This window comes from Sceloporus occidentalis, unplaced genomic scaffold (assembly GCF_023333645.1).
Source record: "Sceloporus occidentalis isolate IW3139 unplaced genomic scaffold, rSceOcc1.0.p SCAF_11, whole genome shotgun sequence".
NCBI lineage: Eukaryota > Metazoa > Chordata > Lepidosauria > Squamata > Phrynosomatidae > Sceloporus > Sceloporus occidentalis.
Window position 1 is genome coordinate 7697557 of NW_028316991.1, and position 72089 is coordinate 7769645.

Here is a 72089-nt window from a genome sequence, read left to right on the forward strand (position 1 = left end):
GTATATTCAATACCTACACACCAGTGTTCAGGGCCGGACAGGAGGCGCTGGCACCTTATGCCAATGGCTGACCGCTGTATACGACAGGCCGCACATTACCTTTTTCTGCCCACGGCCATATCTAGCCAGCGACCGCACGCTGCAGCCCCTGATCCGCTGCTGGAGCGATGTCGGGCCCACTTGCCCGCTGTTTTAGCTGGAGCTGCCAGGGTCCATGACTAGGCTTGTGAAAGTGATTGTTGCTGAATAATGCTACCTCTCATAAATAACATATCTGATTCTACATAAATCAGTAATTTTATTAAATGCGATGTAACATCGAGATCCATGCCCTGCCGGTCCATCCTCTAATGGGGAGTCCATGGTCTTACCTTCCAACATTTGACAAAGGCCAAAGAAGCACCCATGTTCTACAGGCTGTGGATTGGGCAGGAAATGACTTCATAATACATGCTGGATTTTATTTTTATTTATTCATAATCCGTAAAAACATTTCTTATTTTTATATATTATTATATATTATATTTATTACCGGTATATTACATGATTGTGACTTTCAGAGCCATAGAACACGAACAGGATAGATTCCCACAGATGCTGTGCTGCTAAAGACCTAACAACTTGACATGGGCTCTAAGATGCTTTATCTAGTTACATGATATATCATACCATATATCTATAAATCTGTATATCTATATATATATATATATATATATATATATATATATATATATATATATATATATATATATATATAAGTACATACTGGGTGTAGAATCCTCAGCCTGATATCCATACAATTCCACCCCGCCGACACCCTGCCCCAGCACAGATTTGCCTCTATTCTGTGTACTACTATTTAATGGTCTGAATGTCTGTTGTGTGACTATCAAGGTGTCACTATAGACACTGCCTTCACCGCCCTCACACCCTTCACTGCCTCCACTGCCCTTCACTGCCCTTAAGCCCTCACAGCCCTTCACTACCCTCACAGCCCCCACTGCCATCACACCCTTCACTGCCCTCATTGCCATCACACCCTTCACTGCTCAGGGTCCCCGTCACTGCACTAACCCTAAGTGTTTGCATAGACCGCCCTGTATTCCCAGGCCATGGCTGCCTCACTCACCAGACATGCCGGCCTAGGCTCTCTGCACCGGGTTACAAGAACACAAACGAAACCCTATAAACCTCAGCCATCGCCATGGAAACGGTACACAGCACTATAGCCATCTTACACTAGTGTGTGGGCAGGGCTATGAGCCATAGCAGCCATTTTAGAAGTGGGCGGAAGACGCCATTGATTGCTGCCATTGGCTCACCGTGCTTCCCGCAGTGTAATGCGACACAAGAGATTGTTACCTTTAGAACCTTACAGCGCTGAAGAGCTCGCGAAGGGTTGGCGATGGGAGGTGTTTGGGCGCCTCCAGCTTCCGATACTCTAGTATTTGGGTGCAGACAATATCCGGGGTTGTCTGAAAACCCTTATCATTGATGTCGAGTCTTTTCATCAAATCCATCTGACAATCCTACCTGCTTCTATTAACCGGTGTTTAAGGTTGATACGTGTTTTTGTTGCGATAAACAGTCGTTAATGTTATTAAAATGCCTGGCATTACACTGAAGAGAAATATGATGTCATATAGTAATGTCCTGGCCGTTAACATACCCCCAAATCCCGTTGGCCCTTTTTCCTCCCCTAATGTTTCTCTGTTGTAGAGCTCAGACTGCTCCATCTTTGTTGTAATACAACTACAGTCCACAAGGGGGCATTACAGTTTTGTAGTTTCCATGTTCCAGTATTCACATATCTTCAAGAAAATATTCCAGCTATAAAGGGGTTAAACAATAAGAAATGTTGTGATAAGGGTACGTAGTCTAAAATGGAAGGTCACATTCTTAAAGGTAACATTTAAAGGTATTGGTTCACTGAAGGAGTGGTAGGTAAGGGGAACAGTCATGGTCTTGATTCAATGATTTGTATTGTATGCAGTCATCAGGTAAACCTGATTTCCTCCACAGAAGCTCATCGTTGGGTGGAAGGTATGAGGGATGGCAAGAATGATATTGTGATGATAGAATAAGGTTTCTGTTTGGCTGCATGGATGGTTGGTTATGGTTGGTGAACCAAAAACGCCATGGTGCTGCCAATCTATAGAAGGGTGTAAATATCAATTTAGTTAGCAGATTGCGATGAAATGCCGTCCTTTATTTTATGTTTTATTTGTATTTTTATCATAAATCACCTTGCCAAGAGCGTTCTGATAAAACTGGAATAGGGCCAATTCGACACCCGAGGAGCATTTTTTATTTTCTATGTTGATGTAACAGATGGCAGGGTCCAGCATGGCAAAGCTCTTTAATGATATCATTGATATATAAACACATCGACCCCCACAGGCGGATTTGGTTCAAATCACAAAGGGACATCAGTAGATCTGCTACATGCATTTCTTCCTATTAAAAAAGTGCTACGGTACTGTCAGTACCATGGTCGTGATTCAGTGACATGTCTGAAATCCAGCCTTAATTGAAAATGAACATGGCTTGCTAAAATAATAGAAATAGTTCTACTTGCAGGGCACAAATCCCCCAAAACATGTTAACTTTTCAGATGTATGTGCACGTTTATGGAGAATATCTCATAATCACAGCATATGGTGCTCTAATTTCACATCTAAACCAATTTGATTATTTTTGCAGGTTGTTGCTACAGGAGAAGCTCATTAGAGTCAACATGGTACAACCATTAGTGTAATGATGTGGGATGAAGTGACCACATTCACATTTTTCCATTTCATATGTGGACCAGTATGATGTATAATGCCCCATTCCTAATTTGTACTTCACCACTGCACTTGGGTACACTGGCTACCTTTTTCTTGTAAGGCAACATTTGTACAATAATAATAAGATAATAAAAATAATAAGAGAATAAAAAGTACAGTAATGGCTCAAATGCATAGATTTTTATGTTATGGGAACCAAAACGCTCCGTTACGTACCCGTACCACACTAGATTTTATTATTTGTTAAACTTTTGGGGTTGGTAACAGTGAAGTTGTTACCGTATTTGCTCGATTATAAGACGACCCTGATTATAAGACGACCCCCCAAAATCTGAATATTAACTTAGGAAAAAAGAAAAAGCCTGAATATAAGACGACCCTAAAGGAAAAAAGTTTTACCAGTAAATGTTAATTCATGTAAACTATTTTTTTTAATAAAAGCTATGATTGAGAAAAATATTTTTTTTGTTTTTATTTCTTGTATTTTCCAGCCTGTCCCCCAGTTACGCACATCTGCCCCCAGGCTTGCCACACCAATATGGCACTGTGGCCCATGATATGCCTTTTAACCCTCTATATGCCACTGTGCCCCATGGTATGCCTTTTGACCCCCTATATGCCACTCTGCCTCCAGAAATGCCTTATACCCCTATATCCCATTCTGGCATTTAGGGGGTTAAAATGCATATTATGGGGCAGAGTGGCATATAGGGAGGTATAAGGCATTTCAGGAGGCAGAGTGGCATTAAGGGAGTTAAAAGGCATTGTATAGAGCACTCTGCCTCCAGAAATGCCTTATACCCCTATATGCCACTCTGGCATTTAGGGGGTTAAAAGGCATATTATGGGGCAGAGTGGCATATAGGGAGGTATAAGGCATTTCAGGAGGCAGAGTGCTCTATTAAATGCCCCCTTAACGCCACTCCAGAAATGCCCTATGCCCCCATTTAACTAACACACACACACACACTCTCTCCCCCCCCTCCCCTCCCCTCTCCTCTCCCCTCTCTCCCCTCTCAGCCCTCTCTTACCGGTGCTTCCAGCCGGGGCAGCGGGTTGACGTCGCCTTCTGCTGCAGCCGGAAGGAGGTGGAGTTGGCAGCGGGGGTTTGTATGCGTCCGTCGCGTATACTTTCCCCGGCTGTCAGAGATCAGAGATCTCTGACAGTCGGGGAAGGTCTACGCGACGGACGCAGACAACCCCCGCTGTTAGCCACACCTCCTTCCGGCTGCAGCGGACGTTGTCTACGCGGATCGCGTAGACGTCAACCCGCTGCCCCGGCAATACAGCAGGAAGCACCGGTAAGTGTGTATGATGGGGGGGGGGGGGGGGGTGAGACAGGAGGATCCAGGTCCCCTGCAGCGGTGCGGGGGATCTGGATCTTAGTCTCCTAATCAGACTCTATTTGAGGTCTGATTAGAAGACGACCCCGATTAGAAGACGAGGGGTATTTTTCAGAGCATTTGCTCTGAAAAAAACCTCGTCTTATAATCGAGCAAATACGGTATTTTTTATATTTTAGTGGGAAGGTACAAGACATTGGTGCAGAGTGGGGTTTAAAAAAACCCCTCTTTTTTATTATTTCCTTTTTTTGACAGATCAGTTTGGAGTCTTTATAGATCTCGGCAGACGGCAGCTCTTACAATGTCATGGAGGCAACCCTGTGCTTCCTATATTTATTGTAATCTTATCATTTTATTTACATGTTTCTTATATAGCGATACCGGCTCCTACCGATGAGAAAGACTCCAGGCTGATATAAGACGGCTTGATCTCCCGTGTACAAAATGGTCGAACTGGCAAATTCCACAGCACAAAACACAATGCAATGAAAACTATTACACACGCATACAGGTTTATTACAACAAAATGTAGAAAAAACATTTCAAAAAGTATACTTCTAAGTAACATCTATTAGAGTGTAATAATAACTTTATAGAATGATTATATTTCTGGAGCGTTTCAGAGAGAATCTATGGATATACTGTACTTTGGCAAACACATACAGTACATATACTATGTTCTAAACGGATATGGGGGGCTGGCGCACAGATATGTACAATTTGATGTTTATGTGTTCTACCATGCATTGCAGCACTTTTATGTCTAATAATACCTATTGGCTGTATTTTCTATAATAACGAGGCAGTCTATAATATATCTGATATCAGTTATATCGCAGGTGTGATACCGTGCCTCTGTCTCTACAGATTAATGTATTAGGTACCAAAGGGTGCTCAGACCTGTAATACTCGGCTTCCGGGCCATTTCCGCGAAACTTTCTGGTTTTTAACTTGATGTCTTCAGTTTCCTGACAAAGCCCCAACTTTTTATGAACCTGGGTGGTAGTAACTCTCCACTCCTTAATCCTTCTTGCCTTCTTATTCATTTGCATCTAACGTCCCAAAATCCCTTACCTCATTTCTCAGCACAAGAATTTTTTTTTTTATCATATTTTTTTTATTTTTTTACAAAAATTTGTAAAATGTTTAAGAAGAGTAAATTCCATGCAATGCTATGATATTTGTTGCCACTTTGAAGGGAATAGGATTGATAAAATGCATTATAAATACACAATATATTTACGTAAAAACAATAAATACAATATCCTAGCCGATATCAGTAAGTGCAGACCTATTAACTTCCCCAAAAACCCGTATAATACATATATATACCATTATAGCATGGTAACACCCTTTGTCCTCTTATTCCATCATGTACTATTTGCAGGTTACAGTGAAAACTTTCCTGTAAAAAGAACAGATTTGGCCCTGTATAATGCATAAATAAATCATCGATTCCTACATTATACATTTGGGAAGCGTAACTAAGCCCTTACTACAGGAGGTCACTAGGTTTCCCCCTTCGTAAATCACAGTGAAGTTTTGAATGATCGAATAGATAACCGATTTCAAATGTTTCCATGTTATTAGCGCATAATGATGAGGTCTCATTGCTTTAGTGAATGGTTGCTTGCAATTGTTTTGTGATCTGACTCTCCAAAAACTTACGAGCTATGGATATTACTTCCTACCAAACACCGTGCCCATAGTTATCTAGTGTACGTTGGGATCTATCTACGAGTGTTATACGCATGCTGATCAAGTTATCACGCAAGCTGAATTCTCAGTATAAAACGCAGACTTGTGGAAGCGCAGAAAAAGTCCATATTCCAGAAGAAGTTACTGTACACAAAAAATATTTACAAGAAGAAACCTTTGTCCAGCTCTTCCGCTTGCCTTGGTACTGAAAACATATCGTCTTTACCCTCGTTCTCTTACAAGCTTCATAAGACAGTGTTTATCTGTCAGTGTTTAGTGACATTGAAAATTGTCCAACACCTCTAGGAAGAAGTAATTTCAGGTTAATAACTCAGGCCTCTGCAATGTCTTCTTGAAGCACAAGCAGGAAGCTAGCGACTTCTCCAATCGCTTATAATCAGGCAGACCAAAGGTGGTTGTCATCACAATGCTGCCCGCGTGTTTATCCTTTCCATGATATAATCCCACATGTGAGATTTAGATCCCAAACAGAATATATACATGCAGAGGGTCCCAGTACTTTGTGTTACGTTCACCACAACAGCTGATTTGTTTCCTGGAAAACGCACATTTTAGTTCATTTGCTTTATCTTTTCCATGTGTCGTAGATTGGAACAAAATATGGATCTCCCTCACTGGCCGTGAACATCACCGCTAGAACTGTCTACACTCAGTCGAGAAACCTTTGGCAGGCTTTCTTCCAGCGGCATGCCGTACACCACTTATCCCGGTTTTCCATTCCATACACTTTTCGACACTTTTTATGTTCCCCGCGAGGCTTTCTGCTGGCAAAGGGTGATAATATTAATTTTCCGCAATACCTCAAGATATTAGCATTAATGAACTAAACCGTATATATGAATAAAACCTCATTTTGTGTACATAAAGAGGGTGGAAAGTCATAATAAATATAATAAAAAATTAATACCGATTTATCTCCATGTGGCTAAATGGTCCCATACATTAGTTTCTAATAGCTACCATATATAAATTACTTTTAGTGGACATAAGACACATAGGGGCAAAAGTCAGGTTGATTTCCGCATGTCGATGCACAGAACTCCTAATGCGTATTATTAAATGTGTAATACATCCAATTACCCGCACATACCTTATTCCCATTCCTGCTCTTGTAGGGGATAAGATCCCTGTCTGTCCAATTTGTCTATGCTCCTCATAGCTAGTGGAGATGTTTCTTGAAACCTGAAAGAACGTACACATTTTTCTATCAGAAAAGGAGACATCGAAGAGGATTATTTTATTAAGTAAGAATTTTTTTTTCCATTACAAGCATTCCATGATATTCCGGTATATACCAAGGCAGCAGTGGCGTCGCTACAGGGGGGCAAGGGGGGCCCCCCCTAGGTTATTCCTTGCCCCCCCTAGGTTATTCCTTGCCCCCCCTGTTGCCCCCCCGCCGAATTTGTAACCACCCAGGACAGTCCCAGTCAGTTGCTAACGACGGCACCATGCCGTCACTAGCACTACCTTACCTTGATGGAGGTCTGTGGACCTCCATCACCACCTACCCCGGCGATCTGCCCCTCAAACTGAAGGGCATCACCGGGGCCACCCGATCCGCCCGGTGCCGTCTTGCGCAATGACTTTATTAACAACTGACAATTGTCAGTTAAAGAGGTATGGGGGCATGCTGCTTAGATGAAAGAATAACAAATATTAAGTTAAAAAAATAAAAATGTAAAAAAAATGGATTTGGGGGTCTCTAAAGGCAGATAAAAAAAGATCAAAATTGCCTAGAGATCCCCAAATTAAATTATTTAAACATTAAGTAGTTTAACTTTAAAAAAAAAAGAAAAGTTTAAGTATTCTAGCTAAATGATCACTGTGGTAGCCAATGTTACCACAGCGATCATATAGCTATAAAAAGTCACATTCCCTTTTTAAAAATGGCCGATACTAATTTTAAATCCTATTATGCCTTTGATCATGGGGTTAAATTTAGCCAACGGTAGAGGGAGGCAATTTTTGAAATCCTGATGAACTGCAAATATTATTAAAATCAGCCATTTAGCCCGTGCGGTACGTGAATAACCATCTCATCCCTGGAGCGCCTTGCATTTTTACTGCAAAACTTATTTTTGCTGTAAAAGTGATTTTTTTTTTTCTCCCTTTACCATCATTTCTTTGGGATTGTAACGGGAAAGAATGGTGTGTGCTTCTGCGAGTGAATGGAGATATGAAAGGCGTGTGAATGATCAGTAATTAGGGTTGAAGCCTTGACGTGGCATTACTGCTCACGTAGGAAGTTAAATTATGGCACAAAAAGTAGACATTTGCAAAAACGACATCCCTTGGTGCATCAAATGAGGGGCTGTATGTGTTTCTAGTACAAACCTGGAGTGCGCAAGACAAAAATGAATATGTCGCTATGGTTAGAAAAAACATATTTTCTAGCCAAAGCGTCATATTCCATCATTATTTGTGCACTCAACTTTTGTCCTAGAAATACATGTAGCCCCTCATTTGAAGCTCCAAGGGGTGTAGTTTCTTAAAATGGATGAATTGCCTGAATGAGGGAGAACATTAGTTAATATGTGGATGAATTGTCTGAATGAGGGAGAGCATGAGTTAATATGTGGATGAGTTGTCTGAATGAGGGAGAGCATGAGTTAATATGTGGATGAATTGTCTGAATGAGGGAGAGCATGAGTTAATATGTGGATGAATTGTCTGAATGAGGGAGAGCATGAGTTAATGTGTTTGTGTGTATCATAGATGTATAATTGTGGAAGGGCAAAGATGGCACTAGCAGGATGTTTGAGCCTTGGGGACCAAGATGGCACAGGCAGGGTGTATATGGGACAAAGATGGCAAATCTTATGTGTGTTATCTGGGTGCTGGCCAGGTTCTATGTGGGCAGCGTGGTTGGGGTGTGCAACCTGTGATCTATCCTTGTAATTTAAGGGTTTTAAATATACCTTTAATGTCGTGTTTTTATGTGAATTCCAATTGATTTGTACCTGCAAAGCTGGGTTTGTGTGTTCTTCTGTAGATCCATATCTTCTATGCTATGTTTCTATACATTATTTATGTATACCTGCAAATACAGGGTTTGTATGTCTTGTTCAGTTGATTAATACCTGCAATGCTGTTTCCATGTATTTATTTGATCTATACCTGCAATGCTACATTTCATATATTATTATTGTATACCTGCAAATACAGGATTTGTATGTCTGATTCTGTTTATTTGATATATACCTTCAGTGCTGAGATCACAAGTGAATTTCAATTGATCTATACATGCAAAACTGGGTTTGTGTGTTAATGTGTTGATCTATACCTGCTATCGGCAGCAGGGTCTAATATTTATATATATATTTATATATATAATCGGCAGCAGGGACTAATATTAATATATATATCGGCAACTGGGGCTAATATTAATATATATGGGCAGCAGGGGCTAATATATATATATATATCAGCAGCAGGATCTAATATTTATATATATCAGCAGCAGGATCTAATATTTATATATATATCGGCAGCAGGGGCTAATATATATATATCAGCAGCAGGATCTAATATTAGGCCCTGAAATCATTTAGTGCAAAAGTTAAGGTATTGTGTTATTTAAAGGATTTCAAGGATTAGTCGTACTAAATTGTGGCTTCAGGCTTCCCATGTTAAATGTACAAGTATTGTATTGTCCAATAACAAAAGTATCATTCCATAGCACATTACTTTTGGCAATATATATATATATATATATATATATATATATATATATATATATGTGTGTGTTTTTTCAGTGGTATGATTTAATGGTGGAAATTATTAATGCCCCCCCAGTTTGACTGTGGTATCTTGTGTGCCCCCCCTATATATTGTTTCTAGAGTCGCCACTGCAAGGCAGACCTGTAGCGTGAAGAAACCACTAATGGACCTGTAAATTCAGTAAATTAAATATACATTCCCAAAACCATTCTTTTGCTGTTTTCCAGAGGATTAGTACAGATCCTTCGTATGTGAGACACACATATGATAAGCTCTAAATGAACACCAAATATAATGGATATAACATAGATTAAAGTCCGTTATTACTGCAGGAGTAAGTTTGGGTTGGTTGCTTGTGTCGCAGGTTATTGGCATCACAGATGTTCGAACTGAATAACAATGATAAGGTTTAGCAATTGTCTCTGGTCAGTGGCCACAAAACATTGCCTTATATGAGTTTGGTTGTTTTACAAACCGCCAATAACCATACTTTACAGTAAAATTAATATTCCATGGCAAAGGGAAGAAATACCTGATTTTACTTATCAGTCTCTTAATATATAAATATATATATATATATATATATATATATATATATATATATATATATATATATATGGGTCATATAATCCCTTTCTTTTACCAACATCTTCCCACTTTCTACAGCTGCCGATAGATAAAGACGCACTTTTGGCACCCTAGTGTACGAGGTGTGCTCTAGCGAACAGGTCGGTCACAGATTTAGGTAGCACTGCATGTTTATCATTCACGCTTTTATGATAAGAATACGACTTTACTCAATGCTCTAATAAAGAACTTGAAGTCGCGTCTTTAAGTTTGTTCCAGTTACTGCCATTTTAATACACAAAGCCTCTGCAGCTGCAATATAAATCGGGAATCTCATACAACATCAAAATATTGTAAAACTATTGTCTCGTCTACGTTCATCAATTACATTCGAGAGTCCTCAAATAATTACTAATTCAGAGAGGATAGTTCATTATTACCATACAGCAGATGTGCTTTTCATCCAGTGCATGTGTTTGGATTCTGGATCTTGTAAACTGCCCTAAATCCGCCCAGCAGTATTCCCCTTGTATTTATCATTTCCTGCACACTATTGATAGTTCAAAGTGACATTTGCTTTGATCAGTACTGAAATGATCTATCACATGTCTTTAGACATCTGTAAATAGCTGTGCTACAGAAATATCAGTGGCAGCTGCAAAACGAACCCAAATATACATTACAAACATATACAAATGATATTTTCTGCTTTTTTACTTACTGGGTTGCCAGCGAACGAAGTGACATTATTGACATTGATATGGAGCTTTTTTGAGCCTGGAATATTTACCGGGGGAGAAGCCTGAAAAATCAAAATATTACTTAGCTAAGGATTTTGAAAGAAAAAATAAAACAAGAAGGCTGCAGCCTGGAGGTCAACGAGCCTGGTTCATATAAAAGACACAAAAACTGAAAATGTTCAAAGTTATTCCCAAGTTACTTAATTGAACTACAGCTAGCAAAGTGTTTTTTGCCCTTGGGCTTGAAATGATACATGTTTATGTTTCTCATTCTTAAGGACTTTTCTGTATTTTATTGGCTTTATTTTTAGGTAGGTTCCCCACACAGACGGTAAGCTCTATAGGTCTGATACAAATCCATGCTCACACACACACACAGCTACACATCCATGCTGACATACATAAATACAAACACATATACATCCCACCTCCTGCCCGCCCCCGCTTACCTCTCACCGCTCCAGCAGCTTTCTCTCTGGCTAATCGCTACACTGTGCGGGCAACCTCGGTTTCACCACAGGGTCACGTGATGTGACGTGACCCCGACACGCTCCTGTCTCCCCGTGCTGGTTCAAAATAGTTTAGAAAGGGCCCTTGTACCCTGAAAATATCTGTATGACTACTGTAAGGTGCTAAGTGCTTCTGTTGGGGCTTAATAAATAAAAATATAAATACACACGTCAATGTCTTACTTTGATACATGAAGAAATCATAACAGCAAATGAATGGAGGCCCTTTTTGTAGGCGTCATATTTGTATAGTGAGTAGGGAAAGTGAAGCACAAGAGTGGGGAACATATATTAGCCTATATAACATATGCATTGGTGTTCCTCAGTTCCTGCTTTCCCAGCCGGACTCTGTACACTAAGGGCCGTATTGGTCCAAGCTGGCATCACACACGGTACATAAAGCTAGAGTATTGTCGCAAATAATAGATGCATTTTGATACTTTCTCACCGATACGTGACTTATGACATAATCACAGTGCCCGATCTCCAAGAGGATACCAGTTTGTGAGAACTAGCTTCTCAAATAGTTATGATCATGGGAAGGTAAGCATATATTACTTATTGTATGACTGAGCCAGAGAGGGAGAGAGGTGAAATCCAAAAGAGATCTCCAGCAACAATAAGAGCTGCACCTATTGTATCTGAAATAGTTTTCAAAAAAATTAAATAAAGCAGAACAGGCAATGACTAGAATGAATGAAAGGGAGTTTTTTGGGTTGTAAAAAAAAATCCACCACAAACGTATTAGTTCTCAACTGGTGTAACCAAAGCAAAGGAAAAGAACACAGGCAATCGCTAACACGCTTAAAACTCATACATTTGTAGCAAACAGTTCAACTGAATTCCTTTGAAATATTTTAACTTAGTTGAGAAATGATACTTTTTCTGGCACAAAGCCCAGCAATGATTCTGTTCTATATTAGTAAAGCATTTCCAAGGGGAGCTATTGAAAGATGCAGACACTTAAATATGTTGCACAATTTAACCCTTTGCATTACTTATACATCAACTATCAGCATAACTCTGCTTTAATTACATTTTTTTGCATATTTAATATTTAGAAAAAGTACTCCAATTTCAGGACCACACTTAAAATGTAATCACTGTATATAAGCACACAGATTAGGCATACAATGACCTCTACATATTTGTTATGGCTTATTTTTACCTTTATTTAACTTAATATCTCATTGAAAATCCCTTCCCTTATGACGGGTTATTGTGTATGGCACACAAACCAAGGCTAATGTTTACCAAATTTTCTTAAGACATTAGTTTAACTAATTTTTACAAGTAACGAATCCATCCATCCATCGGTTACCTGATATGCATGGTCTGAAGTTAGAAGTAAAAATGTGCCAGGAGCTGAACTACTAAGAGGTGTGATCAGCGGACTCTCTTTTTTGGCTGGATTGTCCAAGCTTCCGGCGTCTGGGAAAAATGATGTTGAGGGAGGTGATGGTGAAGAGGGTGATACAGGTGGGAGGCTACTGAGACCTTCAAAAGAGTCCTTGTTCAGCCTGACCTCCGTATAATAAAAGTCTTCTTCCCCCTCATTATCATCTGATTCTCCGGTACTTCTGAAGTGAAAAGAAACAACATTTCAGCCCTGCAGCACAAAACCAAATGTAACGGAGTGAAACACCCTTTTAATATGACTTTGCCAGTTTTCTTTTTTTCAATATTATGTCCCATTTCTTAAACTTTTTTGTCCTATTCATGCTTCTTCTATGTAATACTTTCCAAAAAAGAAAAGTAGCTCCATTGTAATGCAACACACACAAAAACACAAATATATCACACACACAACATTCTTATCTCACACCCCCAGACCACCACAAGCTTTAGTGTTAACATGAATTACCCCAGATGAATAGTTCTGATGTGTTTCTTTATTCCAGCTGCTGTGCTCAAAGTCTTCCCACATCTCTTCCAGAGACATTTAAACATCACTTTCATGGAGTTCTATGCATACAAAATATGGAAATAGATAGAGGACAAAGAGATAATCACAAAGTCCACCTCTAGAGGTACAACAGCTGATTTCACTTTGTGTAGAATAAGTAGTTTGTGCCCCACGCCATGGCAGAGATATGGACTTCCATGGGACAGGGGCTCGAATCATTGCTCTATAATAGACAACAGTTTCATGACAATAATGCACGTAGGTTCTTTGCAGTAATTAGCTGGGACAGAGCATTTTGGCAAAATATATATCCAACTTAAATGTTTGAATGCTTGAAACCGGGGCAGGTATACACTGTACATGACAAAACGTGTACATATTTACCCCCCCACAGACATACTAAATACATGCGGCCACGATTTGCCTTTCCCTTTGGATAAAAGAGGTGGGTTAATACAGGGATATCCCGGGTTAGGTCTGTTTGTTTATTTTAAACTATGAGTCCTAAAACTTACATGCAGCAAACCGCCCTTAACACGAGTCAAATTAATTTATTTTATTCTTATTTCACAAATGAATCATATTAGGGTCTTTATATGTGTCACATATACATTAGAACCTATGTGCTGGTGCGCGCTTAGAACATCCATAGTTGTATAAGTCCATCTAACACATTAAAAGGTGTTCATCCTTTTAATAATAACAGCAGAGGGGTGAGGAAAACACATTGCAGCATCAATTTATTCAGATGAATTGTCATAATAATAGAATATGTGAATAAAAAAGCAAACGCACCTTCCTTTTTCTTGGAATAGTCTCCTCAAAAAGTACATTGCCAGTTTCTGTTTCCTCAACGGTTTCTTCTTGGTGAAAAGGTGATCGGAAGTGTTTGAAGCTGTCTGCAGAGAGTGGTGGCGATGGTGTGGAAGGATTCGAGTAGTCACTTGGTGTTCCCCAACTCCAATAGTCACTACTACTGGAAGTAAAGAACCCTAACTCCTTCCAGGAACCATTCATATCTGCAAGCAAGACAAGAGGAGAAGTTAATGCACTGCCTTGGTATAACATCAATAAATTGGACTAACTTTATCTGGTCTAAAGTTTAAGGATTTAAGGTAAGTCATATGGAAAAAACATGTATATCCCCTTAACGACAATTGCCGGTCCTGGCACGACACGGAAAAGCATGTGCTTTACGACAATTGACGTGCCAGGACCGGCACGTCTTTAAACGGGTGCAGAAAGCGATCTGTTTTCGCTTTCTGCACCCAAAAAACGTTGCTGAATGCCTCGACCTCGAGGCATTCAGCAACGCCGCGATCGGAACAAAGGGGCCATCTCTGGCCCCTCCACGGGGCGTCAACATCCGCCATACTTTGTATGGCGGCGGACGCCCGTTTTAAAAGCGTTTAGGAGGCGATCGACGATCGCCTCCTAAACTTAAATGGTGTCGCTGGAATGCCTCGATCAGGAGGCATCCAGCGACACCAAACACTTACCTTTCGATGGGCTGTGACCGCTCCGGAGAGCGGTCACAGCCGCAGCTGCCGATGATCTTCGCCATCAAGCAAGATGGCCGCTGCCCTATAACAGGAACCAACAAATTTTAAAAGTTCGCTAGATGGTCCAGACCATCTAGAGAACTTTGGCTCCACTTGCAGGTTGAATACAGGTACTGCATTCACCATGCAAGTCAATGGAACCCAGCTTTCTAATCACAGTGTGATTAGTAAAAATAAATTAAAAAATAAAATAAAATTAATAATAATTAGAAAAAAAATAGTAAAAAACTAGTAAAATGTAAAAATCATTTCCCACTGATGTCACTATCAGGGGAACCTCCAAGTTGAAAAAAAATGTTAAAATTTTTTTTTTAAAAAGACAAAAAAATATATATATATATATATAAAAAATATATTTTTGTGAGCAAGTCCTAAAATTAGCATATTAGCTTAAAACAATTCTCGCATGGAAAGAGTTAAAATACTGGCATATTAAATGCCCGTGGGGTGTCTACTTTTAAAAAAGGTATGATTTGATGGGGTAAATTGAATTGGCCAGGTTCAACAACGTCCCAATTAATACCGGGGGAAGGATGGCCACACACCTAATTTCCAATTAGAAAAATGCACACGTACCAAATGTGGCCTTTTAGTTCCCACAAAAATGACACACCCATGCATGTGGGATATCACTGCACTCAGGAGATGTTGCTGAACACATTATGGGGTGTCGTGTGACAGCGGCATATACCAGGAGCTGTAAATTCATACATAAAGTAGGTGTGTGTGGAAAAAATACACACACAAAAATACTACTGCAAACTTTGAAAACATGCTGGTGGTAAAATGTGTGCATGCAAAGAGTTAAAATACCAGCATTTAAAATACCCTGTGGTGTCTAGTTTTCAAAAATATATGGTTTTGTTGGGCACACTGAAATGGCCCGGCTCAAAGATGTACCAAATAGGGCACGGGCAGTGGATCCCCAAATGCCAAAGTTCAACATTGAAAAATGCGCATGCCCCAAATGTGGCCCTTTTGCCCCCAAACGGCCAGGCAAAATCATTCATGTGAGGTATCGCTGTACTCAGGAGATGTTGCTGAACACATATTGGGGTGTTTTGTGATAGTGACATATACGAGACCTTTTTTATTCATACCTGAAGTAAAATGTGTGTGGAAAACCAAATGCAAAAAAATGACTACCACAAAGTTTGACAAAGACTGGTGGTAGATATGGTGCATGGAAAGAGTTAAAATACTAGCATTTGAAATACCCTGGGGTGTCTAGTTTTCAAAAATATATGGGTTTATTGGGCACACTGAAATGGCCCGACTCAAAGATGTACCAAATAGGGCATAGGCAGTGGATCCCCAAATGCCAAAGTTCAACATTGAAAAATGCGCATGCCCCAAATGTGGCCCTTTTGCCCCCAAACAGCCAGGCAAAATCATTCATGTGAGGTATCGCTGTACTCAGGAGATGTTGCTGAACACATATTGGGGTGTTTTGTGATAGTGACATAAACGAGAACCTTTTAATTCATACCTGAAGTAAAATGTGTGTGACAAAACAAATGCAAAAAAATGACTACCACAAAGTTTGACAAAAGCTGGTGGTAGATATGGTGCATGGAAATAGTTAAAATACTAGCATTTGGAATACCCTGGGCTGTCTAGTTTTCAAAAATATATGATTTGATGGGGTAAATTGCATTGGCCGGGTTCAAAGATACCCGAAATGGCACATGGGGGGAAGAATTACCAGATTTGGAAAAAATGGCTTTGAAATAGCAAAACGCTACCTGTACTTATTGCCCCATAATGGGTAGAAAAAAGCAAAAAAACATAAAAACATTGGGTATTTCTAAACTCAGGACAAATAGTAGAATCCATTTAGCAGGTTTTTTCATTACCTTTTATAGATGAGTAAAAGATTTTTCAACTAAAAGTTAGAAACAGTCATTTTTTTCTAAATTTTTCACCATATTTTATACTTTTTTTAGTAGTAAATAATATGATACAATCAAAACAATGTCATCTAAAGAAAGCCCTTCTTGTCCTGAAAAAAACAATATCTAATGTGTGTGGGTTCAGTAAACGGGAAAGAAGAAAATTACAGCTAAACACAAGCAGCGCAGAAATGTTAAAACAGCCATTGTCACGAAGGGTACAAAAAGTAAAATCAGCCTGTCACGAAGGGGATATTATTATTGTTTAGCATTAAATAAAACATGATTTTATATCATTTTGGAGCAGGAAGGATCCCTTCATTTGCAGGCTAGACCAATACAGATGACCCGTTACTCAATTTCATTGAGCTCCACTTGAACCTAGGCCCAGAAACCAAAAAACATCAAATGAATCCTGTGAGAATATGAAGTCTGTTAGATATACATATTCCGGTGTTATCTTTATTTATCTTTTTGCAAGTGAGTTTCTCAGCCCCTTGGAGTTCTGGGACACACGGGGGGTAAAGCGTCTTAGCCTGTATGTAAACAGTTGGTGCCTTTACCAGTAAGTCGAGCAGGAGGGCTGCGAACCACGGGGCTTGTAGAAAGACTGGTCAGCACCATGGCAGCTGTCACTTTATCCATATCCACCTCATCTGCACATTTCCTAGAATATGATGAAAGACAACGCTATTTTTAATGTACACGACAGATATGCACATACTCTATTTTAAATAATTAGTATAGAACGAAGGCCAGACTGCATATAATAGATACTAATAAAGAACACACCTCCAGTGCTTTCTTGCTTGCTGGAGACATACTCAGAAAATGAACAATGTATTACGTATATATAAAATATACAATGAATTCTCATGTAATAGCTGGTACAAATAATACATTGTTAGCACATACGTAGTGAGTAACATACTGTGAGTAACAATATATTTGGTGAATTTACATTTTGACCACTAGAGGGTAGGGGAACATGACAATACTGCGGCCCATGGGTTGCTAAAAGTTGATGAATTTATAATCGTTTTAGGCATTCAGTGAGATTTGCAATAGAATAGATGGGACGGATGCGCCATTTGATGCAGAGATCTCTCCATCTACATATCTCTATATAACACGATGTGTAATATGTACCATAACTCATTGCCCACATTGTGCAGTCTATGTGGTAAATGTTTATGGCTCATTGGCTTAAGGTAAGCTGGATTCAGATCTTGGCGTCATATGGTTTGATAATATATGTTTTTATAATTTTACATTGTCCACAGATCCATTCTTGTGCTCAATGGCCATGCTGGTAAATTGTTAGTTCTGATACACTGGCTCAATAACTTTCATTTAAAATATAGTTATATGAGATTGCTAGATTTCTGGTCCTACATCCCAGGTATCCCCCTGCTGTGACAAATTAAAACATCGTAATAATCACTGCAGCAGTTGATAGACTATTATAATAGCCCGCAAATAATCATATGTACAGTACAAGCTGTACAAAGGGAGACAGCAAATCCTTAAGCTATAATAACAGCAGCCAGCTCTTGGTAAATGTTATGGCCATTAGAAATAGCCTTGTACCTTCTGACACTGTGGCACAAAAGTCATAATACGCACACCCACGTAGGAAACATTAAGGTGTTAAAGCTAGAATATAATCAAATATGTTTCTTGTCATTGATTGGCTGTTTCAAGCAGCCAGTAGGTAGTACTGTTGCCCTTGAAACCAATGGAATCACTTTCTGTGAATGCGAATGGGGGGTCTCATTGGACCAGCCCGGTATATCAGGGCTCAGGAAATCTCCTATACGGCAAATAGCTGGGAGTGGGAAAACAGGCAAATGCATATGGAGGATTCAGCACCCTAGTTCCCCTATTTGCAAGAGGAATACCATGAAACTTTAAAAGGTCCTCTCCACTATCGTATGGATTAATGTGCATATGATGGCTGGGGTGTCCATTTAAGGGAGTCAAACCAAAAACAAGACTGTGGGTCTGTCAACAGTGCCTTATACAACAATGCATCATCTCCCATAGATGTATTTGCTTCTCCTCAATCTTTTACCAAACTCCCATAGATAATCAAGAAGATCCAGGAAAGCCCAACATTATGGCTTTTGTTGAATAGTCACAAAGCACAAGCCCCAATGCCAACAAGCCACATGGAGGCCACTAGGAACTCGAGGAAACTGAAGGTGACTACAAAGCACTACAAAACTGTCAAGACAAAACTAGGCACGTTGACTCATTTTATCTCACCAACAGCCATTACCTCAAAAAAAGTAAATAAAATATGTATTATTTTTATTTGGACTGTCCCTGTAGACATGTAGTTCACGAAAAAAAGATGGTATGTACTTTGCTTTCAATTACCTCATACTGCAGGCTGCTTCACACATCCATAAGGGGTGGCCTTAATTTTAGGGTGACCCTATGTGTCATATGGAGCAGTAAAGTCTAAAAATGCATTTTAAGCCACTAACTGTACATACAAAAAAAATAAGCCCAATACACGTCTGTAAGGAAGATGCATGAGTAATACGAATCTTTAAGCATTTGACCTAATATTGAAAACTGTATATTTCATTCATATTCTATGCATGTTATGTTGCTTTTTGAAATTCATCTATAATAGAAATGTAAGAAAGCCTGAAAGGTTTGGTAATCTTCTCCAGCTGATATTTTATTCTTGAGGTACTTCATGTATATCATAATTCTTATCTTGATTTCCTTTCCAGGAACTTCAGTATAAGAAAATAGAATCAATTGTTATGACTGTGTTGCATTCTAAATGGGACTTTTGAATCATAAAATGAGAAAAAGGTAGTTTTCTCAAGAATAAACAATAGAAGTGAAGTTAAACAAATGTTTGTATCTTGCAATGATGAATACATTGAGAAAAAAAAACAATGACTGCCTTATCACATGATGATTTATATCTTAGAATTCTGGACTTTACATAGGACCCCAAATGTAACCTCATATAATGTCATTTTCTATATATATGTGGGGGTTCATCAAACTTTTCATTGCAAAATCAATTCATCAACCAAAGCCCGCCAGCAACAGAATCAGATAATCAACAGAGAAATGTTCCCTTTTGTGTTTAATGCCTTTGTTATTGCTCTCAAGAAATACATATATGGTTTAATATATAAAATGTTTAAAGAAAAATATTTTTTTTTTAAATGAAAACTTAAAGGGAATTTAACACGTTTAGAACTAAATGCAACATTGAAAATATCATCCCTAGTACTGTTGCATTCACAACACTTTTGATTTTGGTGGCTGTTTTTAAATGGTTCATTATGGAGGTACCGTGGCTTCTGTGTGGGCACTAAATACAGTAAACATGATATATCACAGAAAGGGGTGCTTTAATGTTATGGATATATATATATATCTATGACAAGGTCAAATAAAAACGATGTTTACAGCAAGTATAAAAAATAGACTATGTTGTTTGGGGTTCTCTACTACTAGCAAAGGGTGGATCATGCAACATGAGTATAGAGTGGTAGGTGAATGATACAATCAATGATATATGATCAATATGATGAATGGTGGGAGAATACCTCCCAAGTGTCGCTCGAGTTACCCATGTAGTTACTCCTTACAATGGGAGATCTCCCCTGACTGGCCAAAGAAGCGTTATAGCAGGACAGACCTCCATTGCAGCTCTGCCGATGAGCGCCCCAAGGTGGTTTCTCTGGTAAGGTGGGCAAATGGTCCCATCCTGCATGCAGCCCTGTCCATTCCCACCTCTGGACCAGACCCTCCATACCTCTAGCCACACCACCAACACAAGTGTTATTAAAGAAAAAGTCCCAGAAATTGACCTCTGTCCCTTTAAAGTAAGTTGCCATCATTACACAAGACAGTACCTGGCTAGACAGTCTGCACTTTGGGGATATAAGTGCATGATAATCGTTCATTGTATTATAGCCGGCTCATTTTTAATATTGCTCTTGAATATTTGGATTAGTTCAGAGAATTTGAAATGTTGCTCTGTTTCTACAAAAGCTCCAAACAGCCTCCTAGAGTTGTGTCACAGCTGGATAATTCAATTTGCTTTATACATAATTTATAAGGGGCTCTCAGTTCAGAAGCTTCATGTATAGAAGCTGAGAAGAATAACTATCCAACTGCATGCTAAGGATAGATTAAAGCGGTACAGTACTATACTGAGTAAGCGCTCTCCAAAACATTATTCATTGGACGTATTTTATTTAACTACGATATTTAGTTCCCAACCAGCAGCTAGAACTTTTAGAAAGTGCTAAATGATGGTGCTGTCCTTGTGCCAGGCATTAGCTTACATTATTACTAACTACATTAAAACATAAATCGTTCTACTTAAGATAACGGGGGTACAATCATGCCTAGAAATGCAAAACATTAACTTGTTATAGGTTGCACGGCAAGTAAAGGAGGAAAAACAAAGTTGCTAGAGGCCAAAGTTTTGCCTGTCAGGTAACTTCTGGAACAAACGGCCATTGTTTATTCAGGCTGCCCTAGAAATGAAAGCCAGCCATGGTTTGGATTAATTTTGTATATTTTCAACTGGTTTCAGCTGTATAAGGTACAGTGTGTGACTGCTGACCTCTCATATTAAAGAGCCATTTTGTTCCATACACTTTGATATTGGCTCACTTCAGCAGCGTAAAGCCCAAAGTTGATGTATAGCAGAGCTATTTGCGTGGAGCTGGAGCAGAGCCAGATTAAGGAGAAGATTTCTCCAGGCCAGGGAAGATGTGCTAAATATACCAACGTCTGATCTGGAACAACCACTTTAGGTGGCTAAGTGGAGCCATTCCAAAACATGCCTGGTTCAAAATTACCAAACATTAGGAGAGGATACAATTGTATATTTTTAGGTATTACTGCTTCTGGATATGCCAAATTTTATTCTTCCCTGTGAACCTCTGGTTTTTAGCCTCCTCAGGCCTAGACTGACCATTGGGCACATCTGGCCAATGGTTGGTGGGCAAGACAATTTTTACAGCTGTCTGAACCTTAGAAGTCAGTTTGTGATTAAAATGTTAATGCACACCGCATGTACTCATTGTCCCTCAGCTGGTACAAATAAACAGGGAACACACATTACTCATCATCAGCTCGCCTTCCGAGTGAATGTATTAGATTTATAAATCACTAATGCTCTTTTCACTGAAGTCAACAAAAGAAAGATGCAGCAATGAAGACTACAAATATATAATGTAGACAAAAGTATGTACAAGGATTATTAAATATACATGGATTATCGCTTCAACATCAGCACATGGTTGATGAGCAGCTAATTAAAGACAACTTTGGCGTGTGCAGGGGAACTGTGTAAACATGTATAATACCTAACGTGCGGACAATTGAAGCTACAAGGTATGGCAAAAAGGTTTTCTCACATTATCAGAGTGGCTACACGATCACGGGACTTTTGCCCACCAAAAAGCCCTGTCAGATCTTTTTTGGGAGCACAGTGCCCAGGGGTGAACTTAGGGTTGGCGGTGCCTGGGTGCAGTTTTACCTTTGTGCCCCCCACTCCAGATAGTGATGGTGGTGACGTCTGTACAGGATCATCCTGAGCAAAATCGTGTTCATACTTTGGAGGTGGTTCAGATGGAAAAAGTAGACTGACTCAGCATTGGAAAGGTGTATATAATTTCACCATTATGTAAACATCCACTGGAATCATGGAGAGCCCCTATATCAAATGTACTAGTGTACGAAAGTAGACTCTGCCCCGTGATTTGGAGTTGCTGGTGAGGTCTAGGTAAAGTATGATAGTGGAGGTTGTGGGAATATTAAGACTTTGTCACCTACAATTATGTGAAATGATTGATTTCAGGTTCTTCATCAGCATCACTTGGTGTCATCGATATGATGATTTTTGTTGATATCGACAGCCACAAACAAATCAGGAGTTGTCTCTTTACCATTAACATTTTGGGATACTGACTTGCATTCCGGTTTCAGAACCCCAAATGAGTATTCCACAAGCAACAAGCAAGTGTTACTGAAGTTACTGAACAAACTGACGTATTTGACTGCTACCTGGATTGATCTGGTCTCCAGCTAATTCTCCTCTGCTGTCTAGGTGTAAGTCTTGCCATTAATAGAGATACCAGCCCTATCACGCAAGCACCGGACCCAGTACTTCTGGTTGTCACACTGGTATGACTGGAACCCACAGATGGAATGTACACATTGACCACATAACAGCCACCCATTAAACACAAACAGGAAGAATATGATTTTGCTGGTCAGACGAGGTTTGTGAGACCTGAAAGTACACTCCATGATGACTGAAAGCAGTACTTTTGTCCCAGCAACAATTAGGTGATACCATCAAAGATGGTCAGGGCCCATACATAGCTGTCTGTTTCCCCACTGACTGGCTTTTAATGCCATGTTAGACCCTGTGTGATTGGAGACAGAGAAGCAGCAGATTAAGATAAGGTAACAGAGAATAAAACTTTCCACCTCACCCCCTTCACCAGGGTTTGTTCACCGGCACTTCCTGTCTACAGTATCCCGTGTTTCCTGTGACATGGTGTGTGTGCCTGTTTCATAGAAATGATGCACGACAATACCTAAGATACATGTGTGTAAACTCTGCTTACACCGTATAAAAGACAGCGTAGAATAGATATCGCGGTATTTACCAGTATATTTAAAAGTAATTCAAGCTTACCTGACAAGAGGCAACACAATAAGGAGAGCAATACATTTCATTTTCAATACAAAAGCATCTTCATAAACGTATGAGTATATATGTGGTTGAGGGCAATCACTTGATTCTGGAAGAACATTTACAGGAACAGAAGTGCCACTTCACAATACGTTTTCCCTAACTACTTATTTATCTGTCCCTTGATGGGTAGTGTGACGGATCGTCCAGTGCCCCAGACTGGACACATCCGCCCGTCAGCTCCTTCCCTCTCCCAGTAAGCAGACGCGCTGCGGCTGTCCGAAGAAAGCAGTCACAGACCAGCACTTCCCTCAATCATGAGACAGGACTTCATGCTTTGAGGTTAAAACAGAACTCTCTTTATTACAAACACACAGAACTTATATACAATCTCCATTCACTGTGGACCGAACCCAACCCCCAATCCGATCAGCCACATCCCCTCACAAATCCCATCAGCCACATCCCCTCACAAATCCCATCGGTATACAGGGGATGTATCAGGTGAGGGGATTAAGGGATACAATGGGTTTCCCCCACCTGTGTTATCCCCCCTGTAGTGCGGGTGCCGTCTGGGCAGACAGGGCTGTGCTGGCTGATTAAGAGCCCCAACCAGATTATAGGATCGTCTCTTTGAAGGCTGGAGCTGCAGCCACATTCAAACAGGGTACACATAAATATAATAATAATAACAGTGAAGATCAGACAGGGTTCTTCACAGGTAGTATTGCTGTATTTCATCCTATAACCAGCCACCTTCAGCAGAGGAATATTGAATACCTTAGGAGCACATGAATATGTACCCACTCTCAGAACAAAATTTGATTATTAATTTATTGATTTATATAGCACAATCATATTCCACAGCGCTCGGTAATTAGGATATAACTAGTAGTGCATCACTTAACTTAACAGGTTTACGATCGAACAATGGGGTATAATCTTACAAATGCAAAATATGAATCACTGGTTCCATACACCAATTCTCTAATAAACTGGAATCCCATGATATTGCAGCTGTAGTGCAGCCAGGCAGTGTCTGTTAATTGTTCAGCTCTCCGGAGGATAGCAAACAATGCAGTCACCAACAGAGCAGAAGAAATAAGGTCTGTGTGGGCTACCATGAGCCAGGGGCTTAACAATTATGGTCGCAACTGTGACCTGGCCCACCACTCTAGGGGGCCTGGGTGAAGCATGCAACCATTTGACTGCCCCTTTAAAGCAGCTGAGTGCCCAGTAATATACGCAGCTAGAGGCACATACAGTGTAGAGATCATCCAGTCTGATGATCTCTCAAACTCTGCCTGCATGCTGTATCTGACTGATCCAGCATGCAAGAAGTGACATCATATTCAAAGCTGGCACTGACATGTTGCTTGCTGAAGTTGGGGGAGCCATTTTTGGACATGGGTCCTATGGTTTTTAGTTATGCCCCTGCCATGAGCTGACATCAAGTTTTAACTGAGATCTACTCTCAAAGCTTCTTCTAGCAGGAAACCCAAAGCCGGCACATTGGAAGACAGCAATCAGCCCTCAGTTACTTCTGAGGTTGACCTGCAAACTATGTTACTGAAACCTGCATTTCTATCCAGGTTCTAGTTCACAACACCTTTAGAAGTGTGTTACTGCTTCATCATTGAGTCAGAGGAAGCAGACAACTTTTCATGCAATCAATGACCCTTCTGAAACTAGACCATGGTTAGAGTGTTCAGCACAGTAATCCTTATGCATGATCTCACATTCTCTACCACCAGTATCTTATATCAAAGGGATGTGTTTTGAAAGGAATGAACTCATTAATGAGATTTACAGTGCTGTAAAAAAAAAAGTATTTGCCCCTTCCTGATTTCTTCTGATTTTGCTTATTTGTCACATGTAATTGTTCCAGATCACAAAACTGATTTTTAAAGTAGTATTATAAATAACAGTAGACAAAGATAAACCGAGTTAACACAAAGTGCAGTTTTTATTTAATGGTTTCATGTATAGAATGAATATATTTGAAAAAAGTAATTGCCAGCTTAGTAACTGAAATCAACCAATTAACCAAATGTAATTGATAATTGGCCTCAATTTCACTAGATACATTAACAGTCCTGTTGAATCTAAACATCAATTAAATAGAACCTCTCCTGCAAATTGATGTAGGCTAAAAGGTCTCAAAAAGCATCACAAAGTCATTAACATCCATCAGTCTGGAATGTTACAAAGGCCACTTCTAAGGCTCTGTAACTTCAGTGAACATAGGGGAGATCCATTATCTTCAAATGGAGAAAACGAACAGTGGTGAACCTTCCCAGATGTGGACGGCCTACCAAAGTTCTTCCAAAAGCATGTAAAAAATTCATCCAGGAGGTCACAAACCAGACTAACACAAATGCAGACCTCACTTGCCTCTGTAATAGGAAACTGTGCAAAAAAGGCGAACCAAAACAACATAAAGGCTAGTCTCACATTTGCCAAAAAAAACTTGATGACCCCAAAGACTCTTGGGGTAATATTCTGTGTACTGATGAGAAATGAAGTTTTTGGAAAACAGGGGTCATGTTACATCTGGCGTAAAGCCAACACAGCATTTGTCCGGCCATCCTTCTTTACTTAAAGCTGAAGTGCAGTTGGGTTAAGCAGCAGGACAATGAATTGGAGCACAGAAGGATGTCCACCTCTAAATGGCTCAAAAGATAAAAAATAAAGGTTTTGGGGGACCTAGTCAACTTTAATCTGATTGGGATGGTGTGCACGACCTAACAAAGACAGTTCATGCTCAAAAACCCTTCAATGTGGCTGAATTAAATCAAGACGTGTGGGCTAAAATCGCTCCACAGTGTTGTAAGAGACTCATTGCCAGATATCGCAAACATTTGGCTGCAGTTTGTTCCACACCAAGGGTGACACAACCAGTTTTTAGGTTTAGTGGGGCACTTACTTTTTCACACAGGTAGGTTTTGATACATTCTTTAACTTCAATAATTTAAATGATTAAAAGCTGTGTTGTGTTTGTCTTATTAAAATAAATTGGGTGACATTTACATTGACAAATAAGCAAAAATACAAGAATCTGGGAAGAGGGCGAATGCTTTTTCAAAGCACTTGCGTAATAATGAGGTCCGCTATCCCCTGTATGTGGCAATAGCATGATAATATTTTCAACTGGCAGATAGAAGCTGGTTCTACCAACATATTAACGCTGTAACACTGAAGGTTACATGGGGCTAGCCACAAAACATGCTTATGGTGCAAAACTTACTTATCACAGTGTTACTAACAACTTTTTTTCTCCTTCTAGACAAACCCAGCACTGGGAAGTGGCAGTGTAACTGCGGCCTATGCATTCTGTAATGCATCAGCGTATTATGATAATTTCATGTGAGAGCTTATATCCGAGGCAGAGTAACATTTTCAGCTAAAGGCTAATGTGTTAGTCATAGTCAACGACGGCAGTGGCATTTAAGAGCATTTTGTTTTAGCTTATGTTTAAATGCGTTTTGGTAATAGTTTACAACACACTATATCTAGCACAATGTATATCATCAGAGGGAGGAGGGACTTTAAATTTGTTAACACGGCTGAGCCTAGGGTTATTGATGCTTGGGTGCATTACTTCTTTGGTGACACACCCTCTAATTAAAAGCCACGCACATACTAAAACACAAACACAAATTTACACATATACTATATCCCTTCTTTCCCTAGGCCCCCTAACACAACTGACTCATGCACCATACACTAACATGCACACACACACGCTAACACATCTCTACCTCCCCTTCCCTCAGTTTGCATGGTGCCCTGTTTTCGTAGCTTGTATCCATGCGAGCTACCGCTCTACTACCATGGGGGCATCTATATGACCCAACTGGGCACCTGGGAACCCTTCACCTGATGCACCCTCCTTAGCACACCCCTGGATAAGCAGGGTCTACCAGGAACTAGCCATATAAATCGTCCGACCCTTTAGCCCTGGGCATGAGGATACCAAAATTAGTTTGAAACGGTCAGATGTAGCAAATCCAGTTTCTGTGCAAACCATGTAAAATGTGAATGAACGTGAACCTATATAAAGACAAAAAAAAGCAAAATTTGAAAACTGCCTTTGAAAAGGATAGAGTTTTGAGATGTCATCTACCAATATTTTAGAATTACAGCAATGGCATCTCCATTACAAGTACAAATTAACAGGACCTATTTAGGTAGCGCAACATCATTATATATTTTATCCCATTAACAAACCCAACTTCGAGGCTTTTTCTTGCTTCAACATCATGGTCAATGCAATTTTGTTCTTTAAAAATATATTCTTTAAATATTTTATTTTCAAAATCATAATTTGGGTATTATTTTATGAAGGTCACTTTTTCTTATCCATTTTAGTTCTTACCCAAATTAGAAATAAAGACTCGAACACAAATTTTTCGTGCATGATTTATACACATTCTTTTTAACATTCTTATATGCCAATACCAAATTTGTAAATAAGTAGTACCTTGGTTACAAATTGATTACTTTTTTAAAAATTAATTTGTAATCATGAATTCAGCAAGTGTTTTGAGAGAAAATTATTTTAGGTTATATCTCTTATTCTTTCTTGGTTGCAATTCATACAGACTGGACTGTGAAAAAAGATGCGCTCATCCAGGAACAGAAGAATGTAATACCAGTGTAGAATGCATATAATAATGGTAAATTAGCATTTAAATTAGCCTTATGGAGAAAAAAAAAAATCTCCATGTATTACCGTATTTGCTCGAATATAAGACGAGGTTTTTTTCAGAGCAAATGCTCTGAAAAATACCCCTCTCTTATAATCGAGGTCATCTTCTAATCAGATCTCAAAAAATGTCCGCTGGGGCCAGGCTGCTTACCGGTGCTTTTGTCGCGAGCAGCGTTTCTTCTAGCAGCAGCAGAAAAGGAAGCTAGAAGAGTGTCACATAATTCTGCCTCCCCCTCCTTCCTCTGGGGGCGGGGCCAGAGAAGTTGCTCGCACGAGTGAGAGATCTGCAGTTCAGGTAAGGGGTTGGGGGAGGGTTTTTGTGATTAATGTGAGACGTATGTGTGATTAATGGAATGAATAAGTATTTAAATGTTTGTGAATGAGTGTGTGTGTGATAGCATGGATGTGTAAGGGGGTGGTGGTGGTAGCATGGCATAGGGAGGCTGTACTCACACTCCTATCATCCCCAGGTTCCAGCATGTACTGGCTGCCTTGGCTTGATAGGAGTGTGATTGTTGTTAGCAGTTATACCTCCAGAAATGCATTTTAACCCCTATATGCCACTCTGGCATATAGGGGGTTAAAAGGCATATCATGCGCAAAGTGGCATATAGGAGGGTATAAGACATTTCTGGAGGCAGAGTGGCATATAGAGGGTTAAAAGGCACATCATGGGGCAGAGTGGCAAATAGGGGGTATAAGGCATTTCTGGGGGCAGAGTGGCAACCCTGGGGGCAGATGTGCATAACTGGGGGGGCAGGTTGGCAAATAAAAGGAAATAAAAAAATATATTTTTCTCAATCATAGCTTTTATTAAATATGAAAAAATTGTTTACATGAATTAATATTTACTAGTAAAACTTTTTTTCCTATAGGATAGTCTTATATTGAAGCTTTTTGTTTCTTTCCTAAATGAATATTTAGATTTTGGGGGGTCGTCTTATAATCGAGCAAATACGGTATTTGGCTAAGGAATTAGCATAGATTTCATCACCTGAATATAATCGGAGTATATTATTTATACACTATATGGACAAAACTATGGGGACAACTGACCATTACATCAACAGGGACTTTGATGAGGACAAAGTGCATTCTAAATACACAGATATTAATATGAGGTTGGTCCCCTTTGCAGCTATAACAGTTTCCACTCTTCTGTGAAAGCTTTCCACAGAGTTTCTGTGGGAATTGCTGTCCATTCATCCAGTAGAGTATTTGTGAGGTCAGGCACTGATGTTGGATGGGAAGGCCTAGATCGCAGTCGCCGTTCCAGTTCATACCAAAGATGTTCGATGCGGTTGAGGTCAGGGCTTTGCGCGGCCGGTCGAGATTTTCCACACAAAGCTCATCTAACCATGTCTTTATGGACCTTGTTTTGTGCAGGGTACAGTCATGCTGGAATAGAAAAAGGCCTCCCCCAAACTGTTCCCACAAAGTTGGAAGCATTACATTGTCGTAAATATCTTGGTATGCTGAAGGTACATACGTTTAGAATGCAATGCCATTGGTCAGGTGCCCTAATACTTTTGTCCATATAGTGTGTATATTTTATACTCAATATAAATATAGCTGACGAGTCCCATTAAGGACAAACCAGGCTTTGTTTAAAAACTGTCTAGCACAGGATACACGAAGGATCCGTCGATTTAGAACCAAAAAAAAAGATGTTTATCGTTAAATTGATTTGCTTATACTAACCTGTTAACCAGTCTTAAGGCTTGTCTGGTACATGCTAGTGTTCGATAATGCTTTCTCATACATATATATTAGCTGAATATATCAGTTTATATAGTATATGGGTATTAAATGCGTGGTTAGACTCTTTCAGTCCTTAGCGACTTTCTACAATGCTTTGACCATTCTGCTAAAACAAAAAAAATCATGAGATTATTTGTGAATCAAATTCAGCATTTTAGTATCAAGTTTTAGTTTCTCACTACTTCAGGGAGTTTTACTATTGGAGGATCCGGAGTTCAGGTGCATTCATACAGGTCTTGGGAACAGCTCTGCATCTTTACACTGCCAGAACATTCTCTCAACCCCCGCTCCATCAATTTCGCAATTAACAAATAGCAACAATATTTTTCAGAAAATTAGAAGATCGAGAGGAACGTCGCTTTGAAGAGTTATAGAGATTGCTATGAGATAATAAAAAGGAGTAATATTCTGCTGATCATATCTGAGAAAATGATGGATTCTGAAAATCCCGACAGTGGGATGTTTTCATGTTTAACATGAGGCAGAAGGGCCAGCTGGCCTGGGCCCAAGCTTCCATTAGGGGCCCTCAGCAGCTGCCCCTTGGGATCTGAGAGTAGAGAGCGGTGCAGCGCAGACCTCTCCCCTAACACTTGCTCCTTCTTGAGCTGCACCTACCCTTCTGGTACAGAGCGCTGGAATACGATGTCCGCCATCCGTAACAGGGATAAGACCGTTGTTTTGTGAAAATTATTGGGACTTCAACTTTACATTAGGGGTTAAATTGTAACATTTTGTGTTTTTACCCTCGTTTCCACTAGAATGTGTATTAATAACAACTCACCATCTAGTCTCTTTAATCCCGTTATATCTGTTGTGTATTTCTATTGCCGTCTGTGTGAGATTAGTCTGCCATTGTCATCGGTGTAATCCCTTGCCATTGTGCTATGTGTTAATCTGTTCTTGTTTCATGTTGTATGTCAACCCCCTTTCTCCTGTTAAAGTGGCCTTATAAACAATGCCCAGTCCCACTAAAGTGTGTTCTCTTGGATCCTATCTGGAGGTATGATTATGTGGGAGACTTTTCCCCCCCATATGAGCACTTTTACTCTCAGAATCGGAGGGGTTACCCATCTGTTATACAGCTTTCACTCAAGTGAAGCTTTCTCCCTGATTCTCCCTACAATCCTGACACCCAGCAGCAGGTGGCAGAGATGTATTTACTGCAGGTATGGGAAGCATATTGATAGCCACAATAAAATAGTTTGGTGATCAGAGAATAAAGGAGGGGATAGATTTGTTGAAATCCAAAGGAGTGAATACATTTACATAGAGAGTAACTAACGCTGAGTATTATGGTATCTCAACAGAGAGGAGGTGGAAATAAAGAAGAGGACGGAAAGTATTTGAAAAGATTTGAATCAGACCACAAAAAAAAAATAAAAAAAAATACCAACGTTTTTTTCCCCCACTTTAGACCAAAACCAAACCAAATGATTAATAGAATAAGGCTGTGGTCAAGAGTAGAACAGATTAAAAGCGTTTCCTATGAATAAGAAGTGAACATTATGACGGTTATAACGAGAGGTAAGAGTTTGATTTTTCAATAGTTTAGGCATTAACTTGTTTATATAACTAAAGGATGATGATAATAATAATAATTATAAACGCCAAGTAGACTTGTGCAAATGGGCCAAAACCAATTTTAACAAATTTTCAGGTTAATTTTTGGCTCTTTGTTTTCGCACCACAAATTATGTTTCCTGCCCATTCCTTCTGGACGAAAATCGAGGGCTTTTTAAATTCTGAAATGAAATTCGTTGTCTGGCGCCCACATTTACTTTCTCACCCTCTCTGAATGTCTCCCTACTTTCTTGCAGACCGCTTTGGCTTCCATGTCTCGCAGCTCTGCTTCTTCACTATCATCATCATCATCTTGTTCTTATCTCTTCAGTTTTCTTTCTTTGTCTGCGTCTCCATAGACATGACCTCCCGGTGAACTTCCCCAAAAACAGCAGCCTTCTAGTAACATCCTTCAAACAGGGAGAGGATATCACTGGAAGCTCCGCCATATTTGCAGAAGTTAATGGGAGGTTATGTCCACGGAGATGTGGAGGAAGAAAGAGGAGAGAAGAACAAGAACATGGAAGCAGTCGGCAGAGAAGGAAGACATTCAAAGAGCATTAGAGACAGAGTAAATGAGAATGAGAGTGTAAAAACACGTAAACGGGAATGAATGAGCCAGAGTAACTTTGATAAGGCAGAGAGAGGGCAGTGTGGACAGTATGAAGTTAGAGTGCAAGAAGTCAGATACACACCAAGACATCCGGTAGTAACGCTCAGCTGTCTGAGAGCCCTGTTAGAAGCACGTGATTAAAGTTGTGTGTCTGTATGAAACTAGACCTGAGAGGAAGTAAATGCAAAACACAAACATCATGTTCTACGTGAACAAAATGAAGAAAAAAAAAAAAAAAAAAAAAAAAAAAAAGGTAGATGTTCTAGTTCAAGACACTAAGTGTTATAACCTTACCTGTCAGGACCTAGATGCAACTTCTCTGACATTTCCACTCCGTGCAGAAGACGCAACAGCTTAGCTGTGCACCCACGTGGTCATGTGCATGTTCTAAGCACTGTGCGTGTTTTATACCTGTGATGCCACGTCGGTGGATTTTCGGTCTGCCGGTATCTCATTGACTGTTCAGTTAGGCACTTTGAAACGGCATTATATATTTTACCTTACTGTATATTTGAACCCAGATATTCCTATTTTCTTAGCTGCCATATCGTGAGTCTCCTACATTAACAAAAATCAGGTCTTCAGGTTTGGTATGAAATGGCATGCGTTGTCTACCTACCTTGCTCTAGGAACATCAATGTTTGATGAAACCACTTTGCGTTTTTCCTCTAGCAGACAGATAGATCTTCTGTGCTCTTGTTTCATTTCGGGTTCTTGATTGAAACCACTGCTAGAACTCTTTTTGTCCATTTTGTTTCCCTTTTTAACCTGAGCAGCCATATGTAGCTTTGAAGTAAAATTCTGTTCCACGGTAGGATCGAGTTCATGACTTAAGCATTCTGTCTGCAAGATGAAATGTTATAAATATCACAGATAACATACAGATATCTTGAGAGAAGAATTAACTGTTCAATTAATTACACGAGTGGACACTATCCCCAGACATGAAGACAATGCTCCACAAATGTTACACGTTTATTTCTGTCCACTGGCGTGATAAATGAGTAATTGGAGCAGGGCAGACTGTAGTAGCTCCTCATGAAGAGAAGAAAGCCTGTATGTCAGGTCGCCCCACCTTACTCAAACCACAATATTTTTCTGAGATCCCTAGATGGTAATATGTGGAGGCCCTGGGGGCAACTGACCGCCAAGATGGCCCAGAATTCTTCAAACAGGGCTGGTCCGCTCAAAGAGGTGGGGTCAAATAAGGCAATGTTTTGTGACCCCTGTAGTAAAAGGTAAGGAGGTAGCTGGATAAGGGAGTATGTATTTACACAGGTTAGAGTATGCGTACCAGTGCATATGTTTGTTATGGGGGGGGCCCAAGAGGCCAATGGTAACACTTTTTTTTTTTTACCTGCCCCCCAGGCCTAGCCCTCCTCTGGATGGGTGATTTCCCTGCTGTTAGTGCACAACTGATGGAGGTGATGGTTAAGGCTGCAAACTGTGTGGACCCGGACATGCCTTTCACTCAACAAGGAAAGTACTGTATTTGCTCGATTATCAGACGAGGTTTTATAATCGAGGTCGTCTTCTAATCAGACCTCAAAATGTCCGCTGGGGGCCATGCTGCTTACCGGGCTTTGGTCGCGAGCAGCTAGTAGTGTCACATAACTCTGCCTCCCCCCTCCTTCCTCTGGGGGCGGGGCCAGAGAAGTTGCTCGCACAGCCAGGCCCCTGCAGAAGTCTTCCAGTGAGAGATCTGCAGTTCAGGTAAGGGGGTGGGGGAGGGTTTTTGAGTATGTGTGATTAATGGAATGAATAAGTATTTAAATGTTTGTGAATGAGTGTGTGTTAGTATGGATGTTTAAGGGGGGTGGTGGTGGTAGCATGGCATAGGGAGGCTGTACTCACACTCCTATCATCCCCAGGTTCCAGTATGTACTGGCTGCCTTGGCTTGATAGGAGTGTGATTGCTGTTAGCAGTTATATATATATATATATATATATACACACCTCCAGAAATGCATTTTAACCCCCTATATGCCACTCTGCCCCATGATATGCCTTTTAACCCCCTACATGCCACTCAGGCATTTCTGGGGGCAGAGTGGCAACCCTGGGGGCAGATGTGCATAACTGGGGGGGAAGGTTGGCAAATTAAATAAAAAAAATATATATTTTTCTGAATCATAGCTTTTATTAAATATGAAAATATTGTTTACATGAATTAATATTTACTAGTAAAACTTGTTTTCCTATAGGGTAGTCTTAAATTCAGGCTTTTTGTTTTTTTCCTAAATATTCAGATTTTGGGGGGGTCGTCTTATAATCGAGCAAATACGGTAATAATAATAATAATAATAAAGAACTAGATGTTCTGTGGGCTAGACTCTTGCTAGTAGAGCTGGGTGAAAAGTTGAAAAACGTTCCTGCAGATGGGAACCACGAGTTTTCACCTGCTGATGCTGCATTATAAGAGCTGCGGCATTTATGTTGCAATGTCTATGTGTGATGCAAACAGTCACAGAAATCAGCTGGGAAGTGCTCCATTATCCATTAACGTTCCATTATTTTTTCATGAAAAAAAGAAAGAGAAAACACACAATGACGAAGAAGGCAGTTCAGAATACGTGGAATGTCATCCAAGTAGGGTGCATTTCCTAGATGGCAGCAGCAGAGACAACTAAAGGACCAGCAAAAAGTCTACCACTTAGTCAACAGATTGAAAGGTGGGGCAAGAGGAGCTCCTACCATGGATTCAGAGGTAAACGCTAGCCCAGGGTCTAATCATTATTAAACAGAAAGAAAGGTTGGAATGCAGCACTCGTAGTGAGATGGTGCACCAGGGTACCACCAAGTCCTTATATAAATCCAAAATAAAGAAGCAGAGGCTCAGCACTCAAATGATAAGGTGAGTTTATTTCACGCAGGCAACGTTTCGACACACAGGTCTTGAGAAAGAAATAAACTCACCTTATCATTTGAGTGCTGAGCCTCTGCTTCTTTATTTTGGATTTATTCATTATTAAAGGCAGCCCTGATCATTATGTTGCCCATACACCAAAGGCCAGCTTAATACTGCGAAAGCATGCCCATCACTTTCTACTTGCCCCCCCCTTGTTGGGGGGGGGGTATTGTTCAGTCTATGTGACAGCAGGCACAGTGTCTTTATACACAAAGCTTTGGCAGTGAAAGTGTACAGTGGCGTTGGCAGGGGGGGGCCAGAGGGGGCCATGGCCCCCCCTAAATCATGCTGTGCCCCCCCAATTGAAACGCCGTCGTTTTTTTTTTTTTTTTAATAGATCCGGAGGAGAGAGAGAGAGGCGCCGAGCGGTCGCTGAGGAATAAGTTCTCAGCGACCGTTCGGCGCCTCTCACTCTTTTCCGCGACCGCGAGGCCTCTGCCTTGGTCGCAGTGCCGGCATTTCAAGCCGAGCGCCGGTATATGATGTCATATCCGGCGCTCAGCAATGAAGCCGCGCACACTGCGGCAGAACCAGGAAGACAGAGACCTCGCGATCCCGCCGCTGGACTTCTACAAGCCCAAGGTAAGTGAACTTCAAAGGGGGGGGAGGAGGGTAGAAAGTTAGGAGGGGGTTAGAGAGTGAAAAGAGGTAGATAGGAAGTGAGAAGAGGTAGATAGGGATACATTGGGAGGGAGAGAGGGGGTAGATAGGATAGATTGGGAGGGAGAGGGGGTAGTTAGGATAGATTGGGAGGGAGAGGGGGTAGTTAGGATAGATTGGGAGGGAGAGGGGGTAGTTAGGATAGTTTGGGAGGGAGAGGGAGATATTAACATATATTGGCAGCAGGGGCTAATATTAATATTAATTGGCAGCAGGGTCTAGTATTTATATTCATATTGGCAGCAGGGTCTAGTATTTATATATATCGGCAGCAGGGGCTAATATTAATATATATTGGCTGCAGGGGCTAAGTTTATATATATATTGGCTGCAGGGACTAATAATATATATTGGCAGTAGGGGCTAATATTAATATATACTGGTAGCAGGGTCAAATATTAATATATATCGGCAGCAGGGTATAATTTTTATGTATATCGGCAGCAGGGTATAATATAAGTATATATCCGCAGCAGGGGCTAATATCAATATATATCCGCAGCAGGGGTTAATATTAATATATATCAGAAGCAGGGTGTAATATTTCTATATATAGTCATCAGCAGGGGCTAATATTAAAGAATGAGAAATAACTGCCTAACGTGTGTGTGTGTATATATATATATATATATATATAGTGTATATGTACCGTTTTATAATTGGCCCCCATACTTTGGTTCCTGGCCCCCCATGTGCCCCCCCTAAATATGAAGGCTGGAGACGCCACTGAAAGTGTATGGGGGGGGGTCCTAATATCGCGCTTCCATTCCATTCATGATGCAGTTTCTCTCGCAATAAACCTCCAGGTGCAGGAAGGCCGAGGGGCTGTGGTGGGCGCGGCCGTTGCCCCGCAGCCTTTAGCCCTTTGTGTCCGGGCCACACTCCGCTGTCAGTGAGAGGCACACGCTGGGCTGCAGCACGTGGGTTCTGCCGCGCGCCTGACACACCCCCCTCGGCTGCAGCTCCACAAAACAAACACTCACTACAATGGGGCGGCTCGTCCCCCCTCCGAGCGCAGCTTGCGTGGGTTACACGGACATTGTAAAAACACGGTTTCGCGTGACACAGACAAACATGCATCGCTTCTCCAAACTTTATTAACGAGTAATACTGTATGACGAGCAACGACGGCTGCACCGGGCACTACTCCTCACCCCTCCCCCCGCATGCGTTCGTGTTTATCCATCGCAAAAGAAACAACGTGTCCGTCACAGCTCCCTGCACCGGGACCGTAACTTGTCTCCTTTGTTACCGCGTAATAAAAACAATGTTAGCGAGCTTCCACATGGCTTCCCATGGCGTGTCCCGCTACATCCGCATGCATTCCCCCACTCACGCTGCACCCCAGGGACCCACCTTGCGGTGCCACTCCAGATGCCCCTCTCCGGGGCAGGTGGGTCTCTGGCGTTCCTTATGTGCGCCCAATTCTCCTGCCTCCGTCTGCGCCACAGGCGCTGGCCCCGGGTCCGAGGCTGGCTCCCATTGGCTCACCTCGCTACCCAGCACCGATCGCTTACTGAGGCGCCGAGAATGCATGGCCCTCTCGCTGACTGCCCTCGGTCCTCCTATTCTTCAGGTTGGAGCTGCCACTCACCCGAGTGCGTACACACCCACTGCTCGGCACCTCCCGAGCCACACTCATCCACCGCCGCAACTTCCCTGCCGCACGAGCTGGGAGTTACTTGTACAGCGCTCCCCGAGCCCGCAGAAACCCCGGCGCGGAAAACCGGGAGTGGATCTCCGAGCTCCGGACGGGGGCGCAGAGGGCAGGCACTTGTAGATATAGTGCTTTGTTACCGTGTCACGGCGTGTGCTCGGGGGAGCGGGCTAATGACACCAACCGCAGCCAACACAACGTGTCACCCGCACATGGCCATGACAAGCTTCTACCACTAATCCTGGGGGCTACAACTCCCATTATGCTCAGGCAGCCGAACTCCATAAGGTTATCCATGTTATTCAGCATCTAATGATTTAACAGTGGATGTGTACATCATGCTAAAAATGGAGTGCATTGCAGGAGCATTCCCTTGGTTGCTATGGTGATTGCTCTACTTTAGCCCTTTGCACCAGACTCCCTTTTCATTTGCCACCCACGATGTGTTCATCCTATCTGTGGCTTCACGGTCTCTAAGCTTTCCTTGCTGCCCCAATGAGGTATCAAAATGGATAGAACCACGCGGCCCATCATCCGATTATTATTTCTTCCCCGAGTTTTTACGGTTGAGGGCTAATTTTAGAAGCTGTGGCGGTGATCGGCCCCACCGGCCCTGTGTAACGGAGCCTGCGAGAATATGTCGTGTGTGTTAATGAGTAATACGACGAAAAGAAAACCACCGAAGCCCCCGCCGAGATTAAGGCTAAATGCTAACGACGAGTCCTGTTAACTCTGTTTGGCGAGTGCAAGCTGTTGGTCTAATGTGCAGCGGCGAGAGGTTGTGATGTAATAAGGCCCCTCGGGGTAATAGAACTGTAATGGATTTGTGAAGATGTGGCCCCCAAAATGCGTCACTCGAGGGCCGACGATACCGGGCTCAGCCCTGGGAATAGGAGATGCTGATGAGGAAGGATGTGATGGATTATAGTTATTAAAGACGTGCTAAGGAATCAAAGACTGAACAGCATTGAGTAGCGGAAGTCATTTCAAAATCTATAATTTGCTAATTATGGAAAAATCAAAAACCTTTAGAAATGAAGAATTATAGGGTCTGATATCACATGAATGAAATTAGATTTGGGGCCACATTAGGTGGATTACTTAGAATTCACTTTTATTTGGGCCATTCCTGTCTCTGTAAATCACTATATACCATCTGTTAATGATGTGATAGAAGCAGAAGCTCTCTTGTGAGGTCATCGTTATGTAGAGTTATCTGTGGACAATGGCAGCTGTAGTTATACAACGTGAAGGAAACAATAACAAAAAAATGTAGGTGTTTCTCGAATTTATTATGATTTTATGATGTTATTTGGAAACACTGTTGATATGCTTGGCCAGGGCTTAGTCCATCCTTCAGGCCATCCAGTCTGGAGTCACAAAGGAAAAGCCAGAAAGACTCTGGCTGCTCGATGACGAGGAAGAGTCAGATGAAGATGAAGAGGACGTGTCCTCTGTGCTCAACAAAACTGATGGAATCTCCTCAAGTGTCTTCAAGCTTAGATTTGATGTTGGCCGGTATGGGGGAGTTGAACGGTGGCTCTCTATATCCTCCCACTTAATGTCCTGAAAGAATGGATGCCGCCTAATACACCCCGTGATCCAGAGGCGATGCTGAGGATCTTTCATCAAAAGATGCTTCAGGATGTCCGCAGCGTTTTCGGAGAGGTCTTTGACGTACCGAGGACTTCCATTTACAATGGAACCCAACGCTGCCTTCTTGCAGTTACCATGATAGAATGGTAACCTTCCGTTAAGCATGCGGAATAGAATCACCCCGAAGGACCACCAGTCCACGGCAACACCGTATGCCTGCTTTAGATGTATTTCGGGGGCCATGTACATGAATGTTCCGCAGTGTCCTTTTGTCTCTGTTGCTCCAAAAATGCCTTCTGCGACAATACCGAAATCGCAGATCTTGGCATGGCCCTCTCCGTCAAGCAAGATGTTGTCCGGCTTCAGGTCTCGATGTATAACTCCCCGAGTATGGAGGAACTGGATGCCGCAGATTAATTCAGCCGAATAAAATGCAGCTGTAGTCTCAGGGAGGCGGCCCACCCTCTTCATATATGACTGCAGGCTCCCACCAGCCATATACTCCATCATGAAAAACACGCAGGCCTCTGTTTGGAAGCCTGCATATCCATGGCAAAGGAACGGGCTGTCCCGAGCCATCTCCAGGATTCTCCTCTCTTTCAGTAAGTACAGGGGCTTTATGGCTTTCTTGCGGATGATTTTGACCGCTACCATAGAATCTCTTCTAGGTACAGAAGCCAGCATGACCTTTCCAAACCCCCCTTCACCCAGCACTGAATGGAAGATAAAGCCAGAGACTGACATGGGGAGAAGGCTCCTATAGCGTTTCGCAATAACACCACTTTCCACCATACTCCTGCGTCTTTTCATTGGAACCTTTCCCCTTCTGCGCTCCTCCAGATGTTCCTCCGCTCCTTCTTTCTCATGCTGCCCCAGAGTCTGGATGTTTTTCCCGTTGGATCTACACCGCTTTTTTTTCCGTTCGGAGCTGCCTGTGCTGGTTCTGGGGCGTTTTGTTGTCTGCTTTGCCCTCAGACACAGACTGCTCTCCTCCCTCTTATTAGCAGTACGTTTGGTCCTCTTCCTCGCTCTTCCTCTTTCTTCATCAGTACTGTTACTCTCTTTCTTTCTTTTCAGGACAGGGTCTCTACTGGTCAAGTGCTCCTTGTTCTGGACCTCAGTCTTTTCAGCAGTGTTGGTGAAAGCTGTTTTCACTCTTTTGAAAAACTTCCGCACTTTTCTGGGGCAGCATCTCCTTCCAATCCACCTCAGTCCATGGAGTAGACAGCAGTCCTCCATAGCTCTCCTTTTCAAAGGTCCCCCTTTTAAATCTCCTCAATCTTTGATGTCGTTGGTAACAACACTTCAAGTCTGCTATGAATAGCTGCTTACAAGTGCCGAGCGCCCAACTACACTGAGTAAGCAGGTGAGCGCTCTACAGCTTTATTGTGAACATGTATGATGTCATAATTCACTGACCTGCAGTGTGAGGGCACAATGAGGGTTCCGAGCTTCTGCTTTACTGCTTTATGGATGTAACCGATTACCGATTTGCCTCTTTTCTTGCAGTCCCAATTTTCAGACCTTACTTCTTTTAATCTTCTGTTCATCGTTTTGTGAAAAATACTTTACTAGTATTACAGTAAAAGATTGTTTTTTGGTTTTCTTTATATGCCGGTCCGTGACGTATTCTGGCCGAGGCTGACAGTCCAGAGACGCATTTTACTCTTTATATTTTGGTGCTAATAAATACTATTTAATAACATGAACATGGTTTAATATTAAATTTTAAAATAATTGAGTCTTTGGCAGGTACTCTAAAACACAAAAAAAGGAATATTGGTTAAACATGCTTTATGGGGTAAAACACCCTTTTTTCATGAAGTTAACTGCAAAACTGTACAAAGTGGTGCAGGATTGAAGAAAGGTGTGTTTTATATCGTATTGCCCCGGCAAATATCCTTTAACTGCAGTCCAGGGGGTAATATAGGAAAATAAAAACATGATTGGGGAGGGAAAAAATGGGCTCCTAGATCCAAAACAAATTTGTAGACATTATGTACCGGCCCACTTTGCCTTTTATGAATATATAGTTATTGTGCAATAGAGGCTGTTGGCGGGGGGTTGTATAAATTGTATAAATAGGCTGGTGGGGCAGTGATTTGTGTAGTTGTGGCAGAGAGGGGACGCCAACCTCGCCATTTACCATTTTTACCACCTTATTGACTATGATGGCGTTATATCATGAAAACATAATTATAATGCCATTTGCAAAATTAAAAAGGTCAGAGAATGCCTTCTTACCCCATGCTTATTTTTATTGGGGCAAACAGGAATAAATTCACTTTTTACAGCTGAAAAAAAAAATAAAAAATCCAAATTTTATACATTTATTAAACCAGAATTCTCAGCCAGCGGAGTATAACTATTGGGAGAGAGAGTCTCAAAAACATCAAGACTCTTATTTTCTTTATTGAATGTGGCAGGAATCAGTGCGGGTCCAACAATTCCACATTTGAGAAGCACCCTGTCAACGTGCGCATATATATACTTCCCCCTCTATAACTATTACACATATACTAACACACACTCACTCTAACACCATACGTTTTCACATTCATCTCCCACGGGCACCACAAACCTAAGCTGACAGAGGGACCCTCTTATTAAAGTCAAGGGATGGAGTGCGTATCTCTATGTTTTAGTTACTAATTCAGATAAAATGAGAAAACACAAGGATTAAGACTCCGTGGGCTTCTAGACCTTAAAGGGACACCCCAGTACCTAAATGATTCCATCCTCAACTGGCCCCATAATGTCAAATAAACTGCATCAGCCCTGCATTCTCCAAACCCGGGGCTAATCGGAGGACGGCAGATACGTGTTCTCTGGTCCTTTTAAGGGAGGAATTTCAAAAACTGGTGAACATCTTGCGGCTCAGAGACCATAACATGTTCCGTCTCCAGGGTGAGGAGGCATCATAAAGATGGCGCGGCCAAAAGGAATTCCCAGTTTGCAGGAGACGGTAACCGGAATTTTACTCAGAGAAGTATACAGAAGTAATTTTTTGTTACATTGTTATAATGCGTAATAAGCGTTACTATAAGCGTTATTTTGTAGCTTTTGTTAGGAGCAGTAGTTTGAGTCCAGTATGTCACTTGCCCTCCAAGTTGATGTGGTGTAAATTGGAACCAAGCCGGCTAAACGTCCCCCATACATTTTAGTGTAATTCTTGTGTGTCTGGAAGGACTTCAGAATCTGGACATCTTATGCCCTGACAGTATATCCATAGCGGCTCACAAGGTGAACCTACGGCACGAGAAACCAACAGGCAATGGTCCAGGTGATTTTGGAGCAATGGTTCCCACGCCGTTGAGATGGAAATGTACCGTCTGGCAGCAGATAAGCAGCTATCTGCTCTGCCTGTTTTTCCTGGTTAGTTCCTGGTCATATCCAATGTTTACATCCCCTTACTGTTTTAACCTCTACCACTTTTGCTGGAAAGTCATTCCACTGATCTACCACCTCTACCTTCTCAGTAAGGTATAGGAAGAAGCCTCCTGGCTCCAGCTCCACAGGGCAATCCTTTAATTGTTACGGACCAAAGACACAGACTCTTCCCAATTCTCGATTTTGTTGCCACTGAGTGGGGGACGCTCTAGAGGTGGTCTTGACTGATGCAGAGAGATGCCCTTAACCCCTTCGCGACCTTTGCCGGTTCAGGACCGTCATAACAAGAAGGTCACTAAATGACCTTTGACGGTCCTGAACCGTCCAAAAATTAAATAAGCTTAGAAAGTGATCAAGGATCACTTTCTTCGCTTAAACGGCCTTGCTGCAATGCCTCGATGTCGAGGCATTCAGCAAGGCCGAGATCGGCATCGGGGGCCATGTCTGGCCCCTCCCCGGGGCGTCAACAGCCGCCATACATTGTATGGCGGCGGACGCCCGTTTTAAAAGCGTTTAGGAGGCGATCAACGATCGCCTCCTAAACTTAAATGGTGTCGCTGGAATGCCTCGATCAGGAGGCATCCAGCGACACCAAACACTTACCTCTGGGTGGGCTGTGACCGCTCCGGAGAGCGGTCACAGCCGCCGCTGCCGGTGATCTTCGCCATCAAGCAAGATGGCGGCGGCCCGGGAAATAAAACAATAAAGACGAAAAAGTTCGCTAGAGGGTCTCCAGACCCTCTAGAGAACTGGCTCCACTTGCTGGTTGAATACAGGTACTGCATTCAACCATGCAAGTCAATGGAGCCCAGCTTTCTAATCACTATGTGATTAGTAAAATATTAAAAAAAAATAAAAAAAAAATGGAAAAAAAAATTTAAAAAAAATGTGCTAACATTTAAAAATAATTATGCAGTGATGTCACTAGATGAACCATCCAGTACCAGCAAAATGTGTAAAAAAAAATATAAAAAAAGTATTAAAAAAATAAAATAAAATTAAAAAATAAAGTTTATTATTTTGAGCAAGTGCTAAAATTTCTCAAAAATCTCAACAAAGAGTTAAAATAAAAGCACTTCAAATACCCAAGGGGTGTCTAATATATAAAAAAAATGGCTGATGGGGTAAATTGGAGTGGCCTAGCTCAAAGATAGGGCATAGGTACAGACTGACCAAAATGGAGGAAAAAAAGCGCACTTCCCAAATGTGGCATTTTAAATCTGAAACAACCCGACAAACCCATGCATGTGGGGTATCGCTGTACTCAGGAGATGTTGCTGAACACATATTGGGGTGTTGTTTGACAGTGACATATACCAGCAACTGTATATCTATAACTAAAGTACAATTTGTGTGGAAAAAAAAAAGAAAAAAAATTACTATTACAAAGTTTGACAAAGTGTAGTTGTATAATTGGTGCATGGAAAGGGTTAAAATAACAGCATTTGGAATACCCTGGGGTGTCTAGTTTTCAAAAATATATGGTTTGAATGGGTTAAATTGAGTTAACCGGCTTCAAAGATGTTCCAAAGAGGAGATGGAGGCAGACTGACCAGATTTGTTAAAAAAGATTTGGAAATCATAAAACGCTGCTTGTACTTATTGCCCTATAACTTACAAAAAACAGCAAAAAAACATAAAAACATTGGGTATTTCTAAACTCAGGACAAGTAGTAGAATCTATTTAGCTAGTTTTTTTACTTGCTTTTTTAGGTGAGTAAAAGATTTTTCAAATAAAAGTCATAAAATGTGTTTTTTTTTCAATTTTGCACCATGTTTTTTTAATTTTTTTTATAGTAAATAAGATGATACGATCAAAATAATGGTATCTGAAGAAAGCCCATCTTGTCCTGAAAAAAACAATATATAACTTATGTGGGTACACTAAATGGGTGAGGAGAAAATTACAGCTGAACACAAGCACCACAAAAGTGTCAAAACAGCCTCGGTCCCACAGGGTACAAAACGAAAAATGAGCCCGGTCCTTAAGGGGTTAATATTGTAAGGGGCTTCCTTAGTATTTTACCTCTACCATTAAGTTGTATTACATACTACACAATATTTGTTTACTATTTTTTACATGATTATTTGATTTATTTAAATACCAGCTGGAGTATCCATTTAAGGTTATATAATATTTTATATATCATTTTCACTTATTGTAAGGGGCACAGACACCTATTCCTGTTTATAATTAAAGAAGACACTGTGCATCGCTGGTCATTCATAGCATATCTGGCGTTATCCCTCCCTGAGGTACGCGCCAGTCAACCAATTCCCCTTAAACCTTTCCTAATACCAAAAAACCACTGAACCTACACCTTTCTTCTCCAAGGGGCTGAACTTCGTACAGATCATCAACAAGGAAGACGGAGGGGACCCCATAGAGCATAAAAAAAACACATCCTTCGCTACGGTGACCATTAATCAACAGAGGAACGAGGATGGTGCCACGTAAGTTCAGGACGTCCATTAATACATGCAGGCAACTACCTTTTACTAAACTTCAAGCCGCTGTCCCAAAGCAACTTCCCTTCACCTCTTCCAGAGAAGTGAAGGTAGTGTGCGTGTATGTGTGTGTGTGTGTTTAATGTATATATGTTTGTGTGTTTAATGTATATGTGTTTGTGTGTGTATATAATATATATATATATATAATTTTGCTTCAGGGAATTAATACATTTCTATTAGAATCCAATGATAACATTCTTTAATAAATATCCTTTTATTTTAATAAGCTGCACCCAGTCATCAACTCACATTCTATATTTGGTTTAATATTGATGTAGAAGCCACCTGAACAGGTAAACTCTTATCCTAATAACTCTATTTTTATTTTCTGAAAGCAAGTCTGTACCGGATATCCGGCTCAACATCAGCCGTTTGAACGGGCAGTTTGTTTTTCTGGTTTAAAAGGATGACGTCGGCTGGCTGCCACATCCCAGTTGTTCCTGAGCTGTGCCTTCCTGGCTGGCAGAGAATAATAAGACACCAACAAAGTTTAACAGCTATAGTGCAAGAAGCTGTCTGTCTCTGAATTAAGTTCGGTAGGAATATACCCTTTTAATTCAAAAGTTTGGGGTCACTCGACTGGTTTTATGGGGGGGGGGATTTCTGGCTGTAACATAATTGCAAAAGGTTTTTCTAACAATCAATTAACCTTTTACACTTAAACTCAGATCAGCGAGCACAACGTGCCATTGGAACACAGGAGTGATGGGAGTGATAAAGGGCCATTGGAACAGAGATGAGAAGAGGTACAAAAACCTTCTGAGCGCCAAGAGGGTGGGTAACACAATGTGTTACTCAGTACTCCGGCATGACAGGGTTTAAAATTCCTTAATAAAAAAAAAATCAAGACTAAAGATCTGAAAACTGCCTTGTTTTCATATGTATTGTGCATTTATTTGGACTGTTAAATATTTACAACATGAGTACACAGCAGAAGCGTATACAAAAGAGGCAATCTTACAATTATTACAATAGCTTAAAGTAAGAAAGAAGAAAATAAATGAATGCCGACTGACGAGGGATTCCAGTTCTACTCCTTCAGAAAAACGGAGCGCAGCAATTACTTGGAGAAACACAAGAGGTTTGAATTACTGCTCAAATGAAATGGCTCCGTTATTTAATCATTCTGGTAAAAGGCAAAATTGTTCAATGTAGAACAGCTCCACAATCTGCGTATAAGACAGGTGTGCAGTTGAAACAGACTAGAATTAAAATTATTCCATAAATTATTTTCCAGGTCCGAGGTGAGCAGGAAAAGAAGGGTTCGTTCACATTAGCAGGAGAGTTGTGATTTAAACTCATCAACTTCGCCATGCGTTATTAGGGGCCAACCTTGAGAAGCTCCTCTTGGAAAAGGGCAGAGCTGGCCATACATAAATCAGTGAGTTCTTGAAAACCACTTTATTGGTTGAACAATGCATTAAGTATACATTATATAGGGCCAACCAAGATCTTCATGCCAGAGAAGCTGAATAAGCTGCACAAATTTCAACTTAACTTGGACTCTGGCAGAGTGATTTTACAAACTGGGGGGGGGGCAGGTGGAATGTTATGGGGTTATTTGGGGGGCATCAGTAAACATGGTTGCATGGCAAGAGCTCTATCTATACCCCAACCAGTTCCACACATAACCTGACCACCTTTACAGCACCCAACCAATTTTGAATAGATTTTTGCCTTTTGTTGGTGCTGTAATGGTTGGAAACGACCAGCAGCACCCAATATACAAACCCAACACACAACACAAAAGGTAGAACAGGCTTTATTCATGGGAAACATTCCAGTCGGCAATACTATATTCAGATGCTTACCAGTTAAACAGCACAAAAATGTAAAATCGTTGAAAAAACAATGACCCGAAGACAACCTGTACTAAAGCATATAACGCGTCTACACCGCTCTGCAATGAGACGATCACTACATGGAGATGTCCGAACGCACAATGCAAGCAGATGAGCCTGTGTGCAGTTACCTGTGCTTTCAGCTTATAGGTATATAAAAGAGAAACCTGAATGTAAAAAAATAGCAATAGATTTATAATGATTACATGTCCCGTGTATACTAAAAAGCTGCCAAACCGCCCCCCCCCATGCATGCAAAAAGCCAGATAACCAGTCTAGAATCTCAATACTTTCCATGATAACGGAGCCAGAGCACTGGACTTCCACGGCGTACCAGATGATCTGAGTATGCATTAATACTTAAAGAAACAATAACATACCAAACAGTATGCTATGATTACACTATGTTATGCGTTGTTCAGATCGACTGACGACATTGCTCAAAAATGGGAAAGCAGGCGGTACCCAGCACTGACCTAAAGCAAACAACGCAATGCAAGGCGCTGCTCTGGAAAACCCCTGCTTTTGTAACACGTGTGTTAAAAACGACCGAGCGGCATTAACACAAAGTCCCGGGAGAACGTGAGGTTCATTGTGCCCTCTGGACACCAGAACTCAGAGCCAATCCCACATAATAGATCTTCAAGAAAAACCCATCCGCAAGGATAGGATGTACCTGTATCTATATCCGACGTCTTACTACTATTCACAAATCATCTGGAATAGTATTCACCGGTCTCAGAGTGGCCAATTAACTGCTTCTCCGAAGTGGCTGTGCTTGTTTGGGTTTTATTTCATCCATGGGCCTTGGGAATATACAGCTAGTAAATAAACAGTTTTTCTTTCATTTTAACACATAATAATCTGAGTTTTAGGTAAATGAGTAATTCATCGATATTCTAATAGTCAAGTACCTAAATATATGCAAAACAGGTCACAGTTTCTTAAAAAGCCTTTGCTCTGTAAATTGTTTTCATTGTGAAGCTGTATCGGGTTTAATCTACACATCGGTATTTTGTCGATTTGTAAATGGCAGGAAAAAAGTGATTTATATACATATTAATATTAATCTGTACCGAGCATTGCTAAAAGTTTAGCCTGCATGAATTACATCGAATCCCATTGGTTTATTCACAAAAGTAAAAACTTTTTTTTTTTTTTTTTAATGCACAGATATTGTAAGCAGATGTTATTATATCTCTTATACATCTCACCGATTGCTGAATAAAGCTATGATTCAGAATACTGAAGAGTTGACAAAATACCTAAAAGTTGATTGCACTCGATATTTGGCAATAATTCCAGATACATTAAAAAGGCAGATAAAAAAAAAAAAAGTTTTTTTCTCGCCACTGAGGAACCAGAAAAGATGCCAGTTTAAAAATAAACCGCGTCATGCAACTGAAGGCGGCTTCCGCAAGCATACGTGTGCTTTTTGTTTTTTAATCAATCCACTAGTAGCTAGTAGATCATAAGCCCTATAGAAGTCGTGTGCCATTTCCACCAAAGAAAAATAGAGCGGTTTACTTAAAGTCTAGAATAATCGGAATTATGTTGCAAGTCGCCAATACTTTCATAGTCACTCTCTCCCTGCGGAAGAACGACCTGGCTCGTACTCGAGAATGGCAAAGTCCTCTCTTCTTCTCTCGTTAGGGTTGCGATGGCTTCGTATTCTGGATCTGCCCCCCCGTTTATTTGGTCTTTTGATGGCGAGATGACACTGGGGTTCTTGTCAATGTCCCTGACTGTAGCATATGTACCGTTACAAGTGGTTGGAGATAGGTCAGTCCCAACATCTTGAATGTATGAATAGTGAGAGAATTCTTCTTGAAGGCTTCGAGGCGGCGTAGGTCTGGAAACGCTGGAATACATCGCAGAGATCTGAAACCAAACACGGTGGAAACAGATTAGCCGAGTTAATGCAAACATTACACCAGATGTTGACTTATGGCATTTACATTTTGGACGTGAACCCCCAAGAAAACCTTCTACACATTACTCCATGAGGCTCATTTAATAGAGCAACTAAACAATGTTTGCAGTTCAGTTAGCACAGTTTGTCAATCATGTTCTTGTTTTACAATAAACACCGAACAAGGAGTGCAAGAAATGTTTTGTTTAAGGGAACAGCAGTTTTAATCAAGAAGAATATACACTGTTTTACAGACACGTTCTACTGTACTTTCTGCTGCAAACACTAAAGTTAGATATATAGATTGACACAGAAGTAACAGCAATTCACCATTCAGCATTTTCTTAAACCCCTGACACCTCTTCCGTTTTTAGCATCCAGTGAAGGAGCGGGCCTTCTCTGGCCTTCTAGTGTGAGGATTCATTCATACACACACACTCATACTGATATATATATATATATATATATATATATATATATATATATATATATATATTTACAGGTCTGGAAGTCAGACGCTGACTGACGAAGCTGCTCATCCGATGAAGATGATTACCCTATGCAAAAAGGCTATGAATGCCCTGACCGAGTGTTTTAGATTTTTTTTTTTGCTGGATGCCACTGACATTGGTTATCCGGGTTTGACAAAGATCATTGCCAGCTTAATGTTTAATACGTACTTCCTCATCCGTTAAACATGGATCTTCTTCCCGGGATTTATAGGATATAGAACTTTGTCTCTGAAAGACAAACAGAAAATCAATGTGTGTGTGTGTGTGTTCTCCCTCTCATTTATTCCTTCCACAAATCTCTGGAGTCATCATCTCAGCGTTAAAGATCAAAAAGATTCAAGTTGAAACCGAGGGAATTTTGTGAATGAAACAGAAAAGCAAGCCAGAAACATTTCTTTAGACTTTATGGAGCGGCCGAAGATACCTTAGCAGGGAAGAGTGATAATTAACGACAACATTAAAAGTGACATTAAGATTAACATACATTACGGCATAAAGGCACAGAAGGAGATGGGGGCCCTGCTTTAGCGCAAAACCAGCAGTTAAGTCCAATGACTTAATATTCTGTTCCCTACTCCTTTGCAACGGCCGTGAGGAGTAATCTTACATTCCCGCGTGTCACTGTAACAAAGGCACTTTAATTAGCCTGGAAGCAATGTAATTTGAGTTTATTTCCTACCTAATCCATCGCCATTGTGCTAAAGTCAAGGAAAGGCTAGAAAATTTGCAAACACCTCACGAGAAATAACATGGAATAGACCAATAATCAACAGTAAGTTATCAGGAAAGGCTTTGAAGCCGCATCATAAGCAGCATTCAATGGGGCCACGCAGACTCAAGTTCCCCTTCTTCACCTTGACAGCATTGAGCACGGCTGCCATGTAAACATTAGATTATTCTCCTATTGAAGGGAGGTGCACTTATTTTCTGAAACAATAACCAAAAATGGCCTCAACGCCCCTAACTGTTCCAAGGGTGTCGGGCAGCGTACAGGAGGAGAAATAAGAAAGAAAGGATCATGAAAGAGACACAATGCGTGAAGTAGGTCGGCTGAATGGTTCTTATCTGGTTTTATCTCAATAGGTAACAGTTCTGGAAATGTGGAGCTTTCACCATGAAAACCAACGGAATGTTCCTGATGATTTCTCTGCTTTTGCCATTTTGCGGCATAACTGTAAATATCACCAGTGACTTTCAACGACTCCAAACTTCAGAATCTCATCTCTATTTTCTTACCTTATCCTCATTGCTTGTTCCTTCCAGTTTATCTTCCTTTTCCTCAGATTGGTCGTCCTCCTCTTTGCTTTGTACATTTTCATTCTCATCCAGGAGTTTTTTCGGCAAGGGAGGAGGAACATCTTCCTCTTGAGATGTTGGGGTGCTGGCGGCACTTTGTGTATTGATGCTCTGTCTGCTCTTTCTGTTGTGATCTACGGAGGCGTATTCTGCCGCGGCCTCCATCCTGAGCACTTTAACTGGCTGGCTCCCATCCTGCTCATCTAAAGCTCGGTTCCCTTCTTCCGCCCCAGTTAATGCATTCACCTCTTTTATTTCTTTTACAGTTTCATACAGAGAATCTTCAATAATATTCTCATGAGATGAGCTGTCCTTCAGGACTTCATAGGGTCCTTCATTCCCAGGAGGAAAATCACTTTCTATGTCTCTCGGGGAGAGGGGTGTTTCTATATTACTGTTTGGTGGGATTCTAGGTAACTCGCGACTTTGATGGCACCTGGATGATCTTACAGAGTAGTCCTGGAGGTCACAAAGGTCAGGGAGAGAGCTCTGTACATCTTCGTATGGTTGGATGCAGGCAGCTGTACTATCCTCTGAAACTGAGAAACAGAGTCTGCTTTATTCATTTTCTTTTCCATTTCTTGCTAAATTACATATACATTGACGGCATAATTCTACATTAACAGTGGTAGAAAATATACGGAATCTGAAATGTTCCTCCAATGTACAAAATCAAAGATTCCACAGATGCAATAAAAATCAATAATTCATTAGCCTAATTTTATTTAGATTGTATGTCATACAAACTTTGTAATACATTAATTTAATTAATTTGGTTACTGTGTAGCTGATGAAAGGAGAGAAGAACGATGCGAGGGTTTTTACTTCTGAGGGTCTACAGTGCGCAGGCAATGCAATCAGGGCGCTGGGTTGTATAGCGAGAGGCATTAGTAGACCCTCGATCTTAAAATCCCAATTAAAAACAATGAATACCTTTTCTCTTCATTAATAATGGAACTGCTGGTGCATGTCACACCGGGCCGGGCCAACACACAGCAAGGGCTTTTACTCACCATCTCCATTACTGACAGCACCGTTACGATAGCTGGCAGGGGGATCCGTCCCAAGGCTTGTGATGGAGTGGCTGTATGTTTCCTTATCAGACGGCTATAAGACACAATCAGATCTTTGCTACAGATTGACAAATACAAACCCGAAACCATCAACCACAACTAATAAACTCAAACAATGGAAAATACTTAACAAAACAAGTTACATTTAACTTCATACATTCTTTCTGTACCTACTTCTAACACCGCTGGCAACACAGGTGCCTATAGTGCTGGGGTATTTGCGATCTCGGAGATGGCGCTCGGCTTGGGCATATTACAGGTAACTCTCCAGTTTGAAAGCTACCTGTTGGCTCATCCTGGGCTACATACTGCACACAGCCAGGCTTAGACAGTATTAAAGAACAAAACATTTATCGATAGCCCGCAAGACGGAGACGCGTGAACTGCTAAGCATGACTACGTTTCTTAAAATTGGAACATGATTTAGGAGGGGTGAGGCTTGATAGTAATTTAATCGTCTGCCCCGTTTCTGCTCCGCACCCTATCTGAACATGTGCAGCCAAGCCTAAGCTTCACCTACAATGCCTTTTATTTGTTCTTTTTCTTAAAGTGCATTGGGGGTGCTAGTATTTTAAATACACCGTATAGGGAGAATGCATCCTAATATTTTATTTCAGCAACCTGGTCTCTGAGACACTCGGCTGGCAATGCCGTGTATAGAGATTCACATATCACACGCGTTTGCTTCGTCTGTGCAAGTCAACTAATTTCAATAAATTACAGAGATTCTACCAAATATCTACTAAATCATAAAGAATGATACAATATAATATATCACTTTACCGTCTTTTACAGAACGACATCATCTTCCATGCATTACTTTTTATGTAAACCAATTTACTTGGTAAGTGACAGCTGACATTTTCCATCAGCCTCATTAATTTCATTGCCGGTGTCTGGTCTTTTTTAAACGCCATCATATTCTTTAAGGGAAAATGGTGTGCAAAGCATTATTCTGAACCAAATGCAAGGCCTGACTATCAGGGCTGTCTTTAATGCAGGTTAAAGGGGAAGCTGCCCAAGGCCCAGGCTTAGTTGCCCACAGAAGCTGTCCCTTGGGCCCCATCAATAGCCGCAGCAGTCCCGAGGTGGAGGTCTGTGCTCCTAGCGCTCTTCCCTTGAGTCCTGCGCACCATGTATTGGCGCCCAGCGGCGGGTTACACGCAGGCTCTGGAGGAAGCATTAATGGAAAGGTCAGGGCGGGTAGCCGCACAGATCTCCACTCGGGAACCACCGGGGTGAGGAAGGCACTTGCCCAAGGCTGCTGTATGTTTATAGATGGCCCTGATGACGGAACACTTCATACTGAATTTGATGAATTAAAATCGTGGAGAGATTGGCCAATTAAATCATATATATTAAATCCCTTCCTTCTCCGGCCAATATAGTATATACGGGTACAAATATAGATATATAGCAGGCTTACCACATTCATGAGATTTTCATGGTCCCCGGTGTGTTGTTTTTTATTCTCCTCTCTTTGAATTCAAAGAAGAAAAAAAATATACATTTATGATTTAGTTTAAAAAGAAAAGGCACAAGCGAGTTAATGAATATACATTAACTTAATAGCTAATAAAAGCGAAGAAAACTTGGCCTGAAAATCAGAACCTGTATAAGTTCAGCATTAAAATGCCTTTATTGGACCTAGCAGACAGAGGTCAATAAGCAATAGGGGCAGATGGTGGCAACCAGTTAATAATATCTGTACTTACCGATCACAGCTAGAACACAGCAGGAAGATGGTAACGAGGAGGATTACAGACACTGCAGCCAGTCCTCCCCATGCCAGATACAAAGCTTGTTCGTTGCTCAGTCCCCCAGTACTGGATTCCACAACATCCCGCAGAGCTGGAGCCATTTTCAGCGTACGGACATCTGCTCAGGAAACGGCTTCATTTGCACAAACTGATCTGGATTTCTGCAAGTTATAAAAATAACGGCTTGGTTAAGCGATCTTGTTGACGCACTATATGAATATCATGCCACAGCTTAGATACGCTATTTAGAATATAATATGTGTAACAGTCCAATACACAGAATCCTAGTATTGTGTTTATCCATGAATTACCATAGAAAACTCCCCAGAGCAGTGACCTCTTCCCTGGGTATTTTTACATTTACTCCGCTCACGGTACAGTCACCCCATTGTAATGGTGTAACCTGGATGACTGTATATGCGAGCAGGAGTAATTTATCCGGCATTATTATTATATAGTTATTCTAAAGCATGATTGGACATGATGAAATAGAATTAGTTATTTTGAAAGCGGAACCTTCAGGTCTTAGAATATATTAATGCTCCGTCTGAAGGAACCGGAAAGAAGAAAAAGAGAACAACTTTTGTAGGAATGGGTTGTCCTAATTTTCTGTATACAGTGGTTTGAAAAGAAGGAACAGATAAGCAATATGTTCTCTAACTAAATATAATCCACCATTTTGAAAAGATGTTGAATAATTATACCGGTTATACCGGTGAACATCGAGAAAGGAACGGGGGAAAAAAAATAACAACTCATTCTGTTAAAAGCAAGTTCTCTAAAAGGATGGTTTGTCTAAAGACACGAGAGATGTTTATCTGCACTGTGTACCAAAATAATCTTCCTTTAGTTTTCCAAGCACAGTAATCCAGAAATATATATTTAGAAAATTACAGATGAACTTACACAAGTTCAGTCATTGTGACACACATGCTCTAAAGACACCTCTAATGGTTTTGTCTTTTGTACCCACCACAGCGACGTACAGATCCCGTTCCCACAGACATTTTTAGTTTGTTTCTCATTGAGTCCGGCCAAGTGAACTTTTATCTCTGTTGAAAACAATACTGGAATAAATCGGTATAGAACACCAGCTATGGATTGATTAGTTTGACGAGATATAACGGCGACCACTAGGTGGCAGCACTGTTCTGCCAGCCAGCATTTATTTCTTACACTTGGTAATCTGACCATTTCTCTAATCCTCTATTCTTCGATTCAGTGCAGCAAGCAAACACATGGAAGTCCGTTTACATGTTTACCAAATACATATATGTTTGAAAACCACCCTAAGCGTTCATCGTGGGAAAAGCCATTTAAAATTCCTGTTCTCAGGTTTTGCATTATGTGCGCTCCTTGCTGCAACAATTCCTTTGGCTCTGGTAACTTTGTAACGGCGAAAAGCGGAGGCGCTCAGAACAGGCAATTCATTATGCTGATTTTGCTTCATGCCTAAATTCACTTTTTACTATAACAAACGACATTACACAATTATAAAGGAGCCACATGGCTAAATTCATCAAACTAGGTAGAGCATTCACAGCCACTGTAATGGTCTGAGATATTTAGCTGAAAACATCATGGAAGCCAAGGTCGGTATCTTAGACAGGGTGGAGGGCAATATCTGATTAACGTCCCGTTCTTAAGCTCTCTCTGCTGGTCTATCCCTTACAACGGCACTTTTACACCCTAACTCCCTCTAGATTGTAAGCCGAGCCCTCCTCACCTGTTGTCTCTGTTAGTCAATGTGTTATGTTACATACATGTCCTGTCTACCCATTGTACAACGCTATGGAATTTGATGGCGCTATATAAAACAATACATAATAATAATAGCAGAGTGTTATTTCTTCAGTGTTGTCGCATGAAAAGATATAATAAAATATTTACAAAAATGTGAGGGGTGTACTCGCTTTTGTGAGATACTGTATATAAATAAAATATAATAATCATAACGGCAAAACATACTTTTCTATTAAGTAGTATTTGGCTACCGTGGAGCAATAAACAACCCAAATGACCGTTTTACACAGAAAAGTATTAGCAGATTCTTCTGCTTGGTGTTCCATAGACATAACTCAATACCATTAAAGTGAAAAGAAACAGCACTTAATCTTCGCTTTGTTTTTATCACTTTACTGAGTGATAAAAAAGGTCATAAATGCATTTTTATGTGAATGGAAGGGGAAAAAAAATACTGTAATGCATTTAGTGTCTACAGGAGGCTCTAAGCAATATCTGGAATCGGAGTAATTCTGAGAGCAGAAAGTCATTATGTAAACTGCTTTCTATCTACTGCATACCGGTTGGGATAACGCATTCGTTTCACCGGCCGGGGATACGTTCCCGCATCATTCAGTTTCAGAAAACACTCAAAAAATACATCCCTGGCAGCGGCAATAAAAATCAATATTTCGTTCTCAGAATGTATAAACTAAAGCATAAACTCGATGCCTGGAGCGATGATCGCGAGGCCTATTCAGAAGTAAACCCAGTTAAAGCTTTACAGAAAAGATGAGATTTCTTAAGAAAGTTACGTTTACTTGAAATAATCTGTGATGTGCCTGGAAGCAATAGTATTAAGCCTCGGTAAAATTATTTAAGTTTATTTAGATTTTTTTCTCAGTAGACAAGAATATTTGAAAATAAATAAATATTCTAAATATACCTAATTCATAATACCGATAGAAATGCATACATCTATAAAGGCACGGTCTACAGACTACATTGATAAAGAGTTTTTATGTTAAGCATCAGCTAAGCAAACAAGGTTTTTATTTTATAAAGTATCTTTTTACATATATTTTATATAGGTTTATAAATATTTAAAAAAACAAAACAAAAAAACCAGTAGCAACAAAATATCCATAGTGATGTTCAGTGCCCTCTGGATTCTGTTTCTGAACGCAATGACCGTGGAGTACACAGAGCTTTGAGTGCAACGTACTTGAAGGCCTCAAGCGTTTCCCCATTTTTAGACTACTGGAAAGCTTGGAAACATAAATAGCAGGTTTTACATTTTCCTACAATATTTGGTTTAATGTACACAATATGGAATAAATACAGGGGAGGGCTGGCAGCCTAAGGCCTGGGGGGCAAGTCTAGTCAACTGGCCCATTGCGCCACCAAAGCGGCTGCGAGCGACATTGAAAGCGGCCGTCGTGCGGCAGTCACTCCACCAGCGCCTAATGAAATAAAGTGGCCGGTGTGCACACACCGCATGCCTCAGCTCTTCATCACACCCCTTTTAAGACGTGGGAAGAGGAGCTGAGGCCTGGCCGTTGGGTCTGACAGCCGCATGATGCAGGGGGGTACCTAGAGTATTTGGCACCTGTGGCAGACCCTGTATGTGGCACCCCCCCCACACACACACTTTAAAACTGCATAGTTTCTATGGTTAGGCAAACATTGACAGGGGTACAGCAAAATTGTTATTATATTACTTAGGGATTATGCGGTACCACCGTCAATGTGTGCCTATACATTGAGCCAGACACCGACAACCCCTATCACTATATACTAAGCCAAACATTGATGTGGTGTAGGCTTACCACTTTAGTGACTGGCATAGTATATAGGAGGGATGCACCGAAATGAAAATTCTGGACTGAAACTGAAAATTCAGCATTCACTTGGCCAAAACTGAAAAAAACAAAACAAAAAAAACCCCCCAAAAAACCAAAACTTTAAAATACTTTATTAAAAGTAACACCAAAATTAGACAAAAAAACAATATTAACATTAATTATATATATATATATATATATATATATAACAAGAATCACGATCCTATCATGCCCAGGTTCTAGCATGTGCTGGCTGACTTAGCATGATAGGAGTGTGATTGCTGTTTGCAATTATATATATTTATTAATACTGTAATTTAATTATTCTGTCCAATAAAAGTGTTAACACACCAAAGTTGGACCAAAAAATAATTTATAACAGCAATCACACACCTATCATGCCTAGGCAGCCACTACATGCTGGAATCTGGGCATGAAAGGAATGTGATTATGGACTCCCTATGCCGAGCTATCCCCCAACACTTACACATCCATGCTATCTGAAACCCTCATTCACAAACATTCAGCATAACACCCATCACTCTCACACACTTACTAATCCACTCTCCCTGAATCTTGTCCTACCTTTTCTTCTTTCACTCTCACTTTTCCTCCTCCTCTTCTTCTTCTTCTTCTTTCTGTGCTTCCGGCGTACTGAGCACGGAAGACTGGGGGCGTGGCTTCAGTGTTGTGCGCCGGGATTTGACATCAAGTCCCGGCGCACAGCCACAGTTGCCGCGCGCATCGTTTCTGAAGGCGTGCCGGCATGGTGGCACCCCTCAGATGAGCGGCGGCCGGGGCGGACCGCCCCCCCCCCCCCCCCGCCAGGTACGCTACTGGGATGACGGCCGCATTCAATCTTGCTCGCGGCCGCTTAGTTTTTAACTTTGCGGCTGCATTGAATGCTCATCTGCCGGTCCTCAATCCGGCCCACCGGCCCGGATTTAGGGTGGCCTGGGGGGCAATTGCCCCCCTGCCCAGCCCGCCCCTGAATAAATACCTTCTATTTAATTTCAATTTAATTTAGTTGTTTGAATTTTGTTAATTTTTGAGGGGTAGGAAGTACCCTAATCATCATCGTGATCACGGTTGGGTCAATGACCGTATCTCAGTTTCTCAAATTAATTTGATTGCTGCCTTGAAGCTTGATTGAGATGCATTTTAGCCTATAAACGGGAAAGGGTTAAACGATTGTCTTTCCGGCTGCGAGTCACAAAATTAGTTGTATATTCACAAATATTTGTAATTTCCAGATTGTGGTTTAATATAATATATGTTTGTTTTAACCCATCAGAAAGGGGAGGTCAAGGGCACAAAAAGGTTAATCACCAATGAACACCAGGTAAAAAGAATTACACGCCAAAATCAAGGTTTGGTATAGCTACAGAGCCTAAATGAAGGGTTGAAAATGTTTATTATATTTATATTTATATATATATATATATATATATATATATATATATATATATATATATACACACACACACACACATTATTTATGTATTTATTATTCATATTAGTTAGTACTAATATACACAATTTGACTAGGAATTGCCTGTCCTCGTTACACGATGCCCATGTTGAATGATACTTGAACACAATAAGGCTATTATTGTAAACGGCTCTAGAATCGCATCTAGTGTGTAATGAAACAGTATATATTAACCCAATTTATTGCCTTAAAGCAGTAAACCAGTTAATAGGCACAGCCCGTTTGTCGATTTTGCGGTGTTACACTGTCCCACTTTCATGTGTTTAGCAGAAGGCGATTCCCCTCCGCCTCAGCGGTCCAGGACGGCAAACGATAAACCGACGTCCCTGGAGAATCCCCTCCAAGCAGTTTCCTCCTTGTAAAGCCACGCGGCCAACGCAATTATACAATCTAATGAACTGAAACTAATACAATTCGGAAAATCTTTACGGCTAATGAAAAACAGGTTTCCCCCTGTAGGTTTCTCCGGGTGTTGATGTAAGACAGCAAGGACATTTTCCATACAAAAACATCAGAAATAATATCAAATCTCAGAGCTTGGTTTGTCAGTGAACATAAAGACCGGATTTTGTAACTGAAAACATTGAAAGTCCTCTTGTTTGTCCAGTTTTTATTTACTTTGTTAAGAGATGACGTTTAATCAATTTCCTGGCCTAAGGTTTTCCGATCCTGAGAACAGAAAGTAAAGATCCCTTTCATAGTTTACATACGGTGGGTTTTAATACATACATATCGCCCATCATATAGCTTTATTTAGTAATAACACGCTGGGAAAAGTTTCAGACCTTCCAGAAGGCCTTGTGATGTATACACCATTAACAATCACAATGTTGCCAAATACCTCACAATTTTGAGGCCTGATGAAGATGACAAGATTCAGAGGAAAAACGACCTCTGCGGCTTGCATATTATTTATTATGCTAGTCTATACGAAACAATCAGAAATGGAGAACCCACCCAATAGCCTAGAGCTTGAAAGCCCCGAAAGGCTGCTACTTCCCTGCCATACCTAAAGCTGCCACCTAGCGTCCAGGTCATGGGCTTCACCTGACATGGACCTGATTGTAGTGATGGACATGTCAGGTGTTTCCACTAACAAACACAACCCAAAATCACATACTGGACATTCAAGCTTGCATAAAACCCATAATATACATATGTGATCTTTGCATGACAATTTCCCTTTACAGTCTGATCCAACTAATTCAACTTCATAGGTATACATGATCCTTCCATGATGTATCTCCATGCAGTAGTCTAAGATAATACATCCGAGAACAGGAATCTAGTTACATATAACAACGCATTTATTTGTTACATGGGGGAAGGGTGGCATTATAAAAGACCGGCATATTAATGAAAGAATATTAAGTAGAGCATTTCTTCCAAATCCATAAACCTGTAGGCATGTAATGTGCAGATAAATCATATCTGAAGCCAGAATCAAACTTTATCTTCCTCACGTTAATGCAACTGAAAATGTAATTGTGCTGCTTATAAAGAGAAAGAGAAGACATTAATTAAATTACACCGGCTAATTAGTTTGTCATATAATTTAAATTCTGTGTGCTCTGATCGCTGGAACAGATAAATCAACCACGGCTTTACGGTACCCACATGGATACACTTTGTTCCAACCGTGGAATGATGCTTCAATATCAAGGCGGAGGTGGAAAGGAGGTAACAGTTTGAAATAATATTTACAATATTTATTTGTTGCACATTAATTATTTGTTGGAGAGCGTTCTTCACTCTCTACCCTGAAGAGGATCCTACGATCACCCACCACTGTTGTCTCCGTGGATGTCCGGGCCTTTTTGTGCTGCAGCGATCACCAGTGCATTCTTTTTTCCCCTCAAAATATACGAAACCGTTGATTTGGCCACTCCTAATGTTCCTGCTATCTCTCCGATGGATTCTGTTTTTTGCAGCCTGAAGATGCCTGTTTCGCTTGCATTGAGAGCATCTTTGACCACGTGTTGTGGGTTCACAGCCCCTTTTACCAGCTTAATTGATGAAGAAATAATGAAGGAATGGCCCAAACCTGTCCACGAAATTGTCCAATTACTTTTGGTCACTTATATTACATTAATATTATATTAATGTAATTGCTAAACCCTTCCTTTGGATTTGAATACCCTCAAATTAAAACTGAGAGACTGCACTTTAAGTTCATATTCATTATTTAACGGTAACGTGAATTTTGGTAAACAGCCAAAATAACAAAACGTATGTCAAGTGTCTAAATATATCTCGACCTAACTGTATGTACAAATGGGAATCAATTTGTGTTTTCAGGAAGCGCTAGTGAAAATATGAACCTTTGCGTTGAATAGGTATCTGTCTGGTTAGAATGGGCAGTGGCCAGGCTGGATGAGAATGGAGAAGAACATGGAGCTACTTCCAGAGGTCTGCTGATCAACTCTCAGATCTGGATCCTCCCAGTATGTGAATACCACAATTATACTATAAATTATATGTTCCCTCGCTAAATAAAATAATAGCGTTTGTGTAGAAATTGGAAGCATATCTGTAAACCTTTTATTTTATGCACTATGCATTGGAGAGCATAAATATTTAGTAGAAGGGTCTAAGGCTATACAGTAGCAGAATCTAAACATGCATGGGGTAAGCATATGACTATTCTGAATCTAAGGCAACATGGAGGACCGATTAAGGATTCAGTCTCTACATCAGGAAAACCGGCCAGACTAGGTGGGCATAATGTCTGCTGTCACGTTCTGTTCCTGATATAAGGCTATTTCCCTCAGTAACCATCAGCAAAATAGCAACTTTTTATAATAATGACAGTCCCAAATATAAACTTCCTACTGAGGCTCTACTCTGCCAAACCCCAATATCCCATTTTCTCTAGGGCACGGATAATGCCGAGATACTCCCTACACCTCCAACATTTTTATACTTTTCTTACTCATCCAATCTAGATTCTTAATGATGATTTAGCCCAACTTCAATGCCCCCATGATAGCTGGTTAAATTTACCAGGGTCCCTTGTACTGCTCTCCAATTACCACTAAGACCACCATTAATCTAAATAAATGAGAATGCTCATTTTTTTTTCTTCAATAAGGATATATTTGAGCTAAGCATATGCCCTTTTCTTGATATCTACAGCAGCGCATCTACTTTCATAGTAGGGAAAATTTGTAATCGAAGGCAACAGAACACCGGATGAAGTAAAAAAAAATAAATAAATAAAAAAAAAAGGGGGCAGATTTAAAAGCCTCTAGGCAGCGATCCCAGGAATAAAATGCGCTGCCTTCATCACAAAGACAAATTAATTCCTAATTGATCCCAAATCTGATTATCACACGAAGCAGCGTGGCATGTTTATTCAACAAGAAGATCAGATTCACAATGCAGTCTAAGAAGAAGATCCAAGCCATGCAGTGCATTGTGCCACTGAATAAAAACAACTGTAAACCAGAGCTAAGAAATCCGAAACATCAATCTGTTTATGTTGTTAGATTTATTTCCGTGTCAGTGTTGCAAAGACGGGCGGATGAGATTTCCGCTTGAATGCGCTCATTAAAGCAGGGGAAGCAATGCTCAGTGAAGCCATCGCTTCAAAACGCTGATAGCATTGTAGCTTTTCTCTAATTCACTCGCTTTGTGCCAGAGATTATTCGTTAGCCTCAAGCTCTACATATTAGACCGTGATTAATGCAGCTGTTCCAGATGTTGTCCCTCTGCAAGCCACCGCTTCAAACAGCCTGAGAGGACCATGTGTCATAATTAACACTCCGATTATATCATCCCAGATTTTAAACGTAAAATTATATTGAGAAAATTAATCAGAGGTATGGTTTATATGATGTGTAAGGGGTTAGGTGATGAAAAGCTATTGTGGCACAAAGTTTGATCTTTTCACTAGAACAACCAATAGAATAATCCAATTGGCAGGAACATTCCTTGGTTGCTATGGTAATAAGCCCACTTTTCACAATTTCCAACAGAATCATTATACATCTCCCATACCAGCAAGCAACCCAATGAGAATCGTAGAATAAAAGTGATCTTGCCGTTACTAATAAATAATCTTAAATAACACATAAAATGGATAACATTCTGGAAATTAGATTTAACGAGACCCCGCAAGCAGTATTTTGAAACTGAGCTCTACTGCAGCTTCTTATAAATATAAAAAAACATAAATTGACGGCACATAAGGACCATTCAGCCTATTTTTCCTGATTTAAAGACCTTAATCAGCTCGTCTTATATTCAGGATAGCTTTATGTCTATCCCATGCATGTTTAAATTCCCTCGCTGTATTAGCTTCTACCAATTTTGCTGGGAGGCTCTTCCATTTATTTACCATCTAAACCTCTCACCCTCCAGGTTTTGATTCTTGCTCTATTACATCAAACATGTTAAAATGGTGGCAACAACATATCTAAACATATAAAACATCCCCGTATACACAGCTACAATCAGTGTTTGGCAAAGTATGATGGGATATGTAGTAGTTACCTATCTATGAAACATTGATTTACTTCATCATCTCAATGTTGGGCTGAAGTACTGCTGGCGGAGAAGGGTATCGCTGGCCTGCCGACGAGGATCTAAACACACTTCTTTAGCACCATCTTTAAATGTTTCAGAAAGAAGAAAAGAAAAGTAACATACAGAAGACGTGTCATCGTTTCCATGGCAACTCTTCAGCCGGGAAATGTTAGTGGGCTCGCGGTGGCAATGAACGCTATTCCCCACATCTCCTGCTAGAAGCTGGTAATGGAGCAAGGGCCTGATTCTTGTGTTCTCTGAGCCCACACCGGAAAACCGGCCATGGAACAACGTTCATAACTTCAGTTATAATAATCTGACCACCGTACAGCGGCTGCCCAGCAAAAAAAACCATGAATTTTCTGTACCAGGAACCGTGGTTTAGCAGCTAAGGGGGTATATACACCCTCTTCCTAAAAAATGATGCCATCATATTCCGTAGCGCTGCACAATGGGTAGACAGGACCTAAGTAGTATATAACATAAATTTGACTTATAGAAACAGGTATATGACGGAAGTTAACATCTAGTTATGGAGCCCATTACATGTTGGACCTGCTCTGGGGATTTAGATAGCTGGCTCCGTTGGGCTCCTCACTATTGCCCCTGTATCTACAGTACAGAGCCACAGCCAGCAGGGGCTTCTCCCAATCCCAGGCCATCACAGGACACTGCACAACCTTCAATCAATCCCTGAATGTAAAAATAAATATTTTCTATGTAATCTTCTAGCCTTGAACAGAATTGGCAGGCAGGTCATTGCCCTACATACGGGACGAGAGGCCAGATGGACACCCGGCGGAGCGCTAATCCCGAAACTGTTCATTAACTAGCAACATCTATGTAGCTGTAATCCATAGTTTATTAAAACATTAAGAAACACAGGATAACTCCGGAGATATGCAGGAGATACACCACCCTTAATGCTTTATTCTTTACAGTTCCAAGGGTGGGCCATACCACATACATACCACATACATACCACATACATACCACTGAACACCGAACGGGTCTCACAGCAAATGCAGAAGGGACTCCAAATGAGAGAATTCTTTGAGCATTTATCTGGCAATTAACAGCTACATCTCATTAATTATGTTGCAAATAATAATAATAATCGTGATATCAGTTTAACGAACACACTCAAACAATAAACACGCTCTGGAACAAGGGTTTAATGGTTTTCTTAGTCTTTAATGAACATGCAAGAGCATCAACCCCAACCGGGTAGATCGCACCAAACGAGTCAGGCCCAGACTGTGCCGGGTCTGACAGATCATAGATAAGAGGGGAAAATGAATGTACTCGGGGAGCAGGAGTTTGGTACGGACAGCAGAGATTGGAGTCACTGCTTTCTGTGCACGTTACGGGACTGACGGAGGGGGAGCGAGATGGTGAATTACTTTAATGTGTAATGTCTCAGGGTTCTGCTGAACTGGTGGTGGAGGAGGAATGCATGTGGGGCACCGTGTAAATTGTAAGGGACCATTTAGTTATTGTATGCATTCATGCCAATGTACACTGGTATACGTTAATATATATATATATATGTTAAAGTGCCATCTCATATCTCAGGACGGTGCGATTTCTATGATTAGATGGAGGGCATCCGTAGTTCTGAGGCATGTAGACGTAGTCAAGACAACTAAACACTCACACAAAAGCTCTCGGTACCACAGCACATGCCAGTTAAATCACCTCGTTATTACTCAATCAGCGGCTCTCTGACAACACCAGTCACTCATTTCTTCCAACTCACACAGCCATGATCACTCGCACAAAACTCATTAGCCTCCCACGACTTCCCATCCCATCATTCTATAATGATGATCCTGTCCTTAGACTGTATCCACAGCGATGACATCACATTTATCTGGCACGAGTATAAAATTAGATATTTTACCCAAGCTTTGGATAAACCTATAAAACTTTAATCAACCATCCAAGGTGGTAAATGTAACAACAATAATGTATCTGTCAGACTTTCTTCTGATCTGCAGGATATGATCTACATTCCAATAAGTAAAATACTTAGATTTCAGCCAGGGCCGGATTTAAAATCTAGGCATACCCAGGTATAGAACGCCCAACACCACACGATCAGTCCGAACTACTGACATTTCAGCATAATAAACAAGTACTAGTGTGAGATCAAAGCCAAACTCTTTATGTGGGGTTTTAACGTGATCTTGAAACGATGTTGCATGAGAACATGGTTAGGGTTTAGAAGAAACCGTTACCCTGACCTCTAAACCACAGATAAATATAAGTGGCGCCTCATCATTTATAATAAAAGAAAATTAAATGCAAACATACTTTATTTTTCTTTTAATGTTGTTATTTTCACAAACAGATATTCTCTTAGAAACCTAGCGATTTAAAGGACATGGCTAAGTGAAAATGTTTATGTTGGTAGCAAAGTTTTCATTGAGATCATATTGAAAAGAAAGAAAAAAAAAGACAATTGAATCATTTTCCAAAATGTCATCAAATCACCGATACAAGCGTGTTCCACCGCGTGCTTGGAATTGTAACGGCGGTAAAGCTGATGAACGGGACAATGCTTAGCTGAAGCGACTCCGGTGGGACTATCCATCTCCTGAATAAATACATGGCTGGCTCTGCAGAAAGCTGGGGTTAGCAGCAATCAATTTCTCAATGCTATCAGAAGGCTCCTGTCCGCCTTCTAAATGCCACATAACATTTCATGGCACTCATTAAACTCCCACCAGCGACAATATTTCAAGGGTAGAAATATAAAATTTGGCACACGCCTTGGCAGCAGTGTCAACCGAGCTATTTCTTGGTGCTTCAAAGTAGTGTAAGCCCTTTAAAGGCCATCAAGGAAAACAGCGATTTTCCCAAGTTTGCTTACCCTGAGATTTGTATGATGGATGGCATTCGTACAAAAGCAGACCTCATGTGTGATTATAGGAAACCAGAAAAGGTCCTATTTTGGGAGATTCGAGACCCAGTCTGATTTACCTGTATAGGCGAGCCTTTCTTGGCTGGCTCATTCTTTGGTAGCCTAAAACCTGTCCAGGTTATAAACCCATCCGGCATGACCTTATTAATATGGTGGTGGTCATCAAGGAGAAATCCATGGATTCAGCTGCTGAAGTGTTACCACTAAGAAACCGACTCTCTGAATAAAACATCTTCTCCTAATGGCTAAACCAGGTTTTTGGATGACTTATCACACAAAGAATACAATAAACATCTGTCTCAAAGGATCAAATGACTATAGGCTGATGGGACCATATTTAGATTATCCTTTTACAAAAAATACTAGGTTTCAAGTATTCATATCTATATTTCCCTTGACTGCACATTCTATAGTTGGGCGTGTAAGTATGTGTGTATGTGCGTGTGTGGGGGGGTATGTTCTGATTTCAGTCCTCGGGGACAAACCAGAGCTTAAGACGTCATAAGTGTCTTCCTATATAGATACACAGGTTGGTCATTTTGATTGACCCAGACATGCTCAGGTTGATATAAATTATATTATAGCTATGAACTGACCACCACTCCTCTAGTCTCACTGCCCGTCTCTTGCCCACCTTAACGATTCCTTGTCATCTGACTTTTACAGACCAGCTCTGCATGACATAACTAGAAGCCCCCTAAAGGGTGTTGTGAAGCAGAATAAAAAGGGAAACGCTACAGCTTGTAGAGTTTTCAAAGACCGGCTGTTGTAACGAATACTACGGGTCTGGCCTCCTAAACACATTTACGCTTACAGACACAAGATCAACTTCCAAATGAAACGCGGTATTGTCTTTGAAGCACTACGGCAGTCCATAGAAGACAAAAGAGAAAGATCATGACTTCCACTGCGAAAGGAGCACAGATACCAACCAGGCGGCAAAGTCCTGCAAACACAGCAAGGAGAGCTTCGCGCAGCGCAGAGCACACAGACCAGCTGCTGTTATTAATACAGAGCGGCTTTTAAGACAGCAGCCCAGCTTTCTCGATCTTCTTCAATGAATAAGCTCATTATGCCGTGTCACAGTCAAAAAGAATAAGAGGCCTCTATTTAATCTCTTTGCTGGAATCCGGAAGTCCCTTTATTCAGTCAGGGCCGAGCCGGTACACATGCCGCCTCTACCAGGTTTAGGTGCAGACCCTAGTTTGCATTAATATTCCACGGATTGTCACATAAACCCCGTCCTAAATTGTCCAATTGGCAGGGTCCGCATTATAAATATACATACATATATAAATATACAGAGGGGCGTAATCAAAGTACCAATATTGTCATGTTCAGGTATATGACATCACACACACTTGCCAACATTGGGACGGAATTTGGAAGTGACATCACACACCATGTTTCATGCAAACCTTTTGATGTCACACTTTGCTTGCGCAATGCATACTATCCATTTGGCCAGAACAGATGCCCCCCATGCAGAAGTTGTGCAGTCTGGAGTTGTGTACGGAGTCTAATAATAGTACGTTTGGCATGTAAGGGGACAGTGGGAGATGAGAATAATATCGCAGTGCCTAGTGCTGTCTGACACATAGGACACAAGTGGTATGTGGCAATTAACACTCTGCTACAGCCTCTGGAATGCAACAGGTTAAACAAACAATCCAAGGATTCCTCCCCGTAAAAATGTTGCTGAAACGCATTCCTGCTTCAGACGCGAGATATATTCATTCCACACTTAATACACGGAAGCCGCTTTTGGAAGACGATAGGAATTATTCCAAAAAGACAAAATCGGCCCCAAACTGGTGATCGACAAACTCAATGAACGGCCCTTGGACAGTTCCCTGTAACAATACGCTGGACTCTTACACAAAGAACGTTCTGATCTTCTGGACAGAAGACTCGAGGTTCTCCATCACCCGAAATATCCAAACCAAAGAAGAAGCCGGACCGGAACATACGCGTCTCTCCCTTAAACCTTTTTGGTCTACAACCATTAAAAAGCTGGAGCCACCCCAACCAATGCGATAAAAATCATAAAGATAACGGTACAAGTCGCTCCAAATCCTTTCATTATATACGGCGGGCATATTCATCGTAGGGTTTGTTCTTCATTCGTATCACCGAGGAACCTGATCCACATTTTCTTTCCAACTGCATTTTATGTTCAGGAATCCATTTTTATTAATCATTTTAGGGAATGGCAATTCCTGAAGATCAAATGCCCCAAAATGAAGCCTCATTCTGTCGGTTCTTCGGTCTGATTTAAGACTATTAGAGCCTCCTTCCTACCATCTAATTACTCAATTACAGCATAGGAGGGATGGGGAGGAATAATATTCCCGGGTGTATTCCTGGATAAGAACTTGTTACACATTCTGTCTCACGCTGTACTAAAAGGATTCTGCCAGTAATACATGTAGCAAATCATCAGTGAACGTGCGATGAAAAATAATAACGTAACAAAATGCGCATGAGCTATCATTAACACTAACAGACCATAAAAAGAGCCTTTATGGGGGGTTTTTATATTCATTTAATGAAAGGGTAGTGGATGCATGGACTAGCTGAACAGCAAAGATGGAATGACTTGCAATAAATACAAAAAGGGAAACAAAGAAAAGGTTGGGTTATTGAGACAGGAACGGGCGAGACTAAATGAATCACGAGGCAGATAACACGCTTCACAAGGGAGCGACACCGTAGACACCGGGTGACCAAATAATGACATCATCATTAATTATTTTTCTCCGTTTTACCAATAGCTTAGTTTTTAGAAAAGTAGAAGAAAGCGCGATGTTTCTTTCAGGTTCTATTCTGCAAGTGTTGATCCGAGACAGATAATTGAAGGCGTCGCACCGGCTTACTCAACACGGGAAGCGGTTAGGAGGAAGACAAATTAAAAAATCATTGCAACACTAAAGTGGAACTATAATCATAGAACCTCAGAATTTGACAGCAGAGCCCATTACACCCCCCCCCCCCCCACCACCGTAAAAAGACTTGGTCTGGTCCTAGATTCAGGATAGCTTTATGCCTATCATATGCATGTTTAAACTACACCACTGTATTAGACTGTACCGCTTCTGCTGGGAGGCATTTCCACTTATCTACTACCCACTCCGTCAAGTAAAAAGCTTTAGATTACAACTTCGTGTTCTAACAGTTCCACTTCTGTGAAATAAACAAGGGGCAGGAGGGAAGTTTAAGTATATAAATGTTTCTATCAGACAACACAAACCCCTGAGCAATCCTTTCATTCTAACGTACGTAGCGCATCTCCTTAACTAATCCCACAAAGTATGCCGTCCGCAACGTATACAATACCAAGACCCGACAGCTTAACAGCCAGCTGCATCTTCCAGTCTGTGCACTTAATGGGCATATTGATTAAGGATACAAGTTTCTAAATAATAATAATAATAAAAACAATAAATAATACACCGCCCAATGAAAATCACTTCCATTGCTTGGAAATATAACCCTTTACGGCACAAACCCACTTAAGAAAGTTCTAAAAAGCTTATTTCCAGCCAAAATACCAGCGGCTAATATCAGTATAATTTGCAGCAGAGCGTGTATTACTGCAGCTAACGAAGCGCCGTCCCGTCTACAGTCACAACATTCGCTTAACACGCTTTTTATACGCGTTCCGCTGCTTTCGCCATCGTACTCCATTGATTTCAGGACCCCGGGTGGTTTGGGATGTACGCTTGGAGCTCTGTGTACGCGCATGCAGGGGGGGGGCTTGGCGGACTCCAGAGCATACAAGAGTCATGTAAGCGACATACATTGTCATAGTGGCACCGATCTAGGACACGTTATCACCACGGCTGCAGATTGCACTCGTCTTCCTCGTATATTATAAAAAGGAGTTGTTGTAATACAGGTTTTGGGAGCAGGGACATGGCGTGTCCTGGTCTCCAGCCCGTGTCACTCTCTGCAATCCCCGCGCGAGTTTAGAAGTCTGTAATAACTCCTGGAGAGCCGATCTATGTCATTTCAATAACATTTCCAGCACAGCTAGAAGAGAGACCTGCGAGGCTCTGGGTACCATGCAGAATATTTAAAAGCCACATTTTAAAATAGTCTAGGGAAGGTTTTTTTTTTGTTTTTTTTAAACCGCAGAAAATAAAAATAGAGCTTGCTTAACACCGCTAATTATAATTCTTATAAGATATAACAAAAGCCTGCATTCTAACCAGAGGGGCGAGAACCCCAATGTGAATGAAAGGGTTAACCATTCTGGTAATACGACTCTGTACCCCTGGCCACTGAATTGCTTCATACCCAGAGATGAATTCCCACATACACACGAAGCACACGCTAAAGGCGGCCGATGATGCGGGGACTTTATTGGTATCCGGCTGCATTACCCCACATGCGTGTCGCAGCCATGATCATTGTATCATACATGAGCAAAAGAAACAAACATACTCACCGAGATCCGATCCGACTTTCATCCAGGGGACGGACGCCGCTAACTGGAGACCCCTTGGAAATCCTAGCCTGAAGAATGCCTCGCGGCTAATGCTCCATCGGAGTGGAATTTAAGGATTCCTGGCCGCTCGGTCGCATTGTGAATGTGCATGCAAAGCACACAGCACTTCCTTATTAGGCTGCCAGCCTGCGAAACAGGCAACAATACCGCCTCTGTCAGGACACAACACCCTGCCACAACTCCACCGCCTTAACCCCTTCACTGCCAGGCAGTCACCGTGCCGCATAATAATAATAATAATAGTTACCTGAAAAACCTGCGGATTGCTCACTGTAACACAAACAAGAACTTCGGATTCTTTTCACCGCCGTTGGTTATAGACGCACAGAGACTCTTCATGGAATCTACAATTTAATGGCTTGTTCAGACCCAATAAATTCTCTTCTATGTATTGTTACTGATCCATTCCGGGAGTCAGTAGCCACAGTTGGGTTAACATAAGGCAGGCAATACACTTGTCACAAAAAAACAAACAAACAAAAAAAAAAACACTCACAAAAAACCCCAGTGTGTTAACCATTTGTACGCCTAGCACCGCAAACAAAAAATCATGTCCTCTCAAGTGCTCACCATTAACCTTTAAAGTTCCCGAAGGAGGTCGAGGCTCCCTACTTGTTAGCCCCACACAGGCATCGGACGCTAAATGGGTGCAGTCTGTGCCGACCGGCTACTTTAGTCACGCATGTATTGCTGGACTCTGGCTGCAAGCCTCTGGCAGGGAAAGAGTCAACAGCGTCTGCACTTGCCCCATGGGATGTCACAAAGCTTGGGGGTCTGGCAGACAGCATCTAACTGAAGTCTGACAACTTGGCGCATGTGAGAACATCAAACGGAATGGCTTTATGGCCTCCCTCCTTCCACTAACTGCCGGTTATAGTTCCTTACACAGCGCAAATAAAAAGAAACGATATTCCTTAAGTAATAAGATTCACGGGCATAATTATCCTTAATGCAAGCATTCTACGTGGCGACCCTAGACTATGTAATAGTTTATTCAGTCTGACACCCCCCCCCCCCCTATATATTTATGAAGCCTCGGGTTTCCTCTGCTATCTGCTCTGAAGAGCGGGAGGGGAGGTACAGGGCAGAAATATTATATACATATATAAATACATATATTATTTGTTATAGGAGATAATATAAATAGCGCCCATTGCATTAATTTATATAGCGCCAACAGATTCCATAGTGCTGTTACAATAAGGGACAGTAAAACTATTTAAGGAATACTGGTACAAAAGGAGAAGCTCCTGCTCCTGTGAGCTTACAATCTATTGCTTTGAACAGGTTACGTTTTCTACACTAGCACAACTATAACGGAGGCAACAAAGTAGCGTCTTTAACTGGGGACCCCAGCACTGGCCCGGAGGATCCATCTGTCACCGGTGATTACCAGACCGCCAGGGTTCTGCCCGCTCCTGCCCCGTCATATAATCACAGAAGGCCATTAAGGCTGTGAAAAGGGGCATCCCCATTTACATAGTTGCTAAATGTCTCAAAGTGGCCAGGACAGTCCATATCGCATGACCTCACCTGCTCTTTGCATTGTGGTTAATCGCAGTGCCCAAACTAGACAATGGGCATTACACAGACAGAGCGTGATATCATAATCCCCCCAACGTGACGTGGACTGGTGGGCTGGGTGCACCACATTATCCCGTTTGGTGCAGAGGGTGATCGTAATATATTTGCGTATTGAGATCTTGTATCTCTGGAATGGAGGCAGCAGCTCGATGTCGTCTTTTTATTACTGCTCCCAGCCAATGCATGTCAGTATGTGACCGTATAAATGAGCGAGTACACCTGCATGCATGTGCGAACAATGAATTTCGCCCGCAGATAAGAATCATTTGGCCCACCTAG

The 72089-nt window shown here is 41.1% G+C and overlaps 2 protein-coding genes across 2 annotated transcripts; both read right to left on the reverse strand.

The window, feature by feature from the left end:
- Positions 1-1772: 1772 nt before the first annotated feature.
- Positions 1773-37193, reverse strand: LOC149305500 (zinc finger protein 704-like). The gene is made up of 9 exons (XM_089477539.1): positions 37014-37193; positions 32709-32932; positions 17311-17414; positions 14089-14312; positions 13252-13352; positions 12709-12967; positions 10860-10940; positions 6942-7033; positions 1773-1830 (listed from the first exon to the last, which is right to left on the reverse strand). The coding sequence occupies exons 1-9, from the start codon at positions 37191-37193 to the stop codon at positions 1773-1775; spliced, it is 1323 nt and encodes a 440-aa protein (XP_089333665.1).
- A 10986-nt stretch (positions 37194-48179) lies between these two features.
- On the reverse strand, positions 48180-53306 carry LOC149305501 (phosphoprotein associated with glycosphingolipid-enriched microdomains 1-like). Its single transcript, XM_089477540.1, has 6 exons — positions 53161-53306; positions 52872-52923; positions 51386-51479; positions 50313-50911; positions 49245-49304; positions 48180-48533 (listed from the first exon to the last, which is right to left on the reverse strand). Exons 1-6 carry the CDS (start codon positions 53304-53306, stop codon positions 48180-48182), a joined length of 1305 nt encoding a protein of 434 aa, XP_089333666.1.
- Positions 53307-72089: the final 18783 nt, after the last annotated feature.

Bases quoted from the DNA above. Each gene is read 5' to 3' on its own strand.
- LOC149305500 (XM_089477539.1), bottom strand. From the start codon at position 37,193: ATGCATTCTCGGCGCCTCAGTAAGCGATCGGTGCTGGGTAGCGAGGTG. The intron at 12,968-13,251 runs GTAATTCATGTT...TTTTCACTTCAG, and splicing joins ATCAGAACTATTCATCTGGG to AAGTACCGGAGAATCAGATG. The intron at 10,941-12,708 runs GTAACCGATGGA...TTGATTTTTCAG, and splicing joins CTTCAGACCATGCATATCAG to GCTTCTCCCCCGGTAAATAT.
- LOC149305501 (XM_089477540.1), bottom strand. From the start codon at position 53,306: ATGGCTCCAGCTCTGCGGGATGTTGTGGAATCCAGTACTGGGGGACTG. The intron at 52,924-53,160 runs GTAAGTACAGAT...TTGAATTCAAAG, and splicing joins CTGTGTTCTAGCTGTGATCG to AGAGGAGAATAAAAAACAAC. The intron at 51,480-52,871 runs GTAAGCCTGCTA...TGTGTCTTATAG, and splicing joins ATGAAAATCTCATGAATGTG to CCGTCTGATAAGGAAACATA.